The sequence below is a fragment of the Lactuca saligna genome, chromosome 9 (assembly GCF_052625555.1).
Source record: "Lactuca saligna cultivar CGN05327 chromosome 9, ASM5262555v1, whole genome shotgun sequence".
NCBI classification, from domain to species: domain Eukaryota; kingdom Viridiplantae; phylum Streptophyta; class Magnoliopsida; order Asterales; family Asteraceae; genus Lactuca; species Lactuca saligna.
This window is the reverse complement of record NC_136425.1, coordinates 135008699-135080787: the sequence shown is the minus strand read 5'-3', so window position 1 is coordinate 135080787 and position 72089 is coordinate 135008699. Positions and strand designations below refer to the sequence as shown.

The following is a 72089-nucleotide window of genomic DNA, read 5'->3' as shown; positions in this document are numbered from 1 at the left end:
ACATAGTATTTTAAAAGTATAAAATGCACCCTATACTATATATATAACATTAAAAGTCTAACATTATATATATGTATGTGTAAAAGTCAGTCTTACCGTTAGTAGGCCTCATTCACGAAGCTGGTCTATAAGGGGTATTTAAGGAAATTGCCTTTAAAATGGCGATTGAATGGGTATCCATTCTTACCCACCGCACTCTTGACTAGTGGAGGGTCGTTAGCCGAACGGGTAGGATAGGACGAAACCTTCCATTATAAGTATAATGAAATACAAAGTAACTAAATGTTTTTCTAGTTACTTAGGCAAAAGTGAATTGATGCAATTCCATGAAATTACACTTTGTGCCCTTGCGAAGACGTTAGTGGAGCGTGTGTGGTTTACCGACACACTAAATGGTTCTAAGCAAAGGTAGCAAAGGGTGACTCAATGTTTGTCATAGTTCGGTGGAGCGTGTGTGGTTTACCGGCACATCGAATAGGTGATTGTAACATGTGAGGGCACCGTGTAAGTTTGCATGGTTATTCACACCCGCTTTGTGATCCTCGACATCCCAGTCACAAACAAGAGGGGCATATCGAGATTTAAACATGCCATTGAAAGTTAAATGAATCTCAAAGGATCTAGGAGTTTTCATAGATTTAAAACTTAAATTTCTTTTTCGTTTTTCATGGTGGAAATTAGTGAATCGTCATTCACTTACCTTCAAATATTCTGCAACTAGATTACGACATCCCTTTTCTAGGTTGTAGCGTATTCTGTTGGGTTCTAGCCTTAGTATCTCATTTGGGTGATTTACTAAGGACTTAATCGATCAACTAACTTGAATTTGTTTTCTCTCATTTTATAGATGTCAAAGTTCGACAACTATGGTCTTCCCAAATCCCGTGGAACAAGCATTCCACATGAAGATGAAATTCCACGATTCGATCGAGGAACAAGAAATCATGCTTCACTTCCTCCTCCTCCTCCAATTATTCTCCCTAACTCACAAGATTGTAAAATTGAAAGGTTCAATATCACTCAAGCCCTTTTGGCAAGTAAACATAAAGAAGGAAAGTCGGTGTGTGCACACGTCTTAGGGATGAAGTCACACATTGATAGGTTAAGAATGATGGGATCCGTTGTCGGTGAAGAGATGGATGTTGATTTGGTTGTTCAGTCACTTCCTAACTTGTATAGTGAGTTCGTAAGAGAGTGCTATATGATGAACCACGACGTGACCCTTATGGATCTCACCTATATGCTTATTGCTGCTGAATCAGCAATGGTTTGGCGCAATAGAAAAGCAAAGTTGATTGGTGAACCTGCCTTCAAGACCTCTATGGATATAGACAATGGCAATGAAATACATGCAATGATCGAAAAGTTTGGTCATAAGAGAAAGGCGATGTCTGAAGAAGTTCCATGTGTTGTTCTAAAAGAGTCAATTTGCTTTTATTGCCAAGAGAAGGGGAATTGGAGACGAAGTTGCCCTATTTACCTAAGAGATGTAAGAGATGGGAGAGTCAAAAGTATGACTACGCTTCAGGTAAAATCCACTATCTCTCTCTTAAGTTCCTATTCATTGATTCTTAATACATGATTTGATAAGATTGCATCTGAATGTTTTGCAAGATCGGTGAAAAGAAAGGAAGCTTGATAAGAGAACAAGATGAATCTAATCACAAGAGATGGATCTCGATCGCATGGACTTGAAGATTGGATTTTGAGTTAGAAATTTTCCTTTACATAGTTTTCAATAGATTTTGCATTGTAAGGACAAATGTTTTTCCGCTGCTTTTATAAATAAAATAAATTTTGTTTGACTTATTTATTTATTTGTTTACTTCCTTGCAATGAAATCGTTATGAAAATTGATGTTTGCATATTTCTACAACGAATGGATATGATTCTTAGTTATGTTATTTATGGAAATGTCGAGAATTTACCAAATAGGGAGAGTTTCTCATCGCCCAAATTTCAATTGGACTGAAATTTGGAATCACGCAACTTGGTTGCATGATGAATGAGAAATTTCATATTTGGAAATTAGACAAATTCGTTGACAAAGTATCAAGTGAAGGAATAGGAGATCGAATAAACAAAGTTGCGTGTTGATCAAGTCCACCATAAGAGTAACAAGATATTCGTCGTGATCTACTAAAGGTTTAGTAAATATGATTATACTTATAAGATTAAGTGTAATTCTGAATTGATTGAAAACGTTTAAATCAATAGTAGAACGAATAACAAGAATCAAGTAGGCAGAAAGATAAAAGTTTCTCCATTCTAAGAAAAAGGGAGAGTACCTTTTATGCTTTATGATAGGTCTTAATGATTAAGAACCATATTTCAATTGATCCTCTAAGTACAATTATATGTTTAAGAAGGGGAATCAAGAATTGAAGAAATGGTTAAATCAAGAAGTCTATCATACTTCGTTGCAATAACAAGTCTTAAAGTTAAGATTGTGACAATGAGTGAAAAGTATTAAAGGTTTATAACATTCATAAAATGTGGAAAGTTGTGATGTCTTGAATAAGACAAAGACCAACTTGGACCAATTTATGAAGTGTTTTGATAAAAGCTACACTAACTCTTGAATATTTGGTTGTCAACAAATGTTTATTGACAAGAAAATCTTATATGTCAAGGAGTCAGTGGGAGTCTTAATGGTCTTGAAAGGTTTCAAGAACAAATCAAATAAACCTTAACGATCATCACTAGCACACGAGTTGAGTTTTACAACCTATCGTGTTGACGATATTTTGATTTTGTGCTGTTCCAATTGAGTTAATTATGCATGTGAGTCCTATGAGTACTCATTTTGAACGCATAAAAGGCAAAGCACTTTGATCAATGAAAGGTACATTGATAGGAAAAAGGTGAGATGCTTAACTACTTGGAAGACGTGGTGGGCAGTTGTGCTACCATAAGGCAAGAAATCAAGATTAAAAAAAGGCTCGGTCCATATGAGTTTGAATTTGTCGTAAAATTTGGTTTTAACAAATTCACATGGATAGGAACAAATACACCATTTAAATCTAAGTGTCATAAGATTTCCTCCTTCATGAAAAATGATTATGAGGAAATGCTTTCACTAAGAAAGATTTTAAGAAGATAGTGATTGTAAAATTGTATTCTGGAATTCGATCATGGTTACGGTATCCCTTTCCATAATTTGAATTGTGAGGTTTGGCAATTAGTCTTAATTGTTAAGACACACATATGAACTATCTAAGGCAAAGGTGTATAAGTTCAAGAAGCCTTGATAAAAAATTATCAAAGCACTAAGTATTAGAAACATGGACTTAAGAAATTCAATAGGTATTGTCTTTCTGAAAGTTAAGATGTTTATGAATACATGTCGAAGCTAGTGGGAGCATAAGTGTTATGTTTTATAGTAATCATCATGATAGTGAGAGCATAAAAGTTATGATTGTACGATTATTATGGAAAGTATTGCAAGTTGGCAATATTAATTATAGAAAAACAAGAGTTATACCTTGCAAAGTCGTAAGGGTTGTAAAGTTGTTTTGCTATAATTAAGGGAGAGAATATTATGCTTCATTTCAAATCTAAAGGATTAGGTTGTGAAACGTTAATAGATTTAGTCAAAGGTACATAGTGTGTTCTTAAAATTTCGATTATGATTACAACATTCCTCTTCACAATTCGAATTTTGAGAACATAGCAAATAAAATATTGTGCATCGTGTCCCATACGCTTCGGGTATAGGATCGATTGCAAATGCTTTAATGTTTGACCATTCTTAAATTTTCCAAATGTCTAGCGCATTTAGAGGGAAAAGGGACTAGAATCGGTTTTGACTAAAATAATTAAACAACTATCAAAGAACAATCCAAAGTTCGACGAGGATTGGTTGCTTGTGAATAGTTGGAAGCATGGTATTGGATGGATCATATTAACATTATTATGAATAGATAAGATTCTATTAAGAATAAGTTTTCATATGGAAAATATGGAAGTGTGTCCATATTGGGAAGTAATCATTGAAAATCTATGACTAGATTAGAAACTTTTATGCAAAAGGATGTTCAAAGGAATGTACTTTGAGTGAGAAACATCATATCTAAGGAATTGTCTTGTAACAATCTCCGATAAAAGATTTTGTAACATCATTAGCAATAGTCTTTGTGACTTTGATGCAGTGACATTACGAAAGAATCATTGCATAGAATGTTAGAATCTAGCATATTCTATAAGTAGCAAGAATTTTGATATTCTTTCACTTATGAAAAAGGATTCGGAGTTGTGAAATGAGAATGATTGGAAATGTGTCCAATGTGATCTATGTCACAAAGTAAGAACCATAGGTAAACATTTTGTGCATGCTAGGAGCATGGGACAAGTGTAATAATTCAAGTAAGAAGTTGATTACCCGAAATGACAAATAATGAGTAATCGATATGGTGATAAATAAAAGGAGTTTTATTTATACTCAAAGGGTTGAGGCCATATGGGATTAGTATTATTCTTATGTTTCACTTTGCATGTTTTGACTTCCAAAATAATTGAGTTTATTAAGAATAATCGAATTATTCAAACGGGCCACAGTCGTTCATATGTTGGAAGTAGGTATGAATGAAGATTGTCGTTAATTGGTGTGTGGATTGTCTAAAAGAGTATTAGACATAAGCAAATGTTTGCTACAACATTCATGAGTGCTTATGAATATAAATTTGAGCATTGGATTAAACCCATGCTCACTTGGATCACTCCATGAATTGTATCATGAGTGATTAGTGAGACGATAACATCTTATATTCTTGAAACCAAGATATGTGAGTTGTATCTTGCTAATCGGTTGCACATTGATAATATGCAAACGCACAAGTAACTTGGTGTTATAAAACATATTGTTGTGTGTGATTCGGTGAGTGAGTGCATGCAAGCATTGTATCAAAGTTTATCTGTTCCTTTTATTCAAAGTAGGATAAAAGCGATATCTTTGGGCCCCTCGATGGTTTAGTGATGACAAACATAAATGCTCGGTCGGGCTAGGGCTAATTTGATTTGTTCAATTAGTCAGTCGTCATAAATCGGAAATCAAGATATAGTACAAAGAGAATGATTAGAAATCATATCTCAGACAATATCTACAATGGAGGAATATATGATCCCTTATCTAAGGACACACGTATCTGATATGATCAGAGTTGACAGTGGCTTTGGAAAGCTACGATTGCAGATCAGGATCTGAACTCATACGCATAATAGTTATTAGACTTATCCAAGTGGGAGACTATTGGATTAGTGTCTAAGTCCATAACTATTTTGGTATGTACTTGACCCGATGGTGCATGGTCCTTTTGGGTTGCCTTCACCAAAGCAACTTGATAGGATGAATTATAGAGAGAAAGGATTAAATATGATTTATTAATATATTATGGGAATAATATATTAAAGGAGAAATCATATTGCTTAATTAATATTAGTCAAGAATTAATTAGTAATTAGTTTTGTGACTAAAAGAGATTAATTAAACTTAAGGGACTAGAATTGTAATTATAAGATAATTGCAATTTGGGCCATGGATTGCCTTATATTAAGGGATGGACGAATTCTAATGGGAAACCCATAAGGAAATCATCCATGGGCTTAATTAAAGGAGTCTATGGGTTGCTTAGGGCTTAAGCATCCAAATTAGGGTTTCCTTGTTAGATAACCCTAATAGCCCAACTATATAAAGACCCCTTAAGGCTCAAAAACGTGGCTAAGCTTCTTGTTAGGGTTCCATACGTTTTTGGGCAGATTTCAACCTTTCTCCTCTTCATCCTCTTGCTTAAGGTGTTTGTGAACCATTAGAGGAGTGACACTTGTGACTCTAAGCATTCCAAAGTCAATTCAAGGAGGAATTGGGATTGTTATTGCTACATAACAATCAAGGTAACATCTTAAACCTAATTATATGCTAATGTCGATTTCCATATGCTAGAATTAGGGTTTATAGTCTTGGATTCAAAGCATGTATAATAGAGAAACATAGATCCAAGAATTAGGGTTTGTATGAGCACATAGGATGTCTTATGACTAAAACCCATCAGGATGTATGTTACTTAGCTCGTGCGGTAAGTTGAGTTTGTAAGCTGCAGGGCCGATTCCAGCGAGAATCTCAAAAGGCCCTATGTATCTCGAGTTCAGCTTTCCACGCTTTCCGAAGCGTATCGTGCGCTTCCAGGGCGAGACCTTTAAATGGACTCGGTCTCCCACCTGGAATTCCAAGGGTTTTCTTCGTTTGTCTGCGTAGCTTTTCTGTCGATCCCTAGCGGCTTTTAATCGTTTGCGAATCTGTACTATCTTATCGGTCTTTTCTCGGATGATCTCCGGACCAGTGAGAGCACTGTCAGGAACTCATCCTTTAGCTAACTGAGTGTCACCCACCTCGGCCCAACACAGAGGGGATCTGCATTTCCGGCCGTAGAGGGCTTTGAATGAGCTGCTTTGATGCTCGTATGATAACTATTGTTGTAGGAAAACTCCACAAAGGGTAAGTGTGTATCCCACGATTTAACGAAGTCAATCACACAAGCTCGCAGCATATCTTCTAAAGTTTGGATCGTCCTCTCACTTTGTCCATCAGTCTGTGGATGGTAGGCTGTACTCATATCCAGTCTCGTCCCTAGTTCCTTTTGTAGTGATTGCCAAAATCTCGAGGTAAACCTACTATCTCTATCGGAGATAATAGATATAGGAACGCCATGCAGCCGTACTATTTCCTTAATGTATGTTCTTGTGAGTTTATCCATCGTGTCCGTTTCCTTGATGAGTAGGAAGTGTGCAGACTTGGTCAATCTGTCGACGATGACCCTAATGGTATCCAACCCACCCGCCGTCTTGGGCAGTTTGGTTATGAAATCCATTGTGATCCACTCCCACTTCCATTCTGGTATCTCTGGTTATTGGAGGAGTCCCGATGGCTTCTGGTATTCGACCTTGACCTTCGCACAAGTAAGGCACTAACTCACGAAGGTAGCAATCTCTGATCTCATGTTAGGCCACCAGTATAGCTTTTTGAGATCCAGATACATCTTATCTGAAACTGGGTGGATGGAGTATCGAGTGTTGTGTGCTTCCTTCATGACCAGATCTCTGAAACCTCCATGGCGCGGAGTCCAGATTCGATCCATGAGATAGTATGCTCCATCACCCTTGACCTCCAAACTCTTATCCATTCCGCACAGGGATTCTCTCGTCACATTCTCAGGATTCAAGGCCTCAAGCTGAGCCTCCTTGATCTGTGAGGACAGATGCGAATGGATAGTCATTGTCAACGACTTGGTTCTTCGACCAGAATACTCTTTCCTACTCAGGGCGTCTGCTACCACGTTGGCTTTCCCCGGGTGATATCGAATTTTGCAATCGTTATCGTTAAGTAGTTCGACCCATTGGTGTTGTCTCATGTTGAGCTTCTTCTGGTTTAGTATGTGTTGGAGGCTTTTATGATCAGTGTACACTATGCTCTTCATTCCATACAAGTAGTGTCTCCGGATTTTTAGCGCGAAGACGACTGCTCCTAGTTCGAGGTCGTGAGTAGTGTAGTTCACCTCATGCGTCTTTAGCTGTCTTGAGGCATAGGCGATGACCTTACCTCATTGCATCAAGACACAACCGAGCCCCTGATTCGATGCATCGCAATATACAACAAAATCTTCAACTCCTTTGGGCAGGGATAATACTGGTGCGGTGCATAAGGCTTGTTTCAAGGTATGGAATGCCTTCTCCTGTTTCTCCTCCCAATTGAATGATACGCCCTTCTGTGTCAACATGGTGAGACGTTTCGCAATCCGAGAGAAGTTTTGGATGAATCTGCGGTAGTAGCCAGCGAGGCCTAGAAATTGACGAATTTCTGTAGGCGTCTTCGGTGTTGACCAGTTCTCAATGACTTTAATTTTGGAGGGATCCACGTGGATTCCCTCTTTACTAACCACGTGTCCTAAGAATTCAACTCTTCGGATCCAAAATTTGCACTAAGAGAACTTCGCATATAACTTCTCTGATCGTAGGGTTTCCAAGACTCGTCGCAAATGATCCCTTTATTCTTGCTCGCTCCGAGAATAGACGAGTATATCATCAATAAAGACGATGACGAACTTATCTAAGTATGGACGACACACACTATTCATCAAGTCCATAAATACTGCAGGTGCATTGGTCAGTCAAAAGGGCATCACCATGAACTCGTACTGACCATAACGGGTTCGGAAGGCTGTCTTCGGAACATCTTCCTCAAGTACCCGTAACTGGTGATACCTAGACCTAAGATCAATCTTGGAGAAGTAGCTCGCTCCTTGTAGTTGGTGGAATAGATCGTCGATACGAGGGAGGGGGTAGTGATTTTTAACCGTGAGTTTGTTGAGTTCCCTATAATCGATGCACATACGGAACGATCCGTCCTTCTGCTTCACGAACAAGACCGGGGCTCCCCAAGGTGAGAAGCTTTGTCTTATAAAGCCCTTGTTGAGCAGTTCGTTAAGTTGACCGGATAGTTCCTGCATCTCGGCAGGTGCTAAACGATAGGGAGACTTAGCTATGGGAGTAGCTCCTGGAACTAGGTCGATTCTGAACTCAACCTGACGTTTGGGAGGTAAACCTGGAAGGTCCTCTAGGAAGACATCAGGGAAATCACATACGACGGGGATGACTTTTGGGTTTTTCGCTTTCAAACTTGTGTCGACGACGTGAGCAAGAAAGGCGTGATATTCCTTATGTAGATATTTCTGAGTATGAATACTGGAGATGATACGAAGGCTTGTACCGGTTTTATCTCCATAGATCAATAGAGTTTCGCAATTCGGAAGATTTAGGTGAACGGCTTTGTCAAAGCATAAGATATCCGCACGATAAAGACTCAACCAGTCGATACCAACAATGAAATTGAAACTCTTGATTGAGACTAGTATGAGATCGATTGGAAATGAGTGATCGTCTAACGTGAGGGTACAACCTACATAGATTTTGTTAGAGCTTTCGGTCTTCCCGTTACCCATTTCTACGACGCATGTTTCTTTTAGTGGTTGAGGGGATTGTTTGAGTAAGTGTTTAAAGTTTTGGTTTACGAAGCTTCTTTCTGCACCACTATCGAATAAGACACAGGCATAAGAGTTGTTAAGAAGAAACGTACCCGTGACTACTGTGGGATCCACCACCACTTCATTGTGACCAATATCGAGTAGTCTTCCGGTTCCCCCAGCATTCACAGCCTTCGGATAGTTTTTCTTGAAGTGACCAGCTTCACTGCAGCCATAACACATCGGGGTCACTCCTGAACTGGGAACTTTAGAAATAGGTTTGGGAGGGGCTTTGCAGAATCGCACCGTATGGCCCTTCCGACCGCAGTTGGAACACTGCAATTCACGGCAGGGGCCGTTGTGGTGGTAAGGACACTTTGGATATTTGGGCAGATTCCCACTATAAGGCCTTAGCGGTGCAGGAGCGGCAGGAGTAGTGGCAGCATGGACCGCCACAATTTGCTGGTCCCTGGAGGAGGTTTGAGTCTTCTTGCCCTTCTTCTTATCCCATCGCTTCCTATTTCTGTCAGATGACTCGGGTGATGCAGTGGGAGTTGTGGTTGTTGTTGCTGGAGTGGAAGAAACTTCGTGATTGATTAGACTCTGGGCCAATTCCTTGGCGCTGTTGAAAGTGGTAGGGCGTGAGGCTACAACATTTCCTCGATACGGGGGCATTAAACCCCAGATGTAACGTTCAATCTTCTTGCTTTCAGATGGGATCATATTGGGACACATAGCCGCCAACTCACAGAACCTAGCCGTGTAGGCTATTATGTCTGTCCCTTTCATCTTGAGTTTCCAGAGTTCTTCCTCAAGTTTTTAGATTTCGCCCCTCAGGCAGTACTCCCTTCTCATGAGATCTTTTAGAGTGTCCCAACCCATGGCATTGGCTGTAACCAAGGAGAGTGCACTGACATGGCCGTTCCACCATGTTAATGCCCTGTTAGTGAGGGTGGCAGTTGCGAACTTGATTTTGCTCTCTTCAGGGCGAGAGCACATTTCAAAGACAGCTTTGGTTCTTTCGAACCATTGGGACAATGCCAGAATTCCTCCAGTACCATCGAAGAAGGTAGGTTTACAGTTCATGAAGTCCTTATAAGTGCATCCCTGCACTCTTTGATGGACTTCACCAAATCTAGAGTTGCCACCGCTCGCGTCACCGGAGTTCACTTGAGCCATGGTTGTTATCACAGCCGTTTGAAACAGCACTGGATCGAACTGCAGAGGAGGAGGTGGTGGAGGAGGGGTTTGAGTTGCTGATCTTCCTCTGCTTGGACGCTTTCATGAAGGCATCTTTCACTGGAAGACCATAGAAATGATAGCAATAGTAAGAGTCTATTGCGAATATGAATAGAGTATTTCATGGATTAAATCACATAATCCAAGATCAGAATGAGAGTCATAGCAATAGAGTAGTCAACTGCCAATATAGTGGTATAGATGATGTAATACAAGTTCATGAAAATTGACCTAACAGTAGGTCTTACATCAAACCAGAAGGAAAATGTTGGCAGTTTAGACATCTAGTTAGAGTACTTTTAAAGTTAGGAATGTTTACAGACAAGTGATCTACGAATCATAGAGAGGGAAGGCTAGTCCTTTAAACAAAAGAGTGAGATAAATAGACGTCTTCTACTGGTGACGGTTACTTGTTGGGTGAAACCTCAGATCCGCTAGTTGACGCATAACTTCCTTAAGGTGTTGATCATGCATCCTTTGACGTGCTCGGAGTTCCCTAACTTCAGCTCGGGATGCAGCTAGCTGATGCTGCAGAGCCTCGTTGGTCCTCCTTGTCCTATCTACGGCTTCTTCGAGTTGGCGGATGCGAACAGTGTTGAGATTCGAGTTGGCATCCACTTCTACAACTCGACCAATGGTTGCTTGACCCTGCTCAACATTCCTGGCGATCCTTCGGACCATGATGGGCAGAACTCGGTCCGTTGATCCTCCTTCGTTTATGTTGTAGAAGCTTCGGTCTCCATTGTAAGGTAAGGGCTGGCCCTACTCCTCGCTCCATCAGTGCAAGGATATGGCCCACATAGGAGTGGGACCCTGAAATGTCGACCGGGGGTTGGGGTTCGGAGCTCCAGGAGGTAGGTTATTAACTTCTGGCTCGGAGTCGGAGTTATCTGAAAAGCCTTCCGCTCGGTGGTCATCCAGAGGGATTGGGTGATCATCGTCCGACTCTTCGTCGACCCATCCTCCATTTCCCTGGTTTGGGTAGTACGGGTCGCCTGGAAGGTGGAAGCCAACCATGATATCTATGCAAGAAAATGGCAAAGGAATATTAATAGACGCACTAACCTAAAATACTTATAAGATGATCGTCACGAGTTAGACCAATACTTGCATAATGCATACTAATTATATGTGACCAGGGTAGGATAGCCTATCGAATAAGTGACCCTAACTCTAAATCCACAACCAAACAAGGAACAGGAAGTAAAAGCAAAAATCACAGATTCTAAGTCTATAACGCCCTAGTCACATGTAACCGGAAAGTATCCATTTAGCAACTATTGCTCCACTAGCAACGACCTTTTTTTCTTCTCACACATGTATACTTTAGAGGTACAAAATACTCCTATAGTATTCTTATGCTAACGACGTTATTGTGGTAGTGTTGGTAAGTTTTAGACTTGTTGCAGCACCACAACCAAACTTAGGCACATGCTAGTCACTCCTAGAAAAATGTAGTTGATCAGGCTACATCCCTCCAGATGTGACCATATGTCTCTAAGCCCAATTGTGCTGTCCAACAATCTTAATACTTTTGTTCTGTTGCAGTGCGATACCGACTCCTATATTTTATAGTGGTGCGTGTATATATATACTTAGTTAAATCTTTTAAGTGCTTAACAGTATATATTCTTGGTCAGAGTGTTTTAGTCCCGAAGTGTTTATAGTTCGTATATCTTTTATAGGTTGATATACTTGATTCACTATAAACAATGCTCTGATACCAATCTGTCACACCCCAAAACCGATAACGGCGGAATAAGTTTCGGGGGTGGAGGACGTCATGTACAATATCATCACAATTGCATAATAGTAAAAACAAGAAACATACAACCATTTCATTTACATAGTGAGTTTAATTACAAGTGTGTTTTGTAATGTTCAACAAACACCAAAAGTAATACAAAAATAAGACATGGATCTTGTATGCTCCACCTTCTCCAAAATGCTGCACCTGTACCTGTCTATCTTTGACCTTAGGATACAAGTTATTTTAAAAACGAATATCAGCAAAAAGTTGGTGAGTTCATAAGAGTTTAATGTGAGTTTTTGTATAACATGCATTAGAACCGATAGTATGAAAAGCTGCAATTTACATTCATAAGTAGTAGAAAACCCTAGAAAATACTATATTTTCCAGAAAATACATTGTAAGTGAATATCTTTAAGAAACAAGTAATCTTCATCTTTGAAAACCGTTTATTGTAAAAGTATATTATTGAATCTCCAATAAGTAATGTAATAAGATAGGATATACCTGTAGTCAGTAATAGAGGTGCAAACTCCCTTTAGTGATAGATACTTGTTTACTTTGGGATGTTAAATTAGACTTTAGTTTAGTATTTTAGTGTGGATATAGTGTATTCCTTGTATGCTACCGATAGTGTGAGCAATAGAGGACCCCATGACCTTCCCGGTCATGCACAATGTAGTAAAGTAGTGGCATCCCTAGGCCTGCACGGCTCGGACTGAAGTTAACAGTCAGGATGTAATAGTGTTTGCCCCGTATAGATCTATACATGTAGCGTCGTCTTCCGGTCGGAAAAACTCTTGGCATAGTATCTCGTAGTGAGTTAGTGTGTTATCTCCTGTTTAGTGCCTTCTCTTGTATTATAGTGTAGTAGTCTTTTGTATAGCTCGTAGAGTGTTCTTTTATTAGTGTATCGTCTCGTAATAGTGTGTATTATAGTGTGTAGAGTAGTAGTTATAGCGAGTAGTAATTGCCTTAACTATACCTATTATAGTTAACTTAGTGTGTATAGTTCTTACCAATTTAGTGGTTTAAGCATCGGATGAAATGAAAATGCTCGTATCCAACACTAAGATACATGATATATAACTAAGAAATCAACGACAGTCGGACGGATAACAACTACCCTAAGCCCACAATCAAACAAGAACAGGAAATAAGGCGAGCTATCGGTCCTAAGTCCTTTAAGTCTTACTTATATAAATATATTAGTGTGGTTACATTTTATAAGAAAATTTATTTAATAAAAATCTTTTCCAAAGGGAACATTTAGAAAGTTGTTTATTTATCCCAAAATAGTTTTGAAAACGTAAAATCCTTTTATAAGGCATAGTGGTAAATCACATGTGATTTGAACTACGGATAGTGAATCACATGTGATTAATTTACATAAACATGTATAATTGACTTGTATCCCCCCCCCCCCCTAAAACATATTAAAACATTTGAAAGGTTCATTAAAGGGGTATGAACTCACCTGAAATCGAGTAAATCGGGTAAATCGGGTGAAAGTGTCGGTTGAGCGTTTGGTGCCAAATAAGGACTTTTACACCTTTTAAGACCCTAATAACATGTGGAATATGTGTTTTACAAAGAATTAATCATTTTATACCTTTTATGAAAACATTTAGACATTCTAGCATTGATTCGGGGTCTTAGGGCTTAGAAGTGGTTCTCGGGAATTGTACAAGGCCAATAAGGGTTTACGGGGGAGTCCAACAGTTTACTCCCTTGGAGTTTACGGCCCAAAGGCCACTCCTTGGGAGTTTGCGGCCGTAAGACCCTAGGCTTGGCCGTGAACTCTTTTTCTCCTCCCAAAATGGATGTTAAGGCCTTAAATCAATCCTCTATAATTCTAGTGAATGTCTAGGGCCAATTTGGGGGTTTAAAACCTTCATTTGGTTATGTTTGGGGGATTTTAGGTTCCTAGCTTATGCTTGGGCCGTAAACTCCATTGTGTCCCTCAAAATGTGTTGTTAAATGGTCCTAAGCACTTCCTAAACTCATAACTAAATTCTAGCATGCCTTAGATGAGTTTTTGGGGCAATTTAACATGGAAATTGGGTGTTTACGGCCTAAGCACAAGCTTGGGCCATAAACCGTATTTTAGGCTCTAAAAACTTATGTTTTGATGTTCAAACTCATCTAGTTAGTTTCCTTAATTAGTATACAAGCTTAAAGGAAGGAAAAATGGGACTTTAGCCATGATTTGGGGTGTTTACGGCCTAAGGAGCTTCTTAGGCCGTAAACACCTTGTTTTCCCCTAATCCATATGATTTTTGTGTTCTAAATACAATGTAGTATGTTTAGAACAAGATAGGGAAGAAACTCTTACGTTTGGAAGCCGAAATTCGCGGTTTTGGAGTGAATCGGGTCTACAGAGAGAAAGTAGTGAGAGTGTGTATGTTTGGGGTGGTTAAAGGGTGTAGAGTGGCATCCAATTTCCTTAAATATGCCTCGGGTACTGCATCCAGTATCCGACTACACGGTGCTCAAGTTAAACGGGGTTAAAACTTTTTACCCGGGTGAGGTGGTTGAAAAGTAATATAACTTTATTTCGTTAAATGGGGTTAACGACGAATTCCGTTAGATATTTATTTATACTAAAATGATAATGTCAAGAAATATAAATAATTAGATATTTATTTATTGACGACTCCAAATATTACGGAAATTTATATATAACGACGAATTCCGTTAGTGAAAACGGGATTATGTAACGGAAATAAATTTGGGTTCTCACTGAAAAGCCTTGGATAAATCTTCGGTAATATCTAGCTAATCCTAAGAAGCTTCAGATCTCCGTATGAATTTTTAGTTGTTCCCACTTCATTACAGCTTTAATCTTTGCTGGATCAACCACTATTCCTTCTTGGTTATTCACATGACCCAAGAATTGGACTTCTTGAATCCAAAATTTACATTTGGAGAACTTTGCATACAACTTCTCCTTTTTCAAAACTTCTAGCACTTCACGTAGATGCTTTTCATGCTCCTCTTGGCTTTTCTAGTAGATGAGAATGTCGTCGATGAACCCTATCCCAGATTTATCGAGGAATGGTTTACAAACCGTGTTCATCAAATCCATGAATGATGCATGAGCATTGGTTAGCCCAAATGACATAACCAAGAACTCATAATGTCCATATCTTGTTCTGAATGCAGTCTTTTTGATATCCTGCTCTCTCACTTTTAGTTGATGGTATCCCGACCTAAGATCGATCTTCTAGAAATAGCTCAAACCCTGTAACTGGTCGAACAGGTCATCGATCCTTGGCAACAGGTACTTGTTCTTTATCGTTGCTTTGTTCAGCTCTCTGTAATCAATACACATTCTCATGCTTCCGTCTTTCTTCTTTACGAATAACACCGGAGCGCCCCAGGGTGATGAACTAGGTCGAATGAAACCGCTGTCCAATAGCTCCTGAAGTTGCGTCATGAGCTCCTTCATCTCTGTTGGTGCTAATCGGTAAGGTGCCTTTGCTATCGGTGTTGTTCCTGGTAACAAGTCGATACGAAACTCCACTTTCCTATCAGGTGGTAATCCGGGAAGATCTTTAGGAAAGACTTCTGGATAATCACATACAACTGGTATATTCTGCACCTCTTTCTTCTCCTTCTTAACATCAATTACGAATGCCAAGTATGACGCACATCCTTTGGACAAACATTTCCTGGCTTTCATCAGGGAGATAATTCCAGAATTCACTCTGCGTTTGTCCCCGTACACCATAAATGATTCTCTTTCGGGTGGGTTTACCCTTACAATCTTCTTCTTGCAAAGAATCCCAACATCGTTGGCGCTAATCCAATCCATACCCAAAACGATATCGAAACCATTTAACTCTATGGGTAATAGCTCTTCGTGGAATTCATTTCCATTTAGGTCAATGACGATGTTCCTAATATGATTACTAATAGGTACAAATTTGCCACTGGCAACTTCTACAATCAGGGCATTATCAAGTTTTTCTACAGGTAATGCTAATTTCCCACCAAATTTATGCGACACAAAGGAGTAGTTGGCTCCGGAATCAAATAGTATGTTTGCAGGCAAACCATTTACAAGAAAGGTACCTGAAGCGATGTCTGTTGCCTCCTTTGCAGCCTCAAGTGTCATCTGGAAGGCTCTCGCCTTCGGCTTTGGTGGTATGTTGGGTCTTCCTGCCTCCTTCTTCTTTGGGCAATCTTTTGAAATGTGCCCCTCCTCATTGCACTCATAACAGACCTTCTTAGTGAATGTGCATTTGTTGGCATAGTGCCCAGGCTTTCCACATTTAAAACAAGTGACCCCTCCGTCACACTTCCCAGAGTGCTTCTTCTTACACTTGTCACACCACTTCGCTTCTAATCCTCCTCCTCTCGAACCAAACTTCGAGAATCTAGTCTTCTTGTTGGATTTCAAGGATCCATCGAACTTCCGTTTCTCACCAACCTCAGCTCTTTCTAGACCTCTTTCCTTTTGTTGGGTCTCCACATTCTTAGCTGCTCGAACGACTAATTTCAGAGTGGTTGCCATCTTGACTGTTGTGCGAAAGTGAGCCGGCAGTCCGTTTGCGAACTTCTCAACTTTGGAAAGTTCGGTTGGCACTGGGTATGGAAACAACTTCATCTTTTCCGTGAATGCAACAGCATAGTCATCAATGCTCATTTTCCCCTTTTTCAAATTTTGGAACTCATTGTTCAGATCAATCAGATCTATTTCTGAACAATACTGCGCCTTCAGTTGTTCCAAGAACTCATCCCACGACATTTTCAGAGCTTCTCCTCGTGGCATTGTATCTACCAATAGCTTCCACCAGCTCAAGAATCTAGTTTTTAATTGTTTTACAGCGAAGACAGTCTTTTGCTTCTCGCTACAATCGCTACTTTCAAACACCATTTTCATCTCGGAGATCCAGTCCATGATCTCAATAGGCTTTAGGCTTCCTGAGAGACTTGGTGGTTTCGCACCCAAGAAATTTTTGTACATCCTTCCATCCTTGTTGTTTCTCCCTTCTGGGCCATCCCTTTGCTCACCTTGAGTCCCTATTTGACTCACTTGGCGGCTGTAGGTTCCTTCCTCGGATTGCTCGGGAACTGGCTCCGTCGATTCAACATGTATGGTATATTCGTCCCTATTCTCGTGGAGAATCCATCTCATTTCTTCCCTTTGTTCAGCTAGCATAGCCTGAATTACGGCTTGAACTTCAGCCATGGTGATTGGCTCAGGTGCAACTTCTTTAACAACATGTATTTGTTGAACCACTGGGGGTTGGTTCCTATCCCCATTTGCGTTTACGTTTCTGCTACGGGTCCTTGCCATCTTGATCTATACACCGAATAAGGTGAATTTAGATATTTATTCACTATAGACTCCGAAACGTTTACATGCTAGTTCTAATATCGTAATCATACGCTTAGAATCCTACACACATAAGGTTTTCTAGATCCGGTCGGCAACAGACCATAGATCCGAACAATAATATCATGTATAGCAAACACATAACATTTAGCACATAAAAACATTTTAGGAATCTTTCCTAAAATATACTAGTGCTCACACCTCACAATTATTGCTTAGCATTCTAAGTTTAAGTCTAGAAATCCTACAAATTCCTAGTTCGCTTAAACTAATGCTCTGATACCAACTATGACATCCCCAATTTCACAGCCAGAAACGACCGGTTTTGTTTATACTTTATTTCAAAATCAGAGTAACCTTTTAATAAAAGAATTGCGGAATTTTTCACAAAACAATAATATGATAAAGATTTATCAAAAGCATTTCCTTAGAAATGTATTTCATTAAAAGACTTGGGATGTCATGTTCGATACAGTACATAAGTATAAACAGTACATTATAAGCCTTACAACAGTTATTTACAACTAATGGTTTATAATCCAAAAGTCCCTCATCATCATCATATTTATGCTCTGAGTCCACTACCTGTAAAATAGTAAGCTGAGTGGGTCAGGCTTGGGAGCCTGGTGAGCATATAGAGTTTTCAACCCACAAATAATAATAAATTTATTAATTTCATCGATCAACAATAAATTTATTAATTTCATGAACCAACAATAATCCTGATTACCCATTCCCGTTATCCTCACTTTACGTCCCTAAACACCTATACAAGGGACCTAGTCTAAGGATTTTATCATCGGGATGGACACTACTGCTAAGGGGGTTCCTCAATAATAAATGTCCTAAAGGCAACCATGAGGGGGATGGAGTACACCGGTGAACACATCGTTCACAACACCTACAGGTTGCGAGCCTGCTAGCGTTCCACTAGACTGTCTAGAAGAGTCCGTGGTCGTCATCCATACTCCGCTAGATGACTGGAACAACAACAACATCGAGGCCTCTCATCATTTTAACACACATCAACTATTTTGTCTACCCATGTTCTACCCAACATATTTGTAGATAAAATGCATATACAATTTATAACTTGTATAAAACATTGTATTCAACAATCATCTCAAAAAAAAATCAATATAATTACACATAACATGTATTTTATAGAAAATACTTCATATCTATGTGTAAAATGAAAGTGACTATACACTCACTTGATTTGATGATAATCGGACAACAATCCGTTCCTTAAAATGATCGTTTCTGTTAAAACCGGGAGTTTTATTGAGAAACCGGGCTCTACGAGAGTTGGAGCTTCAAAACCGAAAAGATAAAATTTCCTGGGTTTTCGGACACTTCGGGACGTATTCCGGGCTTTAAAAATGATACAGGGGCTTCGGGGGAAGTCAAAATAGTCAAAATATAAGTTTAGGGGTGAAAAATATCAAGTTTTCAAAAGTAGTCGGGAGATCTCGCAGCCCCCCTATTTATACGGTGCGAGGCCGAGGTCTCCGTGGCTGACAAGCTTCCACGCAGCTACTTGCAAAGTTCGGACATGGAAGGGAGGCGTGGCAGCGAAGGGGCGAGGCGCGTGGCAGCAGCAAGGCGAGACACGGAGGCGGCTACAAGGCTCGGATGTGTCTCTGCGAGGTTCGGACACACAGCTGCCACGAGGCGTCTTCCTATTGGTCGAGGCTTAGGTCCGAGGGAGTTGCGACACACGTCTGGTCCGGATTCGGCCACGTCCTCGGTGACGCAGCAGCTTCGTGCGAGGTGACGTGTCCGGTTACTGTTCATGCGAAATTTTTCGAATTTTGAGCCCCGAACTTCTAAAATCCATAACTTTTGCATACGAGCTCTGTTTATGACGTTCTTTATATGCACGCGTAGCTAAAATCATGATCTACAACTTTCTTTTAGACTTCGTCGGCTAATTTTAATTTTAATTTTAATATTATTATTTTTAACAGACCGGCACAGGAAAATCCGTTAAAAATTCATAACTTCTTCATCCGACGTCCGTTTTCGTCAGTCTTTTTACAGTTGTACTACTATTGACGAGACCTTCGATTCTCGTTTAGGTTGTGTCAGCTAAATTTCGCTCGATCTTAAATTCGAGTATTTAGCTGTCTACTACTAAGCTAAAACTTAGAAAAATCATAACTTCCTCATACGAAGTCAGATTTGGGCGTTCTTTTTATAGAACTTCTCGGCTTAACAAATACTACGACTTTTGTTTAGATTGTTAAGGATAAAAAGCACTTTATCGTAATATTCACTTTTTACGCTTCCGGGTGCCGTGTCGGTTTCGTCGCGAAACTTCGACAGGTCATAACTTCTTCGTTATAACTCGGATTTCGACGTTCCTTATATCTCTGGAATCCTTGTTTCGGCCACTACAACTTTCTTAAAAGATATCAGTTTTTTATAATATTTATTTTAAATGCTTGTTTTTATTATTAATTAATTAAATCATAATAATTAAGCAAATAAGCATATAATTCACATAATATTCACATAATTCCTCTTTACTACTTCAAAATGAATTACAAAGATTGACCTAGACTATTACAACTTTATTAATGCTTTTAGCCCAGAAACATGGGCGTTACAGTTACGGTTTGATTATTTTTAAGGGCTTTGAATGTGAAATATGATAATTGTTATAATGTACAGAAGTTGGTTGCATTGAAAGGGAAAGTTATTTATTATCAGTCTCGTTGAAGGGCACATACATTCTTCATGTTGTATGCCTAAATATTAATTTGTTGTTTATATAAGATCATATTTTTATTTTTCTTTTTGATTATAGGTTTGTGTGTATTCCCATGTTTCATATAGGCATCAAGACATTGATCACTTTATGTTTCACTTTGAAAGTTGCTCTTTATTAGTGTTGATAAAGTTTTTCCCATCTATATGATTGTTAGCTATTATCTTTCATTATTGTAACATCTCGAGTTCAGAAGTGCAAGTTCAGGGTTCAAAGTGGAAATATGAAAGGGCAACTCGACGATTCCATGGGTGGACTCGGCGAGTAGGACGATGGCGACTTTGGTCGCATGTTAAGTGGCCTACTTGGCGAGTCGGAGGCTGGACTCGGCGAGTAGGCGCTAAGTGGAGAAAACCCTAATTTCGGGGGATGTGTCCTATATAAAGGACATTATACCCTCTCCCCAGCCCTTTACCCTCTCTTGAAGTCTAGAAAACCCTAAGGTGTGTTGTGAGTGATTTGAGGGCATTTGAACCTTGGAGAAGAGATTTTGGAGGAGATCTTAGAGAGATAGGTGGCTTGGAGCATGGGGCTTTGCTCAGAATCGGATTTCTCTTCTGTTGGGGCTTACTTTTGAGGTATTACTTCGTTTCTTGGGATGATATTCATCTAGATTCATCATCTTTGAATGTGTGGAAAGTATAGCTTGTGGTATTTAGAGTTTGGAGGTTAGATCTGAGGTTGCTACCTCAGATCTAGAATGGAGAAGGTCTAGAGTGAATTAAAGTCACTGTTCTTGAGTGTTTGGTGAAGTCATCTTGTCACAAACCCTAGCCCTAGAGTGTAAAATGCCTAGATCTCTTTGGATTCACGTAAAGTTTGCCACTTTACATGATGGAAGGGTTGTAGAAGGGTAGATCTACATTTTGGATCGATTGCATGGCCTGGAAGGCTTCTGTATGGGTTAAGAGCTAGTGGTACTCGGCGAGTCACAAGGGTGTACTCGAATAGTTGCTTGAAGGTGGGCAGGAACTCGACGATTTGGAAGAACAACTCGGCGAGTTGGTTGAAGGTTGCCTTGGACTCGGCGAATCTGGTTTTGAGGTCTTAGCCTTTCCTGGTTAAGCTAAGAATCGGTGAGTCAAGGGATGACTCAGTGAGTCGAGACGGGACTTTTCAGTGTTGGGGGACTCGACGAGTCAATGGGCTGACTCGGTGAGTAGAGTCAGCCAGGAGGTTGACTATGACTTTAACTTTGATCAAGAGTTGACTAATTGACTTCTAAGGGCATTTTGGTATTTTGTGGTATTTATTGGGTTTAGTCTTTCGGCTTTATCAGCAGTGGAGTTCATGTCGGAGATTGGAGCAGCGTGATCTTATCTTTTCAGTCAGCAGTTGCAAGGTGAGTTATCCTCAATATATCAACAGGGTCTAAGGCACCAAGGCCGACCCTTTATCGGATAGTAATCCGGGTATTGTTGTTATGTTGCTGCTTTACTATGTTTGCATCCTGGTAGTTAGGATGGTATTTGTTAGAGACCTGGTTAAGGTCAGTATCCTAGTATATAGGATGATGCTATGCTAGTGACCGGTTAGGTCGGTATCCTGATTAGAGTATGTCGCATTATGTGATCTGCTAGATCTGTTTAATTGAATGTGAATTGTTATATGATTGTATGTTTATGGTTTTCGACTGGGGTTGGGTTGAGGCGGGACCTGCTTTGTGCTGTAGGCCAACATACCCAGGGCGGACCGGTTATTCTGAAGGCCCAGCGAGCGAACCTGATAGGCTGTAGGCCCCACGAGAGCGAACCAGACATGTCGAGGCTCAGAGAGTGGACCGGGCCGACTGAACGCTAGATGCGGGCGGACCAGTCATACTGTAGACTCAGAGAGTGGACCAGGTGGGTTGTAGGCCCGGTGCGGGCGGACCAACCACACTGTAGACTCAAGGGACATGGCTAGACTCGGAGGGTGGACCAGGTGGACTGAAGGCCCGTCATGGCGGACCAGTCACACAGTAGACCCGATATGCTTGGCTTTTCTGTTTGAAAATTTATGGTCGTTACAAGTTGGTATCAGAGCCTTGGTTTGAGTGAATTGGAGGAACATTCGTGTGAATCCAGTCTCAAATTAGGCAGAGTTTTTAAAAGAGAATTTAAAATGGTTTTCAAGTTAAGTAAAAGGAGGCCGTGGAGGTACGATCAGTTGAAGCCAGTAAGTAACCCCAAAATACCATGCATGATATTTTTTTTACGAGCTTTGATAGAACAGCATGCTAGTACTAGGCTAGGGATCTTCAGGATTTCATGATAATGTTGCCTGTTTTATGATGCCTGCTAGCCTAGGGTTCCCTTTGTATGAGATTTCCAGTATTCCTCTAGGAGTGAGGATTAAGCGCTTGTTATGTATATTTGTCACTAGAGTGTTGTGGTAGTACTTCATACAAATATGGGTAGGTGTGGAAGGTAGTATGGACCCGTACTACTGAAAACACAGGACCCATACGCGTATCAGGGAAACCATGACCTCTAGGGTTGAGTTGGGAGTTGGTTCCCGGGTTAGTGGGAAGTATTTGAGATTTTGTGGTGTTTTCAGTATGGTGGTCACGAGGCATGCTGGGAGCGGATCCGAGTCAGGATCAGGAGCAGGAGAGGGAGGTCTGGGCGGGTCAGTACCGCCCGAGGTTGTTGGTCAGATAAGCATAGGCGAGTTGGATGCTAGGATTCGTGAGATCTTGCATGACGAGGTTGCTGTGTTGTTCCGGGCTGAGCTGCCGGAACTGTTTGGGTCGATCAAGACCGCCATGGTTGAGTATTTTGATGAGCGTTATGCGGCTCTCGGAGAGATGGCTGCCGCAGTATCTACAACGGCTGTAGCAGTGGCAGGGGGAGGAGTTGGTAGAGGTTTCCAGTATCGGGACTTCGATAATACGAAGCCCCCTACCTTTGATGCGGTTCAGGACCTGATTGTTGTTATGAGATGGTTGTTAGAAGTGGAAGGGTGTTTCTTCACATGTTCATGCCCTGCTGATCAGAGGGTGAGGTGTGCTCTGAACCTGTTAAGGCTTGGAGCAAAGGATTGGTGGAGATTGACCATGGGGTCATATTCGGATGCACAGAGGGCTGCGGTTTCATGGGATCAGTTCCGAGATATGTTTAGCACCCGTTATGTTCCGCGGGTTGAGAGGGAGGGATTGCCTCAGGATTTCCTTGAGCTGAAGCAGGATTCAAAGTCGGTAACGGAGATCACCAGGATGTTCACTGAGAGGGTGATGTTTTGCCCCGAGTTTGCTTCGGAGCAGGCTCAGATGTCCCGATATCTGAGTATGCTCAAGAGGGATATAAGGCAGTTCGTGTCTACGCAGAGGTGCGAGACCTTGTTAGAGTTGCAGGAGGCTGCTAGGCGGCGTGAGTTGGAGATTGAGTTGCAGTTGCGAGAGCAGAGGCAGGCTCCGGTGCAGTCGCAGCTGGCGCCGAAACGGTCTAAGACCGTCGATTCTAGAGTTTGTCGGTCCGATGGTGCATGCCGCAAGTGCGGAAAGGAGGGGCACTATGCGAGGGATTGTCGGAAGGCAGCCCTGGGTCGGGATTTGAGGATCTGTTATCATTGCCATTAGGTTGGGCACTTGAGGGTCAACTGTCCACAACTTGTTGCGGGACCGGTGCAGGCTCCAGCACCGACCACTTTGAGGATCACGGGTGGAGGTCAGGGTGGAGCGGAGCCCCCAAGGGCTCGGAGTCGTGCTTTCCAGCTTACAGCGGAGGAGGTCAGGGAAGTGCCGATGCCGCTGTGGGTATGTTTCTTTCTTGACGTGTGGTTATCTTGTGATTATTATAGAATATTGTTCATTTCTTAGTATCGTTGTACGGTTTTCGGTATTGTATTCATTGATTTTTGAGGGTTAGGGCATGGTTATGGTTTTATGTTGGGAATTTTGTTGGTTATCATTCATGAGGGTTAATAGTGGGAATCGGGTGTTTGGTTTGAATATCGGGTAGCATCTGCAGTCTGAGGAGTGGTTAGCTAAAGATTCAGTTTCTTTCAAACCGGGATGATCATCGTTGATATGTGAGTGCTAAGGTGGCTTGTGTCAGTGGAAATCAGTTCGCATGTAAGTGTTTATGTCGTGAAGGGTTGTTGAGGGAGGTCGGTGATGGCGACTGGTGGTTGATAGTCAGTGTTCTAAGTGGGGGAGAATTGGAGAATTCTCCGGAAGATCGGTGAGCATGAGAGTTGTTTAGCTGCGTGGGACTCAACAGTGTTTCGATCAGCCAAAAGTGTAGGCTGGTATGAGTAAGTAGCAGGTGTGCGGGGCGGGATACAGACCAAGGGTGATTGATTGTGGAAGGCCTTGGATCGGGACGGGATTGAGTATATGGGATGGAGGTAGAGTTCAGAACCCCTAGAGGGCTAGAACAGGATGCATGGGAGGAATTTCCCGAAGGAGTAACTTGGAATGTTGATTTCTAGTGAGCGGTCCGGATAGACTAAAGGTCGGTCAGCGTATCAATCAAGCCGAAGGCTCGGAGAACGGTCCAGCCAGACTGAAGGCCCTGGAGGGCGGCCCAGGTCGACTGAAGGTTCTGAGAGTGGTCCATTTTGGCTGAAGTCCTGGTAAGGTGGTCCAGTCATGCTGAAGACTCTGCATGTGTCATTAGATCGGTGCGAGGAAATGGATTGAGTATGTCATGATATGTTAGCGTTAGAAGGTCTGACCCAGGATATTGATCGCGATTAGTGGAGGTAGTGCATGGACTCGAGAGTCCCTGCGAGCGGATTCAGAGTATGAGTAGTGAATGGGATAGCGGTTATGCCATAAGGAAATGGTGTAGTATTGGGTGAGCACCGTGGCACTGGTGGTAGTGTCAAGGCAGCCAAGTGAATCTCCTTGGTAAGGAAAAAGGGAAAGGAATGTGGCTCCGAGTGGGAATGTAAGTCACGAAAGTGAAATCAGTAGTGCGAAGTTACGATTGGGGTTTTCCAATTATGGTTATTGTGCAGTGTGTGTGCGGCGGTGGTATGGAATCATATCCGGTTTGGATGTCTGCCGAGGTCACGGAAGAAATTCCGAGGGTGTAAAGTCAAGAGGCTCGGAAAGGATGCAGAGATGGAGTCTTTGATTCCCAGTTTGATTTCGGTTAAGGAATTATGTATGTAGTGGAAATTCATCCTGGGGGATGTTTAGAGGTATCGTCAGTGGATCGGGTTTTCCAACCCGAGGATGCTAGAGCCAGTTCACCATGGGTATCAGATTACGGAGGGAAACTCATGGGAGTTGCTATGAGACTGAGGGACGTATTATCCTGTCAGCCTAGAGTGGATAAAGTTAGACTCAAACCGGGATTCTGGTGGTTCAGGGATTATTTCTAGCTCGTATGAGCCAAGTGATTGTTGTGTTGGAGCGAGTGAAGGATCATGGAGTGGTACTCGGTTGATAAGTGTGGTTATCAGAAGATGAGGCCGGTGGTCAGGACACCGCAAGAGGGAAAATTGGGTGTTGGGTTTCGATGGCTATGTTTTGAGGAATCTGGTCTGGTTAATGCCAGGAGGTGCATTGCGAGAGGAGTTCTGGAGTTGTGTTGCCGCAGGCTTCAAGGACGAAACCTAATTTAGGTGGGGGAGAATTGTAACATCCCGAGTTCAGAAGTGCAAGTTTAGGGTTCAAAGTGGAAATATGAAAAGGCAACTTGGCGAGTCCATGGGTCGACTCGGCGAGTAGGGTCGCGACTCTAGTCGCGTGTTAAGTGGCCTACTCGGTAAGTCGGAGGCTAGACTCGGCGAGTAGGTGCTGAGTGGAGAAAACCCAAATTTCGGGGGATGAGCCCTATATAAACGACATTTTACCCTCTCCCCAGCCTCTTTACCCTCTCTTGAAGTCCAAAAAACCCTAAGGTGTGTTGTGAGTGATTTGAGGGCATTTGAACCTTGGAGAAGAGATTTTGGAGGAGATCTTGGAGAGATAGGTGGCTTGGAGCATGGGGCTTTGCTAAGAATCGGATTTCTCTTATGTTGGGGCTTCTTTTTGAGATATTACTTCGTTTCTTGGGCTGATATTCATCTAGATTCATCATCTTTGAATGTGTGGAAACTATAGCTTGTGGTATTTAGAGTTTGTAGGTTAGATCTGAGGTTGCTACCTCAGATATGGAATGGAGAAGGTCTAGAGTGCATTAAAGTCCCTGTTCTTGAGTGTTTGGTGAAGTCATCTTGTCCCAAACCCTAGCCCTAGAGTGTAAAATGCCTAGATCTCTTTGGATTCAAGTAAAGTTTGCCACTTTACGTGATGGAAGGGTTGTAGAAGGGTAGATCTACATTTTGGATGGATTTCATGGCCTGGAAGGCTTTTGTATGGGTTAAGAACTAGTGGTACTCGGCGAGTCACAAGGGTGTACACGGCGAGTTGCTTGAAGGTGGACAGGAACTCGACGAGTTGGAAGAACAACTCGGCAAGTTGGTTGAAGATAGCCTTGGACTCGGCGAGTCTGTTCTTGGACTCGACGAGTTTGGTGTTAAGGCCTTAGCCTTTCCTGGTTAAGTTAAGAATCGGTGAGTCAAGGGATGAATCAGTGAGTCGAGATGGGACTTTTCAGTGTTGGGGGACTCGGCGAGTCAGCGGGCTGACTCGGCGAGTAGAGTTAGCCAGGAGGTTGACTTTGACTTTGACTTTGATCAAGAGTTGACCAGTTGACTTCTAAAGGCATTTTGGTATTTTGTGGTATTTATTCGGTTTAGTCTTTCGGCTTTATCAGGGGTGGATTTCGTGTCGGAGATTGGAGCAGCGTGATCTTATCTTTTCAGTCAATAGTTGCAAGGTGAGTTATCCTCACTATATCAACAGGGTCTAAGGCACCAAGGCCGACCCTTTATCGGATAGTGATCCGGGTATTGTTGTTATGTTGCTGCTTTACTATGTTTGCATCCTGGTATTTAGGATGGTATTTGTTAGAGACCTGGTTAAGGTCGGTATTCTGGTATATAGGATGATGCTATGCTAGTGACCGGTTAGGTCAGTATCCTGCTTAGAGTATGTCGCATTACGTGATCTGCTAGATCTGTTTGATTGAATGTGAATTGTTATATGATTGTATGTTTATGGTTGTTGATTGGGGTTGGGTTGAGGCGGGACCTGCTTTGTGCTGTAGGCCAACATACCTACGGCGTACCGGTTATTCCGAAGGCCCAGCGAGCGGTCCGGATATATTGTAGGCCACACGAGGGTGGACCAGACGTGCCGAGGCTCGGAGAGTGAACCAGGCCGACTGAAGGCCCGATGCGGGTGGACCAGTCATACTGTAGACTCAAAGAGTGGACCAGGTGGGTTTTAGGCCCGGTACAGGCGGACCAACCCCACTGTAGACTCAAGGGACTTGGCTAGACTCGGAGAGTGGACCAGGTGGACTGATGGCCCATCACGGCGGACCAGTCACACAGTAGACCCGATATGCTTGCTGCTCTGTGATTTGTTATGATATAGCATGATATGTGTGTATGGTATATGTGGTTGGTATTTTAGGGGTATCTCACTAAGCTTTCGGGCTTACAGTTGTGGTTTAATGTTTTTCAGGTTCTTCAGGAGACCGTGGCAAGGCATAGGCGTGATCGTACCGCTCCTCGTGTTTATGCTTTATGTTATGGTTCTGGGAAGAGTCTGATAATAATTGTATTGAAAACCTATTTGTAATAACATTATGAAAATGGGTTGTTTTTTGAAAAGTTAAAATTTATTGAAAATTTATGATCGTTACAATTGTAGAGGGTATTGTCCATTGAGTAGACCTTTGGTATGGAGTTGGAATCTACTTAGAAGCACATACATCATGAAAAAGGCTCATCATTAAGGTTAGACCTATGTTATATTTATGGTTGTTAATTTTTTTAGAAGATGATTGTAATATTGATGTATAAATATGTATACAAATGTGTTGATGATCCTCATTGATTTTTGTTATAACTATTGACGAGTTACCTCAACTTAAAGGTCCATCTAGTTTCACTTCTTGGTTTGTATTTGTATACAACTATTTGTTAGTCAATTCTCTTATTTATAATATATTTTTTTTATTATATATATGAACATGATAGACGTTGAGGTGTGCTAGCAAGCGGCCCTCAAATTTTTGTTGTTAGTAAATTCGAAAGATTTAGTATACAATTGTAAATTTAACATTTTAATGTCCCCTAAAAAAGATTTTGAAAAATTTCCCTATCTTTAAAATTTTTCTAGGTATAACACTACTAACATTTGTATTTTTTTTCTATGTGTGTATTTGACAATGAGAGAAACAAAGAGGTGGATTTTATAGCTATTGATTTGGAAAAATCCTGAGTTCTCATATACACTTGAGGAAGAGCTTGACAGAACGAAAAGAAACTTAAACAAAGTATGGAGAGTTTTGAATAAATCTCATCATTTATGATCTCGAAGTTCCTTGATTTCAAAGCATGGTACACAACTTGATAAAGATGGAGAGCATAAACACGATGATATATGTATAACACGTCTCTTATAAGTGTAATCATAGTCAACAACCATTCATTGAAAATTGTTATTTTTTCATCTATAGTTAAGTGATCAGTGTGTTCATTATTTTTTTATTGTATATTATTTTAAAGTTTAGAAATGATGATGTAATGACACACTTAATTTTTACTCAAATGACAAAAATCACAATGTATTTTATTTAATATCTTTTTACCATATTATACCATCAAACTTTTCTAGTGTAATATTGTTATAACACAAAATTATTATTTTTTTTTTAGTTTTTTACTGAAATGGTGGATGACATGATATAACATAAACTACATATTATAGCAATGTACTTTCGTTATGCAATGTTAGACAAAGTTGTATTCTTTTCATTTATTTATCATACTTTTCTGTTAAAGAAAGTTGTAGTCTTTCATTTTTTTAATGTTGTATGATCTCGTACAATTAAAATAATACATAACAAAAAGGGAAATTTGGTCCTTTCTTATAGCTATTATTCAATACAACTATATTGTTATTTGTTTTTATTTTTATTATTATTATTTTGGTCTTTTCAGAAATTATTTCTATTAAGGTAACTTTATAAACTGTCATTCAATTTATTTCATTTATTTATACATCCCTTTAAATGCAACTAAAGCAATGTACTTTTGTAAAATGGCATGATTGACCTTTTTGTTCATTTTTTTGTATATAACGACTATTCTTTAAACATACAAATACGATAGTACAACCAGAATGAACATTACATAAATATAGTAATATATTCAATGAACGACCCATAATTATACCGATAAGACATTATTATTCTTTTATAACTATATTTACATATAGACACATATAATAACTGTAATTACAACTAAATGCTACACATACTCACAATATTTGTTTCTTCTCAAAGCCAATTCATCATATTTTGACACACATAGTAAAAGGTACATGACCGTAAACAACCAATACTAACTTGTTTTCTTGCGTTAATTTACTAAGTACAACTAGTACAGAACCGCCTATGGACACTCAAATATTTAGTTTGACCATATGTATCACCTTTTAGCTACTTTGTCTGTTATGTGTCTAGAAAGTCACCAGGTTGTTATAGACACACATACAATTGCCTCATGTCACAATACATTCATCCCCTCTTTTTGTAGGAAATTTAATTCGCTACCCCATTCCATTCCGGTCGGGTCCGCAAGGGTAGTGAGGAATATGATATCCCTTTGCATCGCTAGTGCACAACGAGTTATAAGTGTTCATTCAATTGTCAAATAGTGCATGTCTATTACAGACGGAAATTCAATCTTTAGAAAATTTTCCATCTAAAGCACAAATTGGTGCAACTGTATCAACGATTGAAATTTAAACTCAAATTACTTCCTTACAGAATTGAAATTAGCACAGGTCTATCAGGGACTGAAATGCAGTCCCTCATAACTTTCCCTCCAAAGTCAAAATTATTGTTAGACTATTCAAGACTAAAATTCAGTCCCCATTTTGTTCCCCTCCAAACCAAAACTGACTCAAAAAAAATTAGATAGTATTAGAGACTAATTTATTAGTCTCGAATAGGTTAGGTCAGTCTTCAATGATTTACATTTAAAAATCAGTCCTAGATAGTATTAGAGACTAATTTATTAGTCCCAGATACATGGTATCAAAGACAAACTAATCAGTCTCTGATATTTTAATCACAAATGCCCTTTTTTCTTGTAGTGATCCCAGCAACAAAATCCTGGGAATATCTCTTGCGTCATGTCTGTCACGGTAGAACTAGCGAACACACCGACTGAATGTGGGCTTGAAACCTCAACATCGTCTGCTAGGTGGAGGAGGTCGAGAGCGATGTGGATGTTTTTCACTACCGATAACGGGACCTCCCAGAGTTCCTGATCGCTACCGACTAGAACCTCATTTCCGATTGTAATTCCACATTTACGGGTCCTCGGGACGAAGGGTTCGACGTTCTTTTTCACCCAATCCATGGCTTGATCCTGCTTGTGCTTACATCTCTTAGGAATTCGTTTCCTAGCCTGATAATGATCTCGATTCCCGATCTTTTGAATGCTTTGAGAGCTTCATGATCGGCGTCTTAGATTCTGGTTGTGCGATAAAAGAGGAGTGGTGATGATATTAAGGTTTTTTTGGGTATTGATTAGTGAGAGAGAAGAACAATGGAAATAAGGTAGAGGATAAAATGGCAACCTTTCAAACTTTTGGGATTTTCATTTCCCCTCAAGCTGCGAAAAAAGAAAACGTGTGTTTCATTAAATAAAATACAAAACGGCATCTCTACACGACACTCATTTTAACTTAGTTGTCGTTTGTGTTTTTTTTATTGGACACTAATGTTAAGGCACGCAAAAATGTATATCCTCTATCTTTCATTTTTTTAGAACGGGCGTTACTATTAGGTTACACAAAAAATATGTATCGTAAGTCACTGCGTGTCATTGTTTGCGTGCCATTAAAGGGCAATTTTCTAGTAGTGATAAAAATAAGTAAATAAGATTATTTTTTAGTTAACGAATGGAAGGTAAAATAATCAATTGTATGTTTTTAACGGCAAAAAAACAAATTATATGTGAACTGACTCATACGTAGGAAATTTATATAAAAATAAATAGAAAACGTAAAAACAATTTACGTCAAAACGAAGATAAATTCAAATTTATAACGACACACACATAGAAAAGGAAGTAAGTTTTTTTTAGAAAAAAAATAACATACGAAATTTGCAATTTATCTTGAATGAAAACAAATTATATGTAACCCGACTCATATATAAGAGATGTACATAAAAATACCCACGAAAAGGTAAATGTCGAAACATAGGAAAACTCAAATTTATACCAAGAGTGCTAACTATAGAAAAATCCTAATATATATATATATATATATATATATATATATATATATATATATATATATATATATATATATACCAGGTGTGAGACCCATGTATTATATGAGTTTATTTAAATAAAATTAAATATGAAATTTTAGCAATTTAAAAAGTTTGAATTTATAAGAAAAATGAGAAAAAAAATTTTGAATTACTAAAATTAATGAGTCTTTAATACATTTAATACATTACATATATATAAACCATTTCTAATAAATACCTTAGATGTTAAATGTGAAGTTTTAATTTAATAAAATGAAAAATACTATAAAATGACAAGTGGAAAATAGAAAAAGTCAAATATATATATATATATATATATATATATATATATATATATATATATATATATATATATATATCAAGGTTGTAAATAACGCTTGACTTTAGCTAGTCGGTGAACATGGATCAATGGATTAATCAGCTAGGCGATGATTAATCGAGACCATTAATATTAAGAAAATTATTCAAAATTTAATAAATCTAACTTTAATCCTAAAAATATAAGTAAATTATCAAATTTTATCAAACTTTTGTTGAAAAAATGTATAAATTTAAATGTATATATAAATATAATCAGATAAGAAACATTCAAACTTTTGTTGAAAAAATGTATAAATTTAAATAAACAGGTGATATAAATAACAATTCTAAAATTTACCAATTACTAAATTAAATTTTACATAATCATGGAGTAGATACACATGGTTTATTTCATCCTCTATATAAGCCTATTTGATGTGTATAAAATAAATATGTAATATTTGTTTTGTATATATTAAACTAGGTTACAACCCATGAAAACCATAGGTTTTTCACAGGTAAAATATTTAATAAATAATTATTAATTAATAGAAAATATTTTTATTGGTTGTTAAATTGCCATTACAACTTCATCCAATTTTATAAAGTAAATATTAAAACCTATTTATGATTCAAATTAAAATAATAAAGATTTACAAAATTAATTAAATAAAAACAATAGTTAATTGCATTACTCTATAAACAATGTTGAAAAATTATCAATTATCTTAATCTAAAAACAATGATCGTTTGCAAAAATTATAATAAGGGAATAAGATAATATTAGTTAAAAATTTCAGGGGCAGTTTATGTTAGGGTATAATGAGTTAATCAAGGAAACAATTTACGCATTGTACTATAATCATGTATATTTTGAATTAGAAGAAAATCATCGATAATGAAGAAGTATTTTTGTGTTTGTCAAATCGAACATTGATTTGAACAAAGGGCAACAAGAACGCTAGTTGACCTAATATCGTTTGACCGTTTCTTCTATATTAATTACAATTTCTTATTAGACAAAACAAAAATACATGCAAGAAGATCGTAGCACTTCAAAAGATTGAGAAGAATCAATCTTGCACAGGGGATCGCATTTTCGGTCTTGATTTTGTGCTACGTGGGAGAAATGGTATGGTACGATTAAAGTGATGATCCTCTAATTAACCTACGATGAACAAAAATTTACTTTTTTTTTTTTTTTTTGAGAAAATCAAGATACGGTTTTGTGGAATACCTTCCACGTGTATGACTTAAGTATATATACTTTTATTGTGGTGAAAATTTGAATCGCTGAATTTTCTCCCAAATCTTTTGAAAAATTTTGATTCCCGCTTTTAGAATATTAGGCTGTTTACGTTAATGGGTTACACTTTCTGTTGAATATTAATTAATTTTGTATGTATACTCATACAAAAGAACCTCCTTGAGTAATTAGATGTAACACATATTGTCGTAAATTATGATATACAAAAGCCGAAAATACCATTTTCTTTTGATACTTCTCTAATCTTTTGAAATCCATGTTACCAAATACCCTTTTTCTATCATTGCTTTATTTTTAATTGAGTATCATAAATGAACTTTATAAGCAACATTCTTTGATTCACGATGCTCTACTTAAGTGCTTATGCTTTTTCATGTCAGGCTATAAGTGATCTACTTGAACAGGTCATGCAAATTAACAGGTTTCTTCATAAACTGACCATAATTACATATTGCATAATCAATTCCTAAACATTTATCAAATGGCCATTAATATGCATTTATAGCTTATAGCCTCAAAATTGAGACAATTAACAAACATAGATAAAGTTAACCCATTAGAATTCAAAGTGAATAAAGGCAATATTGGAATATCTTATAATTTTGTCCCTAAAAGGATCTTTCTATCATTTTTTTGCCATGGATGATTAATAATTTCTTACAATTTGACACTTTTTCTTATTAATGCAATTTAGCTTATCATCTTTTTATATAAATTCATATCTATCGTTATAGAATCTCATTAGCACATGTAAATTTAGGACAACAATGCTTACTGTAACAAAGCATGTAAATTCTCCAAGTGCAGGTGTAATATACATGAAATGGTAATGTACTTTAAAAATATGTTGTCATTTCATGTAAATTACATGGTTTTTAAGGCAAGGGTAGAAGTGTCAAGCTATTAACAATCTTATATTACAAACAGAAAATAACACATATAATGGGAATTTTTGAAATAAAAGGGATAGTTTTTGCATTATTTTACAAGACATACACACAGGAATGTTATAAGAAACATAAAAAATGGAAGTATGTTTCTATTTTTTTTCATTTAGCCCAAACATAAAAAGATAAAATCAACGAAAAAAGGTCAAATGCATGAAAGTGCATTACTGGATAAAGGGATTTCTGTTACATAAAAAAAAAAAAAGCAATGTAGTTTCACGTCATGTGGTCCTCTTCTCTTAATTTTAGCAAAAACTAGCAATGTACTTTTAAAGTACGTTGCTATAATCGACAAGAATGGTTCTTGTACCTGTTTTATAAATTAAAAAAAATCAAAATATTAAGAATTGAAACAAGCATCTGTTTAATGTAAAATAAATTGCAATAATTATGATGTTTGTTATATTGTCAACATATAAAGAAAAATAGTACTCTTATGTCGTCTTTAGCTAACTCACCGGCTCGAGTCTTAATCACCTTGCATTTTACTATCTTTGACCCTACAATGATAAGCATCTCTAACAATATACTTAAAACAATCAAATGTCCCTTAAACAATTTGTTCAAGTGATGTGTTTTGACGTTCTATCTTGACTTTGTAGCTTTTCACAAGAAAACATATACACACACAACATACATTGCATGTGATGTTGTGTGTGTATGTATTTGTGTACCTCTGTTACACAAAAAGTTTAATGTTAAGGACTATCCATACAATGTTATTGTATGTGTATTAACGATAGTTTGTTGTCCATTTTCGGGTTTTTTGGAAAATACTTTGATACAAAACACAATAAAAAGACACACAACTAACACAACATACGTATATGTAAGAAAACATTTACACACACAACATACGTACATAGCATAATAGAAACAAAAATCACATCCAAAAAAGAAACGATAGAAACAGAACATGTAAGAATACATAAATGGTTTGGTTTAACAAAGGTTAATGTTACCTGAATGTTTTTTTTTTTTGTTTAATATGATGCAGCTTCGAACAAATGAAGTAAAATCGTATTCCAAGAGATGATCAGCGTGAGAAGAAAGAGACGTAAAGGATATAGAAAATAGAAAAAGGTGATATTTATTGGAATTTTAGAGATTATGATAATCCTTAATAGCCATAATTTTAGGGATTCTTATTTCAAATCAGTGAAAATTATAAGAGTTCAAATTTCAAATCCCTATAATTAGGGTAAACAATCGGGTATATAAAAATGAGATTATATAGTTTCTAGATATAATCATCAACGTTTTGAAAAAATTTGTGTATTGTATTTATTTTAAACTTTAATTCGCTTAAAATCACCAAATTGTATTTATTTTAAACTTTAATTCGCTTAAAATCACCAAATTGTTATGAGGATCATTAATTTCGTTTGTAACCGTATATTCAATTTCCAAATGCAGGTTATAAGAGGCATAAACGAAGAAGGGTATATCAGTAATTTTAATTTATTAGAAAAAAGGTTGTAGAATGGACACGTGACAGAGAATGATTCTTTTATTAGATAGGAAGATTAACTTAATATGTAAACAAATAAATATCTATGAGTTGTGTGTGTGTGTATAAATATATATATATATATATATATATATATATATATATATATATATATATATATATATATAAAGATGTGTAAACAACAAAGAAATGGAAAAGTTTAAGGTTTTGGTATCCCACATCGCTTGTGGAACAAAAGATGAAGGCAAACATACCTTATAAAAAGGGGTTGCATCATCCTTTAAAAAAAACAGCCATCCTTTTAGCTAGTTGGCTCCTTTGAGCCAGCAGTTTTCTTCAGTAGCAGGCTCTATTGAGTCGATAATTTTCTTTGCTAGGTGGCTCCATTGAGCTATTTGGCTTGACTAACCAGGTCTGATTAAGAGTCCGATTTGGACAGATGTAGTCCGATTTGGACCGAATTGGACCGATTTTGACAGATTAATACTAAGGTCGGTTAGCCAACCCTTTAACTCTTATTCGTAGGCAGTTGGAGGGTCCAAGCGTCTAGGCGCCAATAACACTGATATATATATATATATATATATATATATATATATATATATATATATATATATATATATATATATATATATATATATATATATATATATATATATATATATATATATATATATATATATTAGCTAGCTAAATACAAAAAATTTAGAAATCATTGATTAAAATTGATATTTTAAGAAGTTTTATGTTTGGTATGAGTGTTCTATAATAAATGAATGTTTTATTATTACTTGTCATACTCTCATTCAATTTTCCAAATGTCATTTTCTGGTATTTAAAATTTTTTTTTTCATATGTTATTTTATGTATTTTTTCTATTTTATTAAATTTCAAATCATATTTTAATGTAATAATTACAATAAATATATTAATAAATGGATATTAATGCTATGAATAGTATAGTGGGGTTGAAAGATAAGAGTGCCCGCCCCTTGTTTCTCAAGTAGGTCCATTGATTTCCATCCCGATGTACATATTTTATTGTTTAGGTTAATTAGCAACAACCCCTCAAAAGCGCGTTTGACTAAGAAGATAGAAAGGGCTTTTCTCGCTTGGCTAGTAAAATCAAGATTTTGGCCTTATCATCCAGGTGACGACGACGTCGAGTTGACGGCAGAGAAAGACTGGGCATTTAAGCGAGCCGCCCAGTGGTGTGGTACGTAGTGGGTTTATTACGCCCCGCCAAAATGGTTCCGAAGCAAACAAAAAGGTGCAACATTTTAGTTTAAAAATTCTTATAATTAAAGTTCATTAATTTCTTTTATTTATTTAAATTTAAAAGATAAAAAACAATTCGATTAAATAATTTATTATTATTTTTTATTTTTTTATAAATTTAAAGTTGTAAAACATTTTAACATTTATATATATGTTTTTTTAATTAACTAATATAATATATAACTCTTACGCACTAATGTGTTATAATTAACAATAAATTACAATTAAAGATTTTGTTTATTTCAACTATGGCTATTCAAAATGTCAAATCTTAACCTGCCACGTACCATTGTAAAACCGTAATCCTCTATTCTAATAAATAAGTACAATCATATCACGTGTCAGTCTCTTAGACCCCAACCAATAAGTTTTCCCGCTTTTTTTTTAAGAAACCCTATTACGTAAATGCCCTTTAAGAGACTGAAATCAAAAGATCGAGTTGCAATTGCAATAAATCCCAAAAATCCGGAAAAACCTGCATTCAAAATATGCAACCAATCAATTAAAATTAATAAAAGATTTCAAAATAATATGAAAAATCGGTTCTTCAAATTTGAAATTTGAAAAACCCGATTTAATATGGCAGTTTTTTAATTGTGATTAGAAATTAAATAAATTGCAGTGATTAAATCCCAAAAAATCTACCCCTATTTATCAAATTCCGAAATATATATAATTATACAATTTATACGCTTATTTAGTTTTCAGGATTTTGCTCCATAAAATTCTTTCAAAAAGTTATTCTTCTTGAGTTTTTCTTCAATCGTTCTTGTGGGTACTAGGTTTACTGCAGAATCATTTTCCTCCCTGTTAATTCTGCAACGCTTCCATAAACAAAAATCAGGTTAGTGTTTTCAAATTTATTTGTAGTATTAATTTAACATTTAACATTATGAGTAATCTTCTTCTTCTTTTTCTTATTCTTCTTAATCATCATCTTCTTCTACCTCTTCAGTTATTAACACGATGGCAACATGAAAAAATGATTAACAATAACATATATCTTTGTTAATATATATATATATATATATATATATATATATATATATATATATATATATATATATATATATATATATATATTCGGATTCAGATCCAAAGCTTTAACAACTTACATCTAATAGGTTGGTACCCTTCAAAACATGAAATTTACTTATTTGTAATTACAAGTTTATTTATTATTCATAGGAACCTAATAGTCATGAGTCTTATTTTTCATAATTAAGTTCATCTAAAAAATGATTTATATATACCCAAAATTAAATAAAGGACAAAAAGGTTGTAATATTTTGTTGTTACTGTGAAACTTTTTATATCACTGTACTTTTAATTTACATTGCTATAATAACGATGACATAAATAAGTGATATGTTTGTCAAAAAAATAGTCGGATTCATATCCAAAGCTTTAACAATTCCAATATGTTTTGTTTATTTGGCTTTTAAGTTTTCTTTGTTTTGCGGTTACTGTGGACCTAATTTAAGCATTGTACTTTCAATTTACATTGCTCTAATCTTTAATTTTGTATAAAGATAGTCAAGTAGGCCGGACATTTGGTATTCATATTTATTCGTATGTGTTAAATTATAACTGCATATATTAGTATGGATATCATATTTGATATAAATAATTTTTGACAGACCATAATCATTTATGTATCAAATACTATGTTTAATTAACTTTATAGAATTTCACAATTCATTGATGTTAGTATTTAATTGAAATGACCATTTTGCCCTTACTTTTATTTTTGTATGTTTATAATTGTGTTGTATTTATTGGCAATGTACTTTACATTTTCTTTTTAAAACCTTTTTTTATAAATATATGTTATGTCTAATACAAATTATAAAAATATTCCCCATATGACAGCTACAAAATTTACTTTTCTAAAAAAATTGACCTGTCAATCTTGATTTTACTATCAAGGTAAAAATATTAAAGTTATGGACCCTTAAAAACAACACAAATCCTAATGATTTCCATTCAATTGAAATGATTTTCGTAGATGAAAATGTATATTCTACAATTTCATAGTAATTAGTTTTCTTTTAATTTTTTTTATTTACAATTTCATAGAATTGTAATTCTTATACTAATGTACTTTAAAAATTACATTTCATTATTTTGTAAAAAAAATGAATTTAAAAAAAAAATTAATGACCATTAAATCTATTTTATTGGATTGTATGACTTATATAACAATAACTTCAATGTACTTTCAAATGTAAATAACTATAATTTGAGACAATCGAATATTATTATAAAAATTATTATTTTAACAATTTATTGGTATTCTATGTTTTATAGCAATGTACTATGTAATAATCTTTGTTATAATTTGTAAAAATGGAATGTTTTTAGAAACATCTTATGATTTTTTAAAGTCAAGGACAATTCTCTAATTTTACATCTACACAGTTAACATTCTATAAAAGTATATCTTGGTTACCTATATTTTTTTAAAAAAAATTCAAAACAGCAACATACTAATCTATGTTATAATTTACTTTAATTAATTTAGCATTTTTTTTATCATTTGATGTTCATAGGTTTATGGAGAACTCACGTTTGTCCATAAGAATTCCAAACATCCCAAAAACTAGGCCCCAACATGTCCATGACCTATAATGTAAACAGAGAAAAAGAAATGTTATATAGTTATTCATTTAAATAAACTAAAAACTCATCAAGTATTAGCATATACCATAACATAGTAATGTATTTGTTTTCCTTTATAATGAACTTTAGGCACTCCATGACTCCCACCCATAGTATTGTTTCACCAAGAAAAAACAAATCCACTTCTTTAAATTCAAAAAAGAACAATTTTAATCTGTTTACTAATCACAAAAACATAATGTGCACATACTTTTAAACTTGCCAGTCGTATGGAGGACCATAACTGCAACCTTTATTGTTTCTATGCTCAAACTTAAGAGCTACCTGTCACAAGTCACAACCAAAATTAAAGAAGATGAATTGCAGAAATCAGATTTTATATAAAATGTAAGCTTGATTGTTTGATGCAAGAACATTACCTCTGTAGCACTAAGACCTGATATGCGATCAGTTCCATCAGATACACGATGACAAACAAATACCTGACCAAATCCACCTTTCCCTAATTTTCTTTCAACCTTATATTGAGGTGATCCACCTACTTGAACCTGAAAATCAATGCATTTTATAAGTAAAGAAGCATTACAAAAATTGAATGAGCAATAGACAAGATACCCTTTCATGAAATGGGGCGGTATTCCCTTCTTCTTCCTGGCCTGTAACCCTTTTAGCGCTTTAGCCACCGCTTACATCCGCCATTGCTACTTTGAATGTCTCTTCTCCGGTTTCCTCTATTTGCTTTTTATCCTCCTCTGCTTCAGAAATGACAACCACATACTGTTTTGCTAAACACTCTTTCTTCTTCTTAGTCGGCAGCCTCGGATTCTTTTGTTGCTTCGGCTCAACACCAACCGCCGCCGCTTCCCTAGCTGCAGTCGCTCGAGTTTTAACGTGATTACCCACCAAATGCTCCGATCTCTTATTGGGCCTACCTTCCCTAGCTGCAGTCGCTCGAGTTTTAACGTGATTACCCACCAAAAAAAATTAATGACCATTAAATCTATTTTATTGGATTGTATGACTTATATAACAATAACTTCAATGTACTTTCAAATGTAAATAACTATAATTTGAGACAATCGAATATTATTATAAAAAATTATTATTTTAACAATTTATTGGTATTCTATGTTTTATAGCAATGTACTATGTAATAATCTTTGTTATAATTTGTAAAAATGGAATGTTTTTAGAAACATCTTATGATTTTTTAAAGTCAAGGATGATTCTCTAATTTTACATCTACACAGTTAACATTCTATAAAAGTATATCTTGGTTACCTATATTTTAAAAAAAAAAATTCAAAACAGCAACATACTAATCTATGTTATAATTTACTTTAATTAATTTAGCATTTTTTTATTATTTGATGTTCATAGGTTTATGGAGAACTCACGTTTGTCCATAAGAATTCCAAACATCCCAAAAACTAGGCCCCAACATGTCCATGACCTATAATGTAAACAGAGAAAAAGAAATGTTATATAGTTATTCATTTAAATAAACTAAAAACTCATCAAGTATTAGCATATACCATAACATAGTAATGTATTTGTTTTCCTTTATAATGAACTTTAGGCACTCCATGACTCCCACCCATAGTATTGTTTCACCAAGAAAAAACAAATCCACTTCTTTAAATTCAAAAAAGAACAATTTTAATCTGTTTACTAATCACAAAAACATAATGTGCACATACTTTTAAACTTGCCAGTCGTATGGAGGACCATAACTGCAACCTTTGTTGTTTCTATGCTCAAACTTAAGAGCTACCTGTCACAAGTCACAACCAAAATTAAAGAAGATGAATTGCAGAAATCAGATTTTATATAAAATGTAAGCTTGATTGTTTGATGCAAGAACATTACCTCTGTAGCACCAAGACCTGATATGCGATCAGTTCCACCAGATACACGATGACAAACAAATACCTGACCAAATCCACCTTTCCCTAATTTTCTTTCAACCTTATATTGAGGTGATCCACCTACTTGAACCTGAAAATCAATGCATTTTATAAGTAAAGAAGCATTACAAAAATTGAATGAGCAATAGACAAGATACCCTTTCATTAAATGGGGAGGTATTCACTTCTTCTTCCTGGCCTGTAAACCTTTTAGCGCTTTAGCCACCGCTTACATCCGCCATTGCTACTTTGAATGTCTCTTCTCCGGTTTCCTCTGTTTGCTTTTTATCCTCCTCTGCTTCAGAAATGACAACCACATATTGTTTTGCTAAACACTCTTTCTTCTTCTTAGTCGGCAGCCTCGGCTTCTTTTGTTGCTTCGGCTCAACACCAACCGCCGCCGCTTCCCTAGCTGCAGTCGCTCGAGTTTTAACGTGATTACCCACCAAATGCTCCGATCGCTTATTGGGCCTACCTTCTCTCTTCTTCTTCTCGACTACAGGAGCACGTGCACGGCGTACTCAAAATTCGTTCAAATTGGGGACAGAACAAATGGAAATGGAATAAGCCCTAAGTTGGAAATGAGGATGATGACACGTGATTCACATCAGGTAATGACTTTAGGGTTGCAGTGGAAGAAGGAGAACGAGAGTTGTTGGGATAGTATTGCTTTCTTCACCCGATTTCTTTCTGCATATACAACACACATTACGAGTTACCGTTCGTATGGTTATCTACTCTTATTTGGATCTGACTCCAACCCATTTTTAGCTTTGGATATGATCTGACTCATTTTAACTTTAATATCTATAATTAAATTCACTGGTACACAATATAAACAAATATACAAATGATGTTATAAAAAAAATTATAATTTATAAGTTATCCAAATTATTGAAATATTATTTTATTAAATAATTAATTTTTAAATTCAATTCAAAATCAACACCCATGGGTTTTAGGGGTTTTAACCTAAGTAAATGTATATGTTCGTGCTTTTTTTTTTTTTCTATGCATATTTAATGTATAATTTCCCCCAATGATTATTTTATTTTATACACAAACTTGCATGGTTAGATATAGGAGCTGTATCCATAAAAAGTTTGACTCTTTCTCTATGCATCTCCTATGACCGACTTTGTCTACTCTTGCCGCGTCTTTGACTTTCTCTTCACTCCCCCACCTCCACTCACTATAAAATACATTCTTCCTCACATCATCAAATTACCAAATCCAATACATAACCAATTATACAAATCTTTGTAGTGAACTAGCAATGGAGGTTTTTTGTAATAACAAAATACCCCTCTTCTTTCTTGTCTTGTTAGCCACCTTGACCAGCTTGGCACAAGGCCAAGGCACCCGAAATGGCTTCTACCAGACCTCATGCCCAAGAGTTGAAGCCATTGTGCAGTCTGCAGTTGCAGCAGCTGATCGGGCCAACGCAGGAGTCCCACCCGGTTTGGTTAGAATGTTTTTTCACGATTGTTTTGTTAATGGCTGTGACGCCTCTATCCTACTCAATGGTCCTTCTAGTGAGAGAACTGCTCCGCCCAATTCTCTATTGAGAGGCTTCGAGATTATCGATGCTGCAAAGACGGAGCTCGAAAGGGTTTGTCCTGGGGTCGTCTCCTGTGCTGATATTCTTGCACTGGCTGCCCGTGATTCTGTGCTTCTGGTAATTAATTACTTTCTCAATACCTTGTTTAAGCATTTCCAAGTCGCCAGTAGAAATATTACGTACGTTGTTGGCTTAAAACTTGTACTTATTCTATTTTTCCAATCGCTGTTCACTGTTCAGGCTGGGGGAATTGCGCGCTGGGCAGTGCCATTAGGTCGTAGAGATGGATTGGTTTCACGTGCTGCTGACACTGCAAATCTTCCTGCTTTCAATGACGCCGTTGATGTCCAAATCAGGAAGTTTGCTGAGAAAGGTCTTAACGCCCAAGATCTTGTTACCCTTTCTGGTAAGTTAAGCATATATAACACTTCAACCGTTGCAACAGTTACGTACTATCAATGTATTAAACTGATGCGTCTATGGGTTTTACTGATTTCCAGGAGCACACACCATTGGGACGGCAGCCTGTGCATTGTTCAGCTACAGGTTATACAACTTCAACAACACCAATGGACCCGACCCATCTATTAACCAAGCCTTCCTTCCCACACTCCGAAACCTGTGCCCCAACGGAGGAGATGGTTCAAGGCGTGTGGCTTTAGATACAGGAAGCCAAAACAGGTTTGACAATTCATACTATGCAAACCTGAGGAACGGGAGAGGTGTACTTGAATCTGATCAAGTGCTATGGAGCAACCCAACAACACAAAGGTTAGTGCAACGGTTTCTTGGAGTTAGGGGACTCCTTGGATTGACTTTTAACGTTGAGTTTGCAAGATCAATGGTGAGGATGGGTAATATTGAGGTGAAAACTGGGACTCAAGGAGAAATTCGTCGGGTTTGTAGTGCAATTAATTGATTAATGACGGATGTTATAATTCGAATCCAGAATGGTTTGATAGGAAAAAGTTTTTAATACGTAGGAAGCTCTATAAAAAAACTGTAAATTTTCCATTCTTACGTGTATGTGATTAGTTATTGTAATACACAACACGAAAAGTTGGTAATGATATTGATAGTCCCACATGTTTTTGACCTGAGACAAATTCGTCGTTTAACGCATTGACTTTATAGAGATTTCAAAAAATTATGACTATGAATTTGGATCGAATATTAAACTAAACCAAACCTTGACTTTGTATTCATATGTTGCCAATGATTTATTCATCAAAAACGAAACTTGCGACTTTTCATTTGAATTTCATTTTCGAAGAAGATAAAACCAAATGTAGGCTTAGGAGGATTGTCATTTTGGAAGAAAAATAATTTGGATAGAACTTATTTAAATATAATATATATATTTTAAGGGTTTATCTTTTTTTTTTATCCCTCTATAAGCTACAGTTACTTCTAATAATTAAATTTTTTAATTAATCATAATTTTTTTTGAACAAAACATTTCTTTTTTATAAAAAGCTAGCAAGAGGCTAGAGTTACAAGGAAAATAAGCATTCTCTTATAGGACAAATACACTAATTTTACCGATTCATGGAACCACCTATCGTGTTCCTAACTTTTAACCAATTGTAAGTTTGACATTTCTCCACTTGCTAGGTCTGGTTTGTCCTAACTTCACAATGTTGTTAAATATGTAATTATTTCGATATCTCCATATAGTCGATACAACAACAATAAGCACCCTAGAGACAACACTGTTAACATTTTTTTGGCATCGTCCATGAGTGAAGAAATAGTAAAAGATCATCCAATAAACTGATCGTGAAAGGTATTTTACTCCATCAGTTAGCTCTGTCTTCTTTAAATGATTATGTAGTAATTTTATATTTTTATCTATAATTATTTAGCTAAAGTAATGAATAATAAGAATTTTTAATATAAAAAGGGAATTTTTTTAATAAAATTGTGAGATTTCATAATAATTTAGAATAAATAGCCAAAAATTAGAGTTTTTCTAATAATATCAGTTAAATAAGTCTGTGGCTTCCTTAATTCGTCAATGGCTTCCTCAATTCGTCTGTAGAATGTTTGGAAATAGAGATGTTCCTTGTTGCATTTTTGGAATTGAAAGCATTGCGTTTTGGCCCTTGTAAGTAGTACGTGGGGCGTATAACAGGTCACACTTGGCATACTAGTTGAGATGCTAGTACGCGGGGCATACCACTGATGTACGCTTTCCATACTAGTGGATGTTGGTCGCTGTTGGGTTTTAATTCAAAAATAGATTCATAAACTAGAAAAATATGACAACAGAAGACTTTAATTTTCTAAGTAACATAAACATTTTATACCAACCAAGGATCTTATTACAAGTTATAGAAATATTAAACACTAACCAAATGAAGGATGAAGAAATAACAACCTTTGTAGTTATTTAAGTCCTCTTGGGAGGCTTGGAAATTGGTGAAGAATGTGGAACCTTTTATACACCAACAATAACTCAACTTGATGTAGATGCTAGTCCATAAACTCTTAAACACTTGAGCTTTAAGTTCATAACCAATATGAACTTAAAGAAGGCATGAAGATGCAAGTATTCTTCATGTTTTCTAACCAAAACTAGAGAGAATGGGAGAGAGGAAAGAGGTTTCGGCCATTTCCAAGAAGTGAAGGATGAGCTCTCTAGCCAAATGCAAACCTCTTATTTATATGCATAAAGTGAAGATATTAATCATTAGGGCTTAACACTTTAAGCACATATGTCTGCATGTCATAAACATGTTTCCTATGCTTGAATTCTTTTGAATAAACTAATGGAAAAGCCATACTCTTCTTCTTTTTATGCAAATCTCAAAAATTACATAAAGAAGAGAAAAGTTAGTTTAAATTTTATAAACTCAAGGTTTATAAAAATATAAACTTTGTTTTTTGAGTAAAAGACAAAAAGTTTCCAACTAGTCCAAAAAGTTGGACAGAGTCATTGTAAACGAGTTGGACATGATCATCGTTCGATGGTATATCCCAAATACTTCGATGATTAACATGCTCGACAACACACTGATGATTATTGTTTGGCTCTCAGATTTAGAACACTTGTTTCACTTGTGAAATCTATATGAGTTGATCATCTTTATATGTTTCGCGTCGTGTGTCGATACTGGTGAAATTATCACTAGAAATAACTCATGTTCGAGTATCAAACCACTTGCAACGAAATAGTATAGCTGAATAATCATGCGTATACCTCAACTCTATAATCTCTTCAAACTAGCCATAATATTTCTTTCCTTTCTCACCCAGCGCTAAAACCACACAGTTTTGTGTTGTGGTTTGTGCATCACAACTAAGTACCATAAAGCTAACACCACTGACTATTCATGCGGTGTAAGAATAAGCATTCATTTGCGGACCCATTGCAAGAACCGAAAACTCTTTGTGGAATTCTGGAGAGTTTTCTATTTTCATTTGATGAACCTAGTAAAGATAAAGTAATATGTATTATGTATTCTTTAGATCAATGAAACAAATTTGTTTATTAATTTATGTTATGTTTTCATGAAATTAATTACGAAATTCTCTCTTTTCATTACTTTGGGGATGTTCGAATTTGAATTTCCTATGTTGATGACAAAGAGATTTAGATTTAAAAAGATAAAAAAAAAAAGTTAAGGATGAAAGTTAGAGATAAGAATAGTTACTTGACATACTGTGTATCTTCACAGCTATTCAATACAAACCATTCTATGTTATGCATTTCTGTTAAATTAGGAGTTTTGATTTGAGTTGTGTCGGTTGGTCGACATTTAGACTCAAACATTCAAAACTTTGTTATTTCAATGACAACATCTTCATTTATTTCCAGACGATTGAATTGATTCTTTACATCTCGAAGGTACATCGAACAAAATGATAAAGCTTCTTCAGCAACATAACTGTATCGTCCGTGTTTCTAGGCTAGTCATTAATGATGATGTAATAGTCTAGGTTAACCTTTGTAACCCGTCTTGACATCATAAAGATGTATTATTTGATTATTATATGTTTTGTGCTTAATTGTGTGACTTAAATAAATTAAGGATAAAAATAAGCGTCAAAATGAAATTTTAGATAAACCCGATATCTATGAAGGATGTGGTAGTGGTCGTGTCAAGGTTTCTGAATATTTAAAGAATGCCGAAATCCGAGTTATAACGAAGAAGTTATGACATGTTGAAGTTTCGCGACAGAACCAGCCCGACACTACGTGACGTAAATAGTGAATTTACGCTAGAGCGATATTTAGCCTTATTGATCTAAACGGAAGTCGTAGAATAAGTTAAACCAAAAGCGTGCATAAGAAGAACGTCTAAATATGACTTCGTATGAATAAGTTATGATTTTTTGAAGTTTCAACTTAGCAGTATGCAACCCAAATCTCTAAATAGAGATCAAGTGATATTTGGCCGAAACAATCTAAATGAGAATCAAAGATCTCGTTGATAGTAGTCCAACAGTGAAAAGACAGAAGAAAACGGACGTCAGATGAAGAATTTATGATTTTATAACGGAGTTTTCCTGTCCCGGCCTACTAAAAATAATATCAAAATTAGCCGACGAAGTCTAAACAAAAGTTGTAGAGCATAGTCTCACCTACGCGTGGATATAAAGAACGTAATAAACGGAGCTTGTATGAGGAAAATATGATTTTTTGAAGTTTTTAAATAATTAAAATATATAAATTTTCTTATATATTCAGATAATATCTGAATCCGTGACTCAGCCGATCTGATCCGAAGATTATGCCCAGCGTAACCTAAGTACGCCCAGAGTAATGCTTGTTATAAACCAGTAGTTGTATAAAACTGTGTAAGGTCTATGTTTTATTGATTATGCTTTTGTGTATGTATCGGAACATTACAGCCCAAGTTTTGATATATAATGAAAATACATTTCTTTAAAAAATGCTTTGATAAACTTTATTTTATCATGTAATCTTTTGGGGACAAATTCCGCAACTCTTTTTAAATCAATGGATTCACTCTGAAATTATTTTAAAAGTATAAATGAAACCGGTCTTTTCTGTCCATGATTTTGGGGATGTCACAGTTGGTATCAGAGCATTAATTTAAGTGAACTAAGAATTTGTAGGATTTCTAGATTTAAACTTAGAATGCTATGTGAAGACCGTGAGATGAGTGTCTGTTATATTTAAGACACAAACACTAGTTTATTTTATGAAAGTTGCCTAAAATGCTTTTATGTGATAAATGTTATATGTTTCCATATGTGATATTATTTGTTCGGAGTGATAAGGATGATTTGAGTTTCTATTGTGAGTGAGGATCTAAATTCACCTTGTTCGGTGTATAGATCAACAATAGCAAGAACAAGAAGTGGAGTTGGAAACGTGAACAAAAATAGGAATCAACCACGTGTAATTAAATAAGTAGTTGTTGAAGTAGCAACACCTGAGCAAATAACAATGGCTGGTGCACAAATGATGATTCAGACGATGTTGGATCATCAAATGGAAGAAACGAGATGTCTGCTTCAGCAGAATCGTGAAGAACCTTCAATGCCGAGTGTGCAGCCCAAATTAAGTGAAGGGCAGTCAAAAGGAGGAAACTTCAGTGGGATCATTGGTCAAGGAAACCCACCAGTAAACAGATGAAACAACTAAGATGGAGGGAATGATGGACTTGGATGCAAGTACAAATACTTTTTGACTTGAAAACCATCAACCTTCACTGGAAAGGAGGATCCGATCGGAGTCATGGATTGGATCCGATCGAAGGCCCTAAGACCTAATGAGCCACTGCAACTGACTTGGACAGAGTTCTTGGTGCAGTTCAAGCGTAAGTTCTGCTCGACCCAAAATCTACTAGAGTTGGAGAACAAGTTTCTGACGTTGACAAAAGGCAGCATGCCAGTCTATGATTACACCAATGCCTTTATAGAGAAAATGGATTTACTTTGCGTATCGTCCCAGATGAGATGAAGAAAGTTGATCGATATGCAAAGGGACTTCCATGCGAGTACGTCATGCCAGTACATCAGACACCTACTCTGGTGGCAACTATCTGGGCTGCCAAGTCTGTTGGGGACATGATCAAGGGAAAACCCACCAGCAATGTTGAAATTGGCAAGAAGAGAAGTTTTGAAGGAACTTCAGGTTCCAGTAAGAAAAAAAAATTCGAAGTCTGATTCGAAAAAATTTGGAGGAGGAAAATAAGGTGAATCGAAATGGTGTAAGAAGTGCAAGAAAAAGCACTCTGGGAAATGTAGCGAGGATGTGACGTGCTACAAGTGTGGAAAGACGGGGCATTATGCCAATGAGTGTTCGTCCAACAAAAGAGTGTGCTTTGGGTGTAATGAAGAGGGGCACATTTTGAAAGACTATCCGAGAAAGAAGGAGGCACCAAAACTCAATATTCCCCCAAAGCCGAAAGCGAGAGCCTTCCAGATGACACTAGAAGCTGCTAATGAAGAAGCTGATGTCGCTGCAGGTACCTTTCTTGTAAACAATTTGTCTACCCAAATTTTGTTTGATTCTGGAGTCAACTACTCCTTTATATTGCATGACTTTAGTAGAAAACTAGCTTTGCCTGTTGATAGACTAAATAATGCTTTATTAGTCGAAGTTGCTAGTGGAAAGTTTGTACCTGTTACTCATCGCATGAAAAACATCTTAATCAATCTGAATGGGAATATGTAATATTTGTTTTGTATATATTAAATTAACGTAATGTGTAAACAAATAAATATCTATGTGTTGTGTGTGTGTATATATATATATATATATATATATATATATATATATATATATATATATATATATATATAAAGAAGGTTGTTTAAACAGCAAAGAAATGGAAAAGTTTAAGGTTTTGGTATCCATACGCCTGAGGAACAAAAGATAAAGGCAAACATGCCTTATAAAAAGGGGTTGCATCATCCTTTAAAAAAAACAGCCATCGTTTTAGCTAGTTGGCTCCTTTGAGCCGGCAGTTTTCTTTGGAAGCAGGCTCTATTGAGCCGATAATTCTCTTGGCTAGGTGGCTCCATTAAGCTATTTGGCTTGACTGACCAGGTCTGATTAAGAGTCCGATTTGGACCGATTTGGATCGAATTGGACCGATTTTGACCGATTGAGACTAAGGCCGGTTAGCCAACCCTCTAACTCTTATTCGTAAGCAGTTGGAGGCCGCCAAATGTGTAGGCGCCGATTAATCAGCCGCTTAGACCGATTTTTACAACACTGATATATATATATATATATATATTAGCTAGCTAAATACAAAAAATTTAGAAATCAAATATCAAAAATGATATTTTAAGAATTTTTTAGTTTAACATGAATCTTCTCTAATAAATGAATGTTTTATTATTACTTGTCACATTCTCATTCAATTTGTCAAATTTCATTTTGTTATTATTTTAAATTAATTTTTTTTCAAATGTTATTTTATGTGTTTTTTCTATTTTATTAAATTTCATTTAATATTTTAATGTAACATTTACAATAAATATATTAATAAATGGATATCAATACTATGAATACTATAGTGGGGTTGAAAGACAAGAAGTGTCCGCACCTTCTTTCTCAAGTAGGCCCATTGATAGAAAGGGCTTGACTAAGAATATAGAAATGACTTTTCTCGGTTGGTTATTAAAGTCAAGTTTTTGGTCTTATCATGCAAGTGACAACGACGTTGAGTTGACGACAGAGAAAGACTGGGCATTCAGGCGAGCCGTCCGATGGTGTGGTACGTAGTGGGTTTAGTACGCGCCGTCAAAACGGCTCCGAAACAAACAAAAAGGTACGACATTTTAGTTTAAAAATTCTTCAATTTAAAGTTCATTAATTTCTTTTTTTTATTTAAATTTAAAACATAAAAAGCAATTCGATTAAAATAATTTATTATTTTTTTATTTTTTTATAAATTTGAAGTTGTAAAACATTTTAACTTTTATATATATATATGATTGTTTAATTAACTAATATAATATATAACTTTTACGACTAATGTGTTATAAAATAAATTACAATTAAAGATTTTGTTTATTTCAACTATGGCTATTCAAAATGTCAAATCTTAACCTGTACGTTACTTACGTACCATAGTAAACCCTAATAAATGTATATGTACGTGCTTTTTTTTTTTTTTTTTTTTTTTTTTTTCATATTAATGTATAATCTCCCCCAATGATTATTTTATTTTATACACAAACTTGCATGGTTATATATAGGAGCTGTATCCATAAAAAGATTGACTCTTTCTCTATGCATCTCCTATGGTCGACTTTGTCTACTCTTATCACCTGCCGCGTCTTTGACTTTCTCTTCACTCCCCCACCTCCACTCACTATAAAATACATTCTTCCTCACATCATCAAATTACCAAATCCAATACATAACCAATTATACAAATCTTTGTAGTGAACTAGCAATGGAGGTTTTTTGTAATAACAAAATACCCCTCTTCTTTCTTGTCTTGTTAGCCACCTTGACCAGCTTGGCACAAGGCCAAGGCACCCGAAATGGCTTCTACCAGACCTCATGCCCAAGAGTTGAAGCCATTGTGCAGTCTGCAGTTGCAGCAGCTGATCGGGCCAACGCAGGAGTCCCACCCGGTTTGGTTAGAATGTTTTTTCACGATTGTTTTGTTAATGGCTGTGACGCCTCTATCCTACTCAATGGTCCTTCTAGTGAGAGAACTGCTCCGCCCAATTCTCTATTGAGAGGCTTCGAGATTATCGATGCTGCAAAGACGGAGCTCGAAAGGGTTTGTCCTGGGGTCGTCTCCTGTGCTGATATTCTTGCACTGGCTGCCCGTGATTCTGTGCTTCTGGTAATTAATTACTTTCTCAATACCTTGTTTAAGCATTTCCAAGTCGCCAGTAGAAATATTACGTACGTTGTTGGCTTAAAACTTGTACTTATTCTATTTTTCCAATCGCTGTTCACTGTTCAGGCTGGGGGAATTGCGCGCTGGGCAGTGCCATTAGGTCGTAGAGATGGATTGGTTTCACGTGCTGCTGACACTGCAAATCTTCCTGCTTTCAATGACGCCGTTGATGTCCAAATCAGGAAGTTTGCTGAGAAAGGTCTTAACGCCCAAGATCTTGTTACCCTTTCTGGTAAGTTAAGCATATATAACACTTCAACCGTTGCAACAGTTACGTACTATCAATGTATTAAACTGATGCGTCTATGGGTTTTACTGATTTCCAGGAGCACACACCATTGGGACGGCAGCCTGTGCATTGTTCAGCTACAGGTTATACAACTTCAACAACACCAATGGACCCGACCCATCTATTAACCAAGCCTTCCTTCCCACACTCCGAAACCTGTGCCCCAACGGAGGAGATGGTTCAAGGCGTGTGGCTTTAGATACAGGAAGCCAAAACAGGTTTGACAATTCATACTATGCAAACCTGAGGAACGGGAGAGGTGTACTTGAATCTGATCAAGTGCTATGGAGCAACCCAACAACACAAAGGTTAGTGCAACGGTTTCTTGGAGTTAGGGGACTCCTTGGATTGACTTTTAACGTTGAGTTTGCAAGATCAATGGTGAGGATGGGTAATATTGAGGTGAAAACTGGGACTCAAGGAGAAATTCGTCGGGTTTGTAGTGCAATTAATTGATTAATGACGGATGTTATAATTCGAATCCAGAATGGTTTGATAGGAAAAAAATTTTAATACGTAGGAAGTTCTAAAAGATAAATCGGTATAACAAACTGTAAATTTTCCATTCTTACGTGCATGTTATTAGTTATTGTAATAAAAACACGAAAAGTTGGTAATGTCCCACATGCTTTTGACCTGAGACAATTCGTTGTTTAACGCTATGACCGTATAAAGATTTTAAACAATCATGACTATGAAAAAGGCCACATTCGACAACTCTCTCAAGATGAAAAAGCACTGATTCATGTTCAAATCCAGAAAAATAACATAGTCCATAATTCCTTTCAACTGAGATATCAAAACCAATTCAAACCCGAAAATGAAATAAACAAATCAATCAATTTGTGAACCAGCAAATCAAATCGTAGAATACACCTTGGATCTAAATCGGCGGCCACCGTAACAAAGAGAGGGTATCGTAGGAGAAGTAAAGTGAAGAGGACAACAGTGGTCTTCAAAAGGCTCGATGATTTCATCTATATATCGTCCCTCTTCACTATGTAGTTCAACCACCACTAAACCTATCCCACTTTTTCATCCCCAAAGATCCGGCGACACCCCAAAGAAATAAATACCACTAACCACATCCCAGCTCACCCATCCCAATTCTCTTCCCCCAGCTCACACAACTAGAATCACCAGTGTAATCATCAACACTAAATCGAGAAAGAAGGTAGAGAAAAAAAATAGATTTGACCCAGGAAGATCGACGTTTCCAAGCCAATTCGACTGGAATAAGGTGTGATGTTGGTGGGGATAAAGAAAAACGGAGCACCGGTTCAGGGTGGGGTTTGTTATCGGAGCACTCGGCAAAAGGGGGAATTGATGGGGAAGGGTGGTGATTATCGCATCCACAAGTCGATGATGACAATAAGAAGCCGACAGTGGTTGGGAGATGTAATCCAAATCGATGGCGCTAGGGTTTCTAGGAGGTGGTGTCGTCGTCGGAGTCGATGGGTAGTATGTGATGCAGCGACGGTCGATAGTGGATATGAAGGGGGTTGTGAAGGTGGAGGTCGGAATAAGGGAAGGAGACTCGTGGTGTACGGTGGGTATTTTATATAAGAGAGAGAGAGAGAGTATTTTATTTTTGTTTTATTTTTAATTGTTGTAATAAAAGAAAAATGTAAAATAAAATAACAAGGGGCAAATCTGTCATTATAAAAAAGTGCATAGGAAATTGGACCAGACTCGCAACAAAACGAAACTACTGGACCATCTTTGCAAGCGAAACCCATTTTGGACCAAAGTTGGTAGTTTTGCATAGCACAAGGACCATTTTTGCAATTTTGTGTGTGTGTATATATATATATATATATATATATATATATATATATATATATATATATATATATATATATATATATATATTGTAACATGCGGAGTCCAAGTATACCCTGTAAACCTTGATCTTTTGAGCATTTGTCCTTCTTGGCCCTTTTTAGAAAAAGATGGTAAATGAGTATGCGGGGCGTACAAGAGTGTAAGCTCAGCGTATTCATATACGTGCATGTCACACCCAAAATCGGAACGACGGAAACGTTCAAGGGTGGAGGACGTCATGTTTAATATCACAAGACATGCATCATAGTAATCAAAGTAATAAACAACCATTTCATTACAAAGAAAGTGTTTACAAAGTATGTGGCTCACATGACATAGACTACAAAGCAAATAACAAAAAGACATGATGCTATACTACTCCATCTTCTAAATCCCAGTGCGCGTACTTGTCTACTGGTCTCCTGAGAATACAAGTTATTTTGAAAGCGTAGATCGACATTTAAGCTAGTGAGTTCATAAGATTTTAGTGGTGTAAGTAAGTTGTAAGAAAGTTATAGTAAGTTGTAACTTCTGTTTAGAAAAGTTCGCCTGTTCCATTAGAAAATCCTATATTTCATGCTTTGTTGAAATATAAGTAAAAATGACTCTACAATCCTTTCTATGAGTACTAAATTGATACAAGTTATATAAAACCCAGAGTAAACAAACAATCGGTTGTGTGTATCTGCCTTAAGCCCACAACCAAACAAGGAACATAGAATAAAGCGGACGACACACATCCCATTGTTTGTTAGATCATCGTTGTATATAACCCTAGCGTATTCACTTGGCACTCACGTAGTTAACTGTAATAGTTATTTTATATTAGATGAAACTATCCTTTAAGAAAACCCTTATTTCTTATAATAAAAATGGTAACCACAGTTGTTCCTGTTGGATTAGTGTCTAAGCCCGTAACCATATTTGGTAAGTACTTGACCCGGTTGTGCATCGTCCTTTTAGGTTGCCTTTACCAAAGCAACTTGACTGGAGAAATGATAGAGAAAGAGGTTATTATGGTTTATTAATATATTAAAATAGAAATCATATTTAATTAGTTGACTTTGGTCAAGAATTAAATAAGAATTAATTTTGTGATTAAAAAAGTTAACTAAACTAGGGGGGCTGAATTGTAATTATATAATAGTTGAAAAATACGGCAATCGATACCCTATGGATAGGGTGGACAAATTCAAGGAGAAAAGGCCCTAGAATTTGTCCATGATAAGGTTTCTAGGATTATCCTTTGGACTGCTTGGTGGGCAAGTAATCAGATAAGGATAAGGACTAAAACCTTAATCCCTAGTCCTATATAAGGAACCCTTAGCTTAGGAAAATCGGCCACTTAATCCTAGAATCTCCTAGAGTCAATTTTCTACCTCTCCTCTCCTCTCTCTCTCTCTCTCTCTCTCTCTCTCTCTCTCTTGCCTCTCAAATTGCTTTTGGTGTTTGTGAGCCATTAGAGGTACTACACTTGTGGTACTTGCTTTCAAAGACAAGAAGATTGAAGATTTGAGTTGTTATTACAATATAAAAACAAGAGGTATGTAATCCCTTCTAATATTTAAATTTTGAAATACCTAGGAGCATGCTAGGGTTCTTCATGTGTTCATAATGTTGCGTATCTAATAGTGAAAACATAGATCCTTAGTTAGGGTTGCATGCACACATAGGATTGTTTGTATAAAACCCATCAGTTCCTTCTATAATCACTTATTTTATACTAGCTATAAGTAATCTAATATCGAACAGATAGTTAATTGTGTGGATTTTCCCTACACCCACAACCAAACAAGGAAAAGGGAATGAGGCGGAAAGCACAAATCCAACTACTTATCGGATATTAATTTTATATAACCTTGATGTATAAACTAAGGTATTATAGGATTAACCACCTAAGGTCCTTTAAGTTATATTGGTTTAATAAAATGGATTAATCCTTTACTGGTAAATTTCTAGTTTTGTATACTAAAAGTTCTGATTTAAAAAATATGTTTTGTACTAGAAAACTATGCATTGAATTAGTGTCTTATGACCTGACCCATACCTGGTACCCCTTATGATTACATGGTGTATACGGAATATATATAGCTAAGATTGAATAAATAGTAGGCTGGATGAATCTGCTCTAAGCCCACAACCAAACAAGGAACAAAAAATGAAGTAGAAAGCACACATCCTACTACCTGTGGGATCCTGTTAATATATATCCCTGGATGCATACACTGAGGAATCATAAAGTTAGCATTATAGGGCCCCTTTCTACTGAATGTACTAGGCTCGACTGTTCTGTGTGTCATTTGTAAAATGTAAGTTTTCCGTAGTTTATAACTATCTTGACTCGAAAATAGTTTGCATTAACTTTCAAGTGGAACTGTCACAAAATGAAAGTAATGGGAAATTATAAGTACCCAGTTGTCTTTTGAATTGACATCCTGACGTACTGATTACCTTAAAACATGTCTGTTTTATTAATGTCATAATGTGATGGATAGTATCCATACTATACACTCACCCTGCAAGAGATTATGGGGACCAAACGCGATTTCAGCAAACCAGTTACTGCGTCGTGAAGTTGACTCACATTTAAGTTATATGATAATGTATACCCAATTTAACTATCACCTTTTATTTAGAACAATGAGTTAGTGATTCATTGGTATAGTTAAATCTTGTAGTTGTTCTATGCTATAGCATCTTAGTAAGTTCGTTCTGTTATTGTATCTTAGTATGTTCTCTATGTTATCGCGTATTGTTTCTACCTCCATGTTTCTCTTTATAGTATGCTCTAGTATCTAGTATGAACTGAACCCCTAAACTATACCCCTTATAGTTTACTAGTATTTTACTTGAATTGTTACTGAAAAGACTCATTTTTCTACTGAGTTATGCTTGTACTTTAAAAACGGAGTTCTGTTAAACTATAAAGTAACATAACTTTAAAACACTTTTTGAAATGTTTTGATCACTTATAAAAGACATAGGCAATCTTTTTATAGATGTTTATAACAAACAATTACACAATTATCATTGTGTTCAACTTGTACTCGCCCCTTAAAAGCTTTTAAAACAGTTAAACGATTCATTATAGGGGTATAACTCACCTTATGTGGATGATTCAAATGAATATGCGCGTAAGGATGAGAAGTTCCATGATTGAATTCCCGAGACACAAACGAGTCCTAAATGACATATATTCACATATATTGGCATGAATATAGGGTTTAAAAGCAACCAAATGCAAGGAAACACCTTAAGGGACTAGGAAACACTTTGACCAAGTGTTGTAATTGTTGGATTAATGTCTAAGTCCATAACTATTTTGGTATGTACTTGACCCGACCTGACATGGTCCATTTGGGTTGCATGACATCATGCACTTGGATAGACTAAATGAGAGAAATAAGACACTTATGCTTATTAATATATTATAAGTTCTAATATATTAATAATAAGAATAATAATATTTAATTAGTATTGATCAAGAATTAATTTAGAATTAATTATGTTATCAAAAGAAGACTAATTAAATATATGGGTTGATTTTGTAAATCATCCATAACTTATATAGTGGGCCAAAGCTCCATGGACAATCAAGTTGGCTTAAACCCATAGGATGCTCCATGGAGGTTACGTAACCTATGGGTCATGGAAATGAAAGGTTATGACAATTAGGGTTTACATGGTGTAACCCTAATTGTAACATACTATATAAGCATCATATTATTCACCAAAATTGGACACTAGTGTGTGTAAAAGAAGGGTTAGCCAATTTCATGAAGTGTGGATTTCTCTCTAAGTTATTCGAAGAGAATTTTATGTTGTGTGATCCATTTGAGGTGTTACAGTTGAGGCACTAGGCACTCAAGCCCCATGGAGTCAAGCTACACTACAAGAGGTATGTATTCTATCTATATTATTACCCAAATATCTATGATTGTATGCTAGATAGGGTAATACCTTGGAATATTAGTATTTGCATGTATATTAGAGAAAACATATATCTAAGGTATTTAGGGTTGCATGTACACCATAGGAGTGTTAGAATGCTCAAAACCCAACAATAGTATCAGAGCCAGATTGTTTTCTGTTATATTGATGCAAATGTTTTATTTTCAAAGCTGAAAAAAAACATGACGTTTGTTAAATTTTAAGATAATTACTTGTTTTTGTGAAAAAACTAATTATTTGTAAAATTTGAATTATTTTCTATGAGTTAAATTAAGTCAAATTTAGTAAAAGATAAAATGATATGATTATTTTATTAGTTTTAAAAGTTTGATCTAAAGAGTTTTTTGAAACCTCCATAAGTTACAGGTATGAAAAGGTTTTAAAAAAATTGATTAAAAGTTTTTTTTTATGGAGTTACAAAAATTGGTGTTAATATTTTAAAGATTTCCATAACTTGTTCTTAATTTATGGAACATGAAAAGTTTCATAATCAAACAAACATTAAACTCCATAAGTTATGGAATCGAAAAGGTTTTTTTTTTTTATTTTTATTTTTTTTTTATTTTTTATTTTTTATTTTTTATTTTTTATAATTATCTTGATCTTATGGGTTGATTTAGATTAATAGAAAATTATGTGATAATATGTTTCCAATCCATTTTAATCTAAAAGTTGATTCTAAAATGTGATTTTGTAACTTGTCCTCAAGTTACATGAAAAGTCACATTTAAGTTTCTTAAAACTCATAAAAGTTGTCATAGGTTACAAAATGAAGAGTGTTGTCCTCATTAAATGGTTTTATGACTCCATTACTTATCCTCAAGTTATGGAGGTTCAAGAGACTCTTCATTAAATAAAAAAATTTGTGTAACCTTAATTAAATCCATAAGTTATGAATAAGGAAGAGTCACATTCTTTAATGGTTTAAAGTCTTCCATAACTTGTCCTTAAGTTATGGAACTTGAAGAGTTTTTTAGTTAAAACTACTTTAAACACATAAGTTACGGAGTTAATTAGTTTTGAATAGTTCAAAACTTTCTCTCAAGTTTTGGAATTTGAAAAGTTTTCACTTATGGATATTTTAATTCCAAGTTAGCCCTTACAATTTTAAAAGTTAAAATTCAACCATTATACTTTATAATATTATAAGTTGATAATATATATATATATATATATATATATATATATATATATATATATATATATATATATATAAAGAGTAAAGTTAGTCATACCGTTAGTAGGCCTCATTCACGAAGCCGGTCTATAAGAGGGGGGGTATAAGGTTACTGCCTATAAAATGGCAGTTTAATGGGTGTCCACTCTCACCCGCCGCTTCCTTGATCGGTGGAGGGTTGTTAGCCGAATGGGTAGGACAAGGATTAGAATTCTCCCTTCAATAAAAGTATTAATGATAAATACTAAGTAACTAAACTCTTATAAATACCTAATCTTAGTTACTTTGGAAAATGTGGATAAGGTGCTAATCCATGAAATTACACTTTGCACTTTGTTTAAGTTGGTTAGTGGAGTGTGTGTGGTTAACCGGCACACTAACTCGTATTTAACAAGGTAGGCACAGGGTAACTTAATGTTTATCATAGTATCGATGGAGTGTGTATGGTTAACCGACACCTCGATTGAGGGGTAAACACTTAAGGTTACCAAGTAATTTGCATGGTTACTTCACACCTTGTTTTGTGATCGTCGGCATCCCAGTCACAAAACATGAAGGGCACACTCGAGATTGAAACATGCCATTGAAAAGTTCAATGAATCTCAATAGATCTAGGAGTTTCAAATCCAATTAAAACATAATAATACAGTTCATTTATCTTGGTGGAAATTTGTGAATCTTTATTGACCTACCTTCAAATATTTTATAGCTTGGATTACGACATCCCTCTTCTAAGTTATAAAATAGTTTTTTGGGTGCTAGCCTTAATATTTCATATTGGGTGTCATATTAAGGACTTTAGATCAACTATCTTGAATATCTCCCAAAAGATGTCTAAGTTCAGACATCTATGATCTTCCCAAATCTCTTGGAACTTTACTTCTTTCACCTCCTCCAATGATCCTCCTTAACCCATAAGTTCTTGAAGATGAAGTCACGTATTAACAAGCCGGGAGAGTTATGTATTGACAAGCCCTATTGGCTTCGTTTAAGGTCACATATTTACTTCGTTTAAGGTCACTCAATCCTTATTGGCAAGCAAGGTTTATGTGTGATCACATCTTGGAGATGAAGTCACGTATTCACAAGCTGGGAGAGTTAGGTGTCAAAGTCTAGAGGTAGTGGATGTTTAATCACTTTCTAAGTTACATAGTGAATTCCTTTGGGATTCCTATGCAATAGACTATGACAAGACCCTTAATGATCTTATCTATTTGCTTGGTGCTGCTAAATTAGAAATGATTTGGTGTACTAGTAAAGCAAATTTGATTAGGAGATCAACTTCCAAAAACTTTATGGACATGGACAATAGTGACACATGAAATCTAGAAAAGCATTCTCTTCCCAATGGAAAGGGATTGTCCATAGTCAACTTGGTTGACCAAATGGTAAAGAGAAAGGCTAAGTTTGAGATAGTCCCATGTACTATTACCTAAGGGTGCATATGTTTCTATTGCCAAAGCAAGGGGCTTTGGTTATGAAGCTGTCAAACTTACCTAAGGATGGTAAAGTCAATAAGTTTGACTTTATTTCAGGTAAAGTCCATTGTCTAACTCTATTAAGTTCCTACTTGGAGATTCTTATTACATGATGTGACTGGGTTACATGTTGATGTTTTAAGAATCAAAGAAAACTAAAGAAACTTTAAGGAAGTATATGATGATTCTGATTGTGAAGATGGATTTCGATCGCATGGTTCGGTGATCAGAATTTTTGAGTTGTTGCTTAAGAGTTATGATATATTGCTAAGGTATAGATAACAACAAGGTTTTCATATGGATTGTAAGGATAAGGATTTTCCACAAAATTTTAAAATAAAAGGAATTTTTTTTTGATTTCATTTATTTGAAGTATCCTTACAATGGAATTTATGGAAAAATTGTTGCTTATAAGATTCTATTGATAGCAATATTGAAAATGGATTTAATTCTTTCGTCTGTGGTAGTGTCTAATTTCACCAAATAAGGAAAGATTCTCATCACCCAAGTTTAAATTGGACTAAAACTTGGAATCATGCAAGTTGTATAGTATGATGAATGATAATTTTCATCTTTGGAAAATTAAGACTAATTCCTCGTTCACATGTATATATTAGTCAAGGGAAGGACAAAAGGATCGGGCACACTTGGGTTTGTGCTAGTCAGGTCCACCACAAAGAATATTCGTCATGATTTACTAAAGCTTAGTAAATATGGTTATACTTACAAGTTTAAGTATAATTCTAAAACATTGAAAATGATTTAATGTATGACAGAACGAATGAGAAGAATCAAATTCGGCAGAAAGATAAAAGTTTCTCAAATCTGAAAAGATGGGAGAGTACTTTAGTATCATGTTTATGATCATCTTAATGATTAAGATACCATATCACAATTGATCCTCTAAGGTCATCTTAGTGCATTCTTATGACTAAGAATAGGAGTTATGAATTATTGAAATGGTTAAATCAAAAATATGAATCATACTTCGTTCCAAAACAATTCTTAGAGTTATACTCCAAGATTGTAACTTGAGTGACATATCTTAAAGAAGGTTTATTAACACTAGTCAAATGTAAGAGTAAAAGGTTATCTACTCTTGTACATTTGAAATTGGTAAGTTGTGATGTTTTGGATAAAACAGAGACCAACTTAGACCAATTGTGTGAAGTGTTTGTCTTGATAAAGAATCCGCATGTCACACCCCAAAACCATGAATGGTGGAAACATTCTGCAGCGGAGGACATCATGTACAGTATCACAACAATGAATAGTAGTAAACAAGCAACAACATCATCCATTGCATTAATATTATAATTTCATACATGTGTGTTCTGTCAAAGTTATAGACAACGAAAATATACATATCAAAATAAAAGACGAGTCTTGAACGAACTCCATCCTCTCAAAAGCCTGGCACCTGTACCTGTCTAGTGGTGACCTAAGAATACAAGTTTTTTTGAAAGCAGGTATCAGCTTAATGCTAGTGAGATCATAAGTATATTAATGTATGACTTTGTATGAAAACGTTTGAAAGTTGTTTATGTAAAATGTTTTGTACAATGTTTTGTATAATGTTTGAGCTCTCCTAGAAAACCCTATGTTTTCTACTAACTGTAGCCTTCTACCAAGGCATCTCGTGTTCGTGTATATGTCTCTTGTTAGAGTGTGTGTTTCCTGAATTTTGACTATCATTAACCAAAAATATAGTTACTACATTACCGTGCATCGTGTGAATATTCACGCAGTGAATGTAATGGGAAAATATTATTGTACCGTAGTATTTGTAATAAGTGAATACCGTGGCACTAACTACCTTAATACAAAAAGGTGTTTTCAAATAACATGTGATCGACCTGTATCCTGCTACTGAGTCTAGTAAAACGACGATGTAAGACGCCGTAAGAAATGATATTTGGCACCTGTAGACTAGCAAGTCCCACTATAGCGAGCAGCAAGGTGTAAGATACTCAATCCAGTATAGATCTATACGCAAACTCATACACTCTCCAATTAAGCAGATTCGGGATACAAGAACGGTCATGACAGGAAGTGCCATGACCCGCTCAATGGTTCACAAAACTGCATAAACGTATATGTAATAAATGTGCTAACTGAAAGTGTAATCTTCCTCTATCTAGCCTGTGTGTACTGAAATGTTCTGCGTGTGCTAGCTGTAATGTACGTTCTCTCTATCTAGCATGTATAGTAATGTACTGTGTGTACTACTCGAACTAACTCATGAATGAACTGACTCATTGTATATTTCTTTGTTCTAGTTATAGTATTAGTATTCTCTTGTGCTACCCCTATGGTAACTTACTAATGATGTAACTGGTACATATGAACCTGGAAGTATACCCTTGCTACCCAAGGGTACTGAATGAACTGGAAGGACCTTTATGACTACATATGTACACATGATATATAATTAATATTTAAATTGTAACGTCATAAATTTCAAAACCGATTTTTTTTCATTTTTACAATCATCAAAACATCGAGTAATAAATTTAGATTCCAATGTTACAATTTAGTCACGGCCGATTACATAACAAAGATCACAAAATAGTTTCCCCGAGTGTGTGTACGATCACGCCGTCGCCTTCCCACAGTCCTCGCTAGTACCTGAAGCACATAACACGACAACTGTAAGCATAAATTCTTAGTGAGTTCCCCAAAATACAACCTACGCACATACGCCTTTCCAAGCCCTGACCTTCCGGTCCATGTGTCTCAGGGGACTTCCGTCCCGCCTGGGTAAACCTTCCGGTCCTACCCATATCAACCTTACAGTCCATATTACCACGCCTTCCGGCCTATAACATATTGCCTTCCGGCCCATATCAAAGCATATCATACATGGCACATATAACGAATAACTTATTACACATAAGGCATATATCTTATATCGTATTCGACCTTCCGGTCACACAGTCAAACCCTTCCGGGTACAGTATAGTGAGAAGACTCACCTAGTATGTCTCGATAACTCGTGAACCCTGGAAATCACTCATGCTCGAACCCCCGAGCTGTAATCCTCCTATGACATCATGAATCTATAATTATTACTTGTACCACTAAGGTTGACCATCCTTATCAAGTCGACACTGGTCGACTTGGTCAACAGTCTTTGGTGAAATTGACCGGACTCGGCGAGTGAACTATAGTGACTTGGCGAGTCTACGCGTTTTCTCCAACTCGCAAGGATTTTCCCTTTGACTCGTCGAGCACTCCCCTGACTCGACGAGTTCCACCTGGGCATGAATCACGGGGCCACCGCGACTCAACTCGCCGAGTTGCAAGGACAACTCGGCGAGTCCCAACTCGACTCGGTCCACCTGTCAAAACCTTTCTAACTCTCCGTGACTCACTGAGTCACCCAAAACTCGGCAGGACTACACTCTGGGTGGTCACAAGGACAATCTTCAAGCGACTCGTCGAGTCTGTTCTTCAGACTCGGCGAGTCCATGCCATGCATCAGCTAAAACTAGCTTTTGCGGTCAGATCGGTTCCACACACACATAGATCTGGCTTTCCCAAGCTCATTTGTCACGTAAAGTCTCAGTCTTGGTCGCCATGCAACGCATACAAGGCTCATTTTGGAGAAATAACCTCTAATATGGCAACCCTAGCTTCCAACTCAAAAGAATGGACATAAAGCTTGTCATTTGGGCCCTTCTGGACCTGCTAAGGTCCAGATCTAGGTTCCATACCTCCATGGGACCTTTCATACTTCCAATTCAAGCCAAATAAGGCAAGAAGAAACCCTAGAGTTGACACATCAACCAAAATACGAAGTTTAGCTCTGAAAGTTACCTCAAGAAAGTTCCCTTGATGAAATAGAAGCAGATCCAAGCTCCCCAACTCTTCAAGCTTGATCTTCTCCTTCCTTCTTGCAAAAATCACACAAAATGATGAACAAATAGCCTCTATCTCACTCAGAAAGCCTCTCAGCCGTTTGGGTGCACTCAGGGCTCAAGGTGGCCGCAAATGAGGGCCATAAGGTCCTTTAAATAGGGCTTAGGAGTGGGAAATTAGGGTTTCATTAAACAGCACGGACTCGTCGAGTCCATCCCTTGGACTCGCCGAGTCCGGACGCAAACCTCCGACCAAAACCGCGACCCGACTCGGCGAGTTCGACCTCCAACTCGCCGAGTCCCCTCACAGGATACCATAAATATGAAAGTAAATATACCTGGGGATCCGGGTTGTTACAATTCTCCCCCACTAGAACAAGACTTCGCCCTCAAAGTCCCGCTAGGCAAATAGCTCTGGATGCTACTCACGCATCTCACGTTCCGGCTCCCAGGTCATCTCTGATCCTTTCCGATGCTGCCATTGAACCAATACCAGGGGTACCTCCTTGTTCCTCAAAACCTTGATCTTCCGATCTCTGATGGCTACTGGTCTCTCAGCATAATTCAGGCTCGCATCCACCTGAATATCCCCTAATGGAACCAACGCCCATTCGTCGGCTATACACTTTCTCAACTGTGACACATGGAAAGTGTCGTGAATCTGCCCCAACTCTGCTGGCAAGTGTAAACGGTAGGCTACCCGGCCCACCCTCGCGATCACACGGAAAGGACCAATATATCGGGGCCCCAACTTGCCCCTCTTCCTGAATCGAATCACTCCTTTCCAAGGAGAGACCTTCAGGAGTACAAGATCACCAACCTGAAACTCAAGCTCGGACCGGCGTCTGTCTGCATAACTCTTCTATTGGCTCTGAGTGGTCAACAACCTCTGCCTGACCCGTTGAATCTACTCGGTCGTCTGAAGTACAATCTCCGTGCTACCCATAACCTGCTGTCCCACCTCACCCCAACAGATGGGGGTGCGACACTTCCGCCCATACAACAGCTCAAAGGGTGGCATACCAATGCTCGAATGATGGCTGTTGTTATACGAGAACTCTGCTAAAGGTAGATAGGTGTCCCAACTTCCTCCGAAATCCAACACACATGCCCGAAGCATGTCCTCGAGTGTCTGAATTGTCCGCTCACTCTGACCGTCTGTCTGGGGATGATATGCAGTACCGAAATGTAACCTAGTACCCAACTCCTCATGAAACTTCTTCCAGAACCTGGAAGTGAAACGCACGTCACCATCCGAAATAATCGATATCGGCACTCCATGCCGTGATACTACCTCCCTCACATATAACTCGGCCAACTTCTCCGCAGAAGAGCTCTCGTTGATGGCTAGAAAATGAGCGCTCTTCGTCAGCCTATCCACGATCACCCAAATCGTATCGACTCCCCTCGCAGTCCGTGGTAACTTGGTGATGAAATCCATAGTGATTTGTTCCCACTTCCATTCGGGAATCTCTAGCGGTTGCAGCTTACCGTGCGGTCGCTGGTGCTCGGCCTTGACCTGCCGATAAGTCAAGCACCTCTCGACAAACCAAGTGACATCCCTTTTCATACAAGGCCACCAGTACTCCTTTGAGAATTTCGATCGATGTGATTCCTCCATCAAAATAGTACGCGCACCGCCCACAAACGGTACCCAAATTCGACCCTGAAAAGTCATAAGCCCTCGACCATCCGTGACGAATCCTGATACCTAACCTACGACCCGCTCCTTCTTCTGATGTTCTGGCTTCGCAGCCTCTACCTGAGCTCCTCGAATAATATCCAAAATCGGGGTCAATACCATCAATCTTATACAAATATCTCGGATCGGGGCGCTATCCGCCCTACGGCTCAACACGTCAGCTACCACATTAGCCTTGCCCGGGTGGTACAGGATCTCACAATCGTAATCCTTCACCACATCCAACCACCTCCTCTGTCGTATATTCAGATTTGGCTGATCCATCAAGTACTTCAAGCTCTTATGGTTCGTGTATATCGTACACTGAACCCCATATAAATAGTGTCGCCAGATCTTGAGGAAAACACCACAGCCCCCAATTCCAGGTTGTGGGTGGATATCTCGACTCATGAGGCTTCAACTTCCTAGAAGCGTACGCTATCACATGACCCCTCTGCATAAGCACCGCCCCTGAACCCGATATAAAGGCATCACAGTACACCACGAAATCCTCCATCCCTTCCGGGAGTGCAAGCACCGGAGCCTCGTACAATTTCTGACGAAGCGTCTCGAATGAGGACTGCTGCTTCGGTCCCCAAGAAAACGTAACACCCTTCCGGGTCATCCTAGTATGTGGCACAGCGATCTTGGAGAAATCCTTGATAAACCTGCGATAATATCCAGCCAAACCCAGAAAACTCCTGATCTTGGTGGGCGATCTCGGTACCTCCCACCTCAACACCGCCTCAATCTTGGCCGGGTCGACCAATATCCCTTTCTGGTTGACAAGATGTCCGAGGAACTGGACCTCTCGTAACCAGAAATCACACTTAGAGAACTTGGCATACAGTCTCTCCGATCTCAAAACCCCAAGAATCTCCCTCAAATGTTCCTCATGCTGATCCCTAGTCCTTGAATACACCAAAATATCATCGATGAATACGATCACCGACCGATCCAGCATCGGCCGGCACACCCAATTCATAAGATCCATGAATGCGGCCGGGGCATTGGTGAGCCCAAAAGGCATCACCACAAACTTATAATGTCCATAACGAGTCTTGAAAGCAGTCTTCTAGATATCTTCCTCTCGAACCCTCATCTGATGATACCCCGACCTCAAGTCAATCTTGGAAAACCAAGATGCCCCCTACAACTGATCGAACAGATCGTCGATCCTAGGTAACGGATACCGGTTCTTAACCGTCAACTTGTTCAACTCCCGATAATCGATACACATCCGGTGTGAACCATCCTTTTTCATGACAAACAAAATCGACGCTCCCCAAGGTGAGCTACTCGGTCGAATGAATCCCTTCCCAAACAGCTCCTGAAGCTGCGAGGATAATTCCTGCATTTCCGGCGGAGCGAGACGATAAGGCGCCTTGGCAATGGGCGCCGCTCCCAGAACCAAATCGATACGAAACTCCACTTGCCTCTCCGGAGGCACACCCGGTAACTCTTCGGGGAACACATCCGAAAACTCGCATACAACCGGGACGTCATCAATCGAATTGGGCCTCCCCGCAGCCACTCGAGTAGCCATCACATAGGCTATGAATCCATTACAACCCTGCTGCAAACTCTGCCTTGCCCTGGCAGCCGAACAAAATGCCGACCCACACCGGGTCCCCTCGCCATAAACCGTGAGCACTCCCCCACTAGGGTCTCGAATCATCACCAGCTGTCTCTCGCAGTCAATGACTACTCTAAACTTACTCAACCAGTCCATGCCCATGATAACGCAGACATCCCCCATAGTTATAGGGACCAAGTCTATAGGAAACTTGACCCCAAAAATCTCGAGCACGCATCCTCGAATCACCTCAGTGGCGTATACCGCTTTCTTATTGGCTATCGCAACTCATAGGGGTCGAATCATCACCTCCCGATCAATACCGATGTGCTGGCTAAAAGCCAACGAAACAAAAGACCGACTCGCACCCGAGTCGAATAATACCAAAGAAGGCACATAGTTCACAAGGAAAGTACCTACGCATATAATAATATAAGCACAATATCTCAGTATAAATGTAAATACATGAAAGAATACATACCGGCTACGACATCAGGCGCCGCGCGGACCTCGTCCGCAGTCAACTGGAAAGCTCTCCCACGAGCCTTCGGAGCCTCGGCCTTCACTGGCCGAACCTCGGGAACCCTGGCAGCAGGCGTAGATCCCTGGCGAAGCTGGGGGCACTCGACCTTCCAATGGCCGGTTTGGTTGCAATGAAAACAAACCATGCATCCTTTGGGGCAATCCCTAGCAATGTGCCCCTCCTTACCACACTTGTAGCAAGCACCCGATCGACATGCCCCCTCGTGACCCTTGCCGCACTTTCTGCAAGTGCGGCCCTTCTGACCTCCGGATCTCAAATCGGCGGACTTGGTCCGCTTGGCTACCGGCTGAGATGGAGCCGGCCGCCGATACACCCGTTGAGACTCGGCCTCCTCCCTGGCCTGGGTCTCCAACTCGATCTCACGCTTCCTGGCATTCGCCTGAAGCTCAACAAAAGTCTGATATGACGAGTTCGATATGAACTCCCGGATATCCCTCCTCAGCACTCCCAAATACCGACTCATCCGAGCCTGTTCCGTGGACACCTGCTCGGGGCAGAACATCGCCCTATCATGAAACTTTTGTGTGATCACCGTAACAGAATCATTACCCTGCTTGAGGGTCAAGAACTCCTGAACCAACCATTCCCTCTCAACCAGGGGAACATACTTGTCTCTGAACATAGCAGTAAACCTCTCCCAAGTCACAGCTGAGACCTATGCCAGAGTGAAGTTCGCCGTCACGAACTTCCACCAATCCTTTGCTCCCAGGCGGAGCTGGTTCAAGGCGAACCGTACCCTCAGATGCTCCGAACATGAACAAGTGTAGAAGCATCCCTCGATATCAGCAATCCATCTCATCGCAGCGATCGGATCTTGCATCCTGTCAAACTCCGGTGGCTTCGTGTTGCTGAACTCCCGGAACAGCAACGAGTCACCTCCCTGTGGTCTGGCAGCGGCCACAGCTGCGGTAGCTGCAGCGGCGGCAGCCTCAGTCAACGCGGCGTACCGCTCATCAAATGTCTCCATCAGCGTGGTCTTAATAGACCCAAACATCTCCGAAATCTCGGCCCGGATCGCTGCAGCTACCTCCTCATGAATCATCGGACGAAGCTCCTCGTCAGTCACACTACTCGTACCAGGTCTGTGTCGTGGTCCAACCATGATGTCTCTGAAATACAACATAAAAATATCAGAGACTCTATCAGGCATAATCGCACTCGATAACGTAGTCCTACTCAGTCTCCGATACCCAGGGATTCTTACTTGGGCTGCCCACTGACCCGGTGTCCTTAGTAGTACGGGCCCAATACTACCAATTACACCGCGTCAGTATTCACCCCAAGTCCTCCTCCCCAAACCCCGAATCCTGAGTACTCTATTCTTGTCATACACTAGTTACCCACTCGCTCTCAAGCACCTCATAGAAGCAGATTTCCCTAGACTAAGGCATCACAAAATCAGGCCACTCTAGTCCTAATATGTATACCTAGTCTACTAGCATGCGTATAATATTATATCATATCTCATAACACATGTTGTAAGAGTATTTTGGGGATTTTACCGTTCGGACGCTGGCTGACCGTACACACTCCTTTTTCTTTGGTTGTCTCGAAACCACTTATCAAATTTATTGATTTATTAATTAAAATTTTCTCAAATCCCCGGTTTGAGTTCAGTTACGCCCGAAGGTGTACCCAAATCCCTCAAACCAAGGCTCTGCTACCAACTTGTAACGTCATAAATTTCAAAACTGATTTTTTTCATTTTTACAATCATCAAAACATCGAGTAATAAATTTAGATTCTAATGTAACAATTTAGTCACGACCGATTACATAACAAAGATCACAAAATAGTTTCCCCGAGTGTGTGTACGATCACGCCGGCGCCTTCCCACGGTCCTCGCTAGTACCTGAAACACATAACACAACAACTGTAAGCATAAATTCTTAGTGAGTTCCCCAAAATACAACCTACGCACATACACCTTTCCAGGCCTTTACCTTCCAGTCCATGTGTCTCAGGGGACTTCCGTCCCGCCTGGGTAAACCTTCCGGTCCTACCCACGTCAACCTTATGGTCCATATTACCACGCCTTTCGGCCCATAACATATTGCACATATAACGAATAACTTATTACACATAAGGCACATATAACGAATAACTTATTACACATAAGGCATATATCTCATATCGTATTCGACCTTCCGGTCACACAGTCAAACCCTTCCAGGTACAGTATAGTGAGAAGACTCACCTCGTATGTCTCGATAACTCGTGAAACCTGGAAATCACTCGTGCTCGAACCCCCGAGCTGTAATCCTCCTATGACATCATGAATTTATAATTATTACTTGTACCAATAAGGTTGACCATCCTTATCAAGTCGACACTGGTCGACATGGTCAACAGTCTTTGGTGAAATTGACCGGACTCGGCGAGTGAACTATAGTGACTTGGCGAGTCTACGCGTTTTCTCCAACTCGCAAGGATTTTCCCTTTGACTCGTCGTGTACTCCCCTGACTCGACGAGTTCCACCTGGGTATGAATCACGGGGCCACCGCGACTCAACTCGCCGAGTTGCAAGGACAACTCGGCGAGTCCCAACTCGACTCGCTCCACCTGTTAAAACCTTTCTAACTCTCCGTGACTCACTGAGTCACCCACAACTCGGCAGGACTACACTCTAGGTGGTCACAAGGACAATCTTCAAGAGACTCATCGAGTCTGTTCCTCAGACTCGGCGAGTCCATGCCATGCATCAGCTAAAACTAGCTTTTGCAGTCAGATCCGTTCCACACACACATAGATCTGGCCTTCCCAAGCTCATTTGTCACGTAAAGTCTCAGTCTTGGTCGCCATGCAATGCATACAAGGCTCATTTTGGAGAAATAACCTTTAATATGGCAACCCTAGCTTCCAACTCAAAAGAATGGACATAAAGCTTGTCATTTGGGGCCTTCTGGACCTGCTAAGGTCCAGATCTAGGTTCCATACCTCCATGGGACCTTTCATACTTCCAATTCAAGCCAAATAAGGCAAGAAGAAACCCTAGATTTGACACATCAACCAAAATACGAAGTTTAGCTCTGAAAGTTACCTCAAGAAAGTTCCCTTGATGAAATAGAAGCAGATCCAAGCTCCCCAACTCTTCAAGCTTGATCTTCTCCTTCCTTCTTGCAAAAATCACACAAAATGATGAACAAATAGCCTCTATCTCACTCACAAAGCCTCTTAGCCATTTGGGTGCACTCAGGGCTCAAGTTGGCCGCAAATGAGGGCCATAAGGTCCTTTAAATAGGGCTTAGGAGTGGGAAATTAGGGTTTCATTAAACAGAACGGACTCGCCGAGTCCATACCTTGGACTCGCCGAGTCCGAACGCGAACCTCCGACCAAAACCGCGACCCGACTCGGCGAGTTCGACCTCCAACTCGCCGAGTCCCCTCACATAATACCATAAATATGAAAGTAAAGACACCTGGGGATCCGGGCTGTTACATAAATGATCTTCGGACGGATACCCGCTATCCCACCAGACCACATCTCAAGCGCGTAAAGGATATAGGGCGGGCAGGCCTTCCTAAGCCTTTTAAACATTTATTATATAAGTATACATACATAGACATGCAATTGATAATAAGTATTAAAGAGTTTAAGTAAAAGTATTTGATAAGTAAAAGAGTTTGAAACAATACGGTTTGATAAATAGTTTGAACGGTAAGAAATCACTGTTTTTGTAGTTATTAATCACATGTGATTGATGTAATAACTATAAGTATTTAACTTGTATTCCAACTTGGTGGATTAATTCTTGGAAGTGTTTAGGGCATACATACACTCCATTGAGGAGTTTACGGACGAAAGGTCAAATCCCTTTGAGTTTACTAGTGTAAACTCTTATGGAAGGGTGTTTTTGATGCTTTCAAGCCACATACACATGAAGGATAGGTTTTAGACTCTTACCCTAAGGAAATGAAGGCCTTAGGCACACTTTGGTGCCTTAATTTGATGTTCACAGCCCAAGCACAATCATAGGGCTGTAAACTCTCAAAAGTGGGGTTTTTGGATGTATTTAAGTCCTTAATTTATATAGGAGTAAACCTAGGTAA

The 72089-nt window shown here is 37.9% G+C and overlaps 2 protein-coding genes across 2 annotated transcripts; both read left to right on the top strand.

The window, feature by feature from the left end:
• Window positions 1-42477: 42477 nt before the first annotated feature.
• LOC145015318 (peroxidase N1-like) lies at window positions 42478-43968 on the top strand. The gene is made up of 3 exons (XM_078973774.1): window positions 42478-42929; window positions 43053-43218; window positions 43313-43968. The coding sequence occupies exons 1-3, from the start codon at window positions 42528-42530 to the stop codon at window positions 43729-43731; spliced, it is 987 nt and encodes a 328-aa protein (XP_078829900.1). The 5' UTR covers window positions 42478-42527; the 3' UTR covers window positions 43732-43968.
• Window positions 43969-51149: 7181 nt separating this feature from the next.
• Window positions 51150-52571, top strand: LOC145015164 (peroxidase N1-like). Its single transcript, XM_078973613.1, has 3 exons — window positions 51150-51601; window positions 51725-51890; window positions 51985-52571. The coding sequence occupies exons 1-3, from the start codon at window positions 51200-51202 to the stop codon at window positions 52401-52403; spliced, it is 987 nt and encodes a 328-aa protein (XP_078829739.1). The 5' UTR covers window positions 51150-51199; the 3' UTR covers window positions 52404-52571.
• The last annotated feature ends 19518 nt before the right edge of the window (window positions 52572-72089 follow it).

What these genes read in the sequence shown, in the direction of transcription:
- LOC145015318 (XM_078973774.1), top strand. Translation starts at nt 42,528, where the DNA reads ATGGAGGTTTTTTGTAATAACAAAATACCCCTCTTCTTTCTTGTCTTG. An exon ending in CCCGTGATTCTGTGCTTCTG is followed by an intron (nt 42,930 to 43,052) that starts GTAATTAATTAC and finishes TTCACTGTTCAG; the next exon opens with GCTGGGGGAATTGCGCGCTG. An exon ending in AGATCTTGTTACCCTTTCTG is followed by an intron (nt 43,219 to 43,312) that starts GTAAGTTAAGCA and finishes ACTGATTTCCAG; the next exon opens with GAGCACACACCATTGGGACG.
- LOC145015164 (XM_078973613.1), top strand. Translation starts at nt 51,200, where the DNA reads ATGGAGGTTTTTTGTAATAACAAAATACCCCTCTTCTTTCTTGTCTTG. An exon ending in CCCGTGATTCTGTGCTTCTG is followed by an intron (nt 51,602 to 51,724) that starts GTAATTAATTAC and finishes TTCACTGTTCAG; the next exon opens with GCTGGGGGAATTGCGCGCTG. An exon ending in AGATCTTGTTACCCTTTCTG is followed by an intron (nt 51,891 to 51,984) that starts GTAAGTTAAGCA and finishes ACTGATTTCCAG; the next exon opens with GAGCACACACCATTGGGACG.